Genomic DNA, 50,927 nt, shown 5'->3' with positions numbered 1-50,927 from the left:
GCCCAAAGTCAACAATCCCAGTCAAAAGAGGTGACAGGGATCCAATGCTGCACAGCAAATCAGCACCCCAGGCACACCTTTCCAGGAAGCTGCTTACTAAGAAAGCCACCCATAAAAGTGGTAGAGTTACCTAGTCCACCAGACATGGAAATCTCAACATAGGAGCACAAGAAATACGAAAATCCAAATATGACATCTCCAAAAGACATCATAACTCTTGCAGCAGATTCCAAAGAAATAAAAATGGATGAAATGCCTGATAAAGGATTTAAAGAAGCCGGGTGCTGTGGTGCACGCCTATAATCCCAGCCGCTCAGGAGGCTGAGGCAAGAGGATGGTGAGTTCAAAGCCAGCCTCCAGAACTTAGCGAGGCCCTAAGCAACTTAATAAGACCCTATCTCTAAATAAAATATTTTTGGAAAGGGCTGAGGATGCAGCTCAGTGGTTAAGAGCCCCTAGGTTCAATCCCTGGTACCACAAAAAAAAAAAAAAAAAAATACAGTTGACAGCTTCAACAATAGACTAGATCAAGCAGAAGGTATCTGAACTTGAAAACAGGTACAATTAATATGTGGTAATAAAAATGGGAAAAGTTATGTATACAAATCATTTAACAAAACAGTATGGAAACTTTTGAAATATTTGTCTAATTTTATAAAATCCTTGCAATTCATAAAGACTTGGCATCTTAACAAAATTGTAACATCCAGATTAACTGAAGACTGAGGTGTAAATTGGTGCATGAGTAACTTAAACACTGGTGCAGCTTCTGAAAAGACCAAAAACTAATACAAAAAAAAATTCATTGCAACTTTCTCTGGTTTCTTAAAATGAGTCATTCACAAAATATACAAATACTTTAAAATGATGTGTTTGTTTTGCCATTTCAGAATTTTAAATAGGAAGTAAATGCTCATGAAATGTTAACTTGGCTTTTATATTTCTGTTGTCTGGCAGCTTCAGATCCGGCGAGAAAAACTACAGATTATTTCTATAGGTACAGGTCTGTGTAGAGAATAATCAATGATGTGTTTTCTCTTAAGTTGTTACAGTTAATCCTGATAATCTAACATGACATATAGTTTTCTTTAACACACTGAAAAGTTGATTGTCTTTTAAAGCCATAGCCAAAACTTCAAATCATTACTTCTATGTAACCAAATTTTATACAAATAAAGATCTTAGAGGTCACATTAATAATGTACCAAAAGAATAAACTTAGAATTTGGGTTTTTCACAGAAAATAATTGAGTAAGTTATGCCAAATGAGAAGAAATTTCTTTTTGTCACAAAATTATTAACTCTAAATGTGAAAATTACATACTACTTAGTAATTTTTACTTAGTGATTTGTAGCCCTGACTTTGTTTCCTATTTCAAAATGAAAGAAAGAGGCTTCCAACTTGGACAAAAGCCTAAGAATGCTTTGCTATTATCTAAGAAAAATGCAAAATAAATAAAAGGTCCTTCCAATGCAAAATCATAGATAGTAGTGTTTGGGCTGCCCATCGTGAGGGGAAGCAAGACTGACCGCGAGGAACATTCCACAGTCACACTGGTCATGGGGAAATTGAGAGGACATTGTAACTGTCCAAAGGCCCTGACTTGAAAGGAAAAGAAGGGATGAAAAAAAAATTATGGAAAATTTATGGTGCCCATTACATTTTAGGGTGGCCAACTGATATCACAAAAAAAGAAAGAAAAGAAAACATTTATAGCCAGGCACCGTGGTGCAGGCCTGTAATCTCAGCAGTTCAGGAGGCTGAGACAGGAGGATTCTGAGTTCAAAGCCAGCCTCAGCAAAAGCAAGGTGCTAAATAAAACACAAAATAGGGCTGGGGATGTGGCTCAGTGGTGGTGTGCCCCTGAGTTCAATCCCTGGTACAAAAAAAAAAAAAAAATTACAGTGGAGTGTAGCAAAGAGTCTTCATGATATTTATTTCCTATAATGTCAGAGATAAATCAGCAATAATACTAAACCAAAACTCCCAGGCAGCTGTAGGGATATTACCAAGGATGTTCACAAACTTCGACCTCCCTGTGAGTGAAGCAATCCTGATAACCCACAGCCCCGGTGGCCCCGCCACAGAAGCCTCCGCCACAGGCTGTAACTCCAGCCTGGATATTGCTTATTGGTTTTCCCCATGGACTGACAACTTCCTCACTAGAGAGTGTCCAACAGAAACAAAAAGTGCTTGACTCTGTTTTCCAACCTCAAACCCAGCCCACTTCCTTAATGACAGATGCGTTTCTCCAGCACAATTATTAAGAAACATTAAAGTTTTGCCTTTACTCCAGAACTTTGACCATCTTCTTTTTGATGATCTTCTAGAAAAACAGAATTACTGGAAGTAACATCAGCAAACCTTTCAGGAAACTTGGAAATTCTACATCTTTAAAAGATTACCATGAGCACAAGTGCTCTTCAGATCAGCCAGCCTGGGGTCCAACGTGTCACCTGCTCATGATGGATGGCAGGCCACATGTGCAAGCTGAGATCTCACACCCAAGCTTCGATTCTACATGAACAGTTTTCTTCCAGTTTCATCTCAACCCATACAAATTGCATCCAGGACATCCTCTATACAAAGGGCGCACAAGACCCAATTTACTCATTCCTGTTATAGGAAATAATACTGTATCCCCCAGATCTGCAGAGACAGTGCCCCCTGCTGGTTACCAGGCTTACACGTGTTGACCACACACATCCACCCTGCATGTTCCAAGCCATCAGATATTTCCAGGTATTTACAACTAACACTCGCATCACACGACTAAACCAGTCAGGTCACTCCAGGTAAACTGGGCAGGCACAAAATAGTCACACAGAGTCAGAGAAAGACCTTTTTCTCTGGGCTCTGAGACGACTCCTCTGACCCAGCTCCTACAGGAGGTAAGGCAGGCAAGAAAGAGGAAGAGCAGCCTCGAATCCGGGTTCTACTGGGGAGGCTGTTCCACGGAATATTCTATCCCCAAAAAGGGCAAAGGGGTAGGATTACAAAGGAACAGGTGAGTGTAACTCAGCCCCAGCAGGGGACACCTACTCCTGGAGCCACGCCTTGTTATCTGAGGCGGGGGTAACTCCCAAGCTATTGCCACCTGGCAAGCATTGGTTACAACCCAGTTGCATCAGGACTTAAAGGCATCTGATTCCAGGGTAGCTCCTGACATAGTCCCTCTTTCTTAATTTAAGAAAAAAAAAAGCAACTGGGGAATTATAGTTTTCAGTCACTGGATTCTTGGTCCCAGGTCATCATGACCTACTATTGAGACACAAAAGGAATTAGTAGAAAACATCAGTAACGTACCATATTGAATGGTATGTTAAACATAGCCACAAGGGCTGTAATTGTAGGAACAATAAATAATATTTTAAGTGGTCACTTCAAGGATCAGGAGATCAAGAGCTTGTCTAGGTCTGGTAAATTGGCATGCACCTGTTTCAAGGCCTGAGTAACATACCATATAGAATGTTTCAGCATACTTAGGATTAAGGTGATTTAATTAACTTTGGAAGATCCAGGTTATTATTAATACTTTGCCAAACACTCACTAGAAAATTCTTAATTTTGTCCCAATTTTATTGGGAAGTGGTGTGTTTGGCCATAGTAACAAAGACATTTTTATTTGGCATGGCAATGAAGCCTTTCCACAAACCATAGAGCAGGGGGCTCTTCTGCATTGTTCATTAAAGTGATTTCTAGACCATTTTAACTTAGTTTCAATCCTTCCATCAGCACTTATCTGCCTATGAAGGATTTTGGAAGTAATTTAAGTCAAATTATTAAGAAAATTTACATGTTGTAAATTTAAAAACATAACCACAAGGGCTGTAATTGTAGGAACAATGAATAATATTTTAAGTAGTCACTTCAAGGATCAGGAGATCAAGAGCTTGCCTAGGTCTGGTTAATTGGCATGCACCTGTTTCAAGGCCTGAGCGTTAACTTCAGCATGTCAGCTGGCAATGGGACAGAGGAAGGTTGATGCAGGGTCAGTGTCCTTTTCCTCTACTATAACTAGTGATAAAATTAGGCAAGTTGCATGTTTTACAGATTACAGGATATTTAACATCCTTCCTCTTAATTCTCACATTTAAGGAGTCTCTTAGGTCTGTCAGTAACGCAAAAATTCTGGAGGCAGTAGTTAAACATCAAAACACCCTTTTGGGTGCCATCTTGCTGAGGATGAAGGTTTCCAGAAGCTATGGCATCCTCACGTAATTCTAGGAGACCAGCCTAAAATATATCCACTATTTCTACACACCTGATGTTGTACTGGCAAGATATATGCACAATCCATCCACTTAGAAAAGGTGTCAATTTCTATCTTAGAATAATTAGGGCAGTAATATATTGGTGGATATTTTATGTAAATAACTGGCCTGGATAGGAAAGTTCTATTTCAACAACCTTTCTATTTTGACAATTGTCCAGATATATAGTCTTAATTTTTAAGGACCAGCATAATTGACTGGTTTAGGTTTCCCATATGCTGTATTTTTCTCAACAGATACTCCCAGACAGCCCTTTTACCATAGGATCAACATATAGGTATAACTGACCATTACAGTCAGGATAATTAATCTAGTTACATGGGTGGACTTTCCAGTCCACACTGCAAGACACATTAAAGGTGCACCTGAGGAATGGGTCCATAGAAGTTTGTTCATAATTTTTATTTACCTGACAAGCTTGTGAAGCTGCATGATTATAAACTCTGCAGCTGGGAGATTTACCTTCCTCTGTCAGGTAAATCAGGAAGGATTTACCTTCCTTTCCACGATGACCAGTTTAATTTACTGAATCATGTTCAGCAGCAGTAAGACTCTCAATATTACAATTAAGAAAAATTTTGAAATATTTGTAAGATCTAGTGTGTGCCTATGGGGTCCTGTTTTCCCCCATCCTTAATATATTAACATTGAATGAAAGGCTAGCGTAAGTCATATTATCATTAGTTTTAAGTTATAGACAATAGTACAGGTATATATAAATAATAAAAAAAGGTTTAACATCTGTGTTGAATTTTGTCTTGAAGTTTGATAAAAGTTATTGAAAGGGACTATGAATTTTGATAAAAATCAAAATTTGTCTTGAATTTTGATAAAAGTTATTTAAAGGGACTATGGCAAATAGAAACTTAGCCTTCACTCGATGTATGACTTGATTTTGACTTTAACAGAATTACCAAAAATGAAGAATACAATAAGTTGTATATAAAAATTTGTATTTTTAAATTAGCTCTAGATGATTCTTAAATAATAATCTTAATTTGGAATGAAGCGAGAGACAGAGTTTTTAACTTAAGAATGGTGGCCTTTACTAGAAGCATGAGAAAAATACAGACATCCATCCAAAATAGGAAGTCCATATGCTAAATAACCCTAGAGAAGATATTTTGAATCCATGAAAACCTGTCATTATGTCTTCAAACTTAGTGTTGACCTAAGTAGGGGAGTTAGTATCCCAAATCTTAATGGGTAAAAACAAGCTAACAGTATTGTTTAAGACAGTGATCTGATTTAAAATTTTATATGACATTGAGCTAACAATAACATTTTTAGGGATCTTTTGTCAAAATAATATTTGTGTATAAAAAATCAGTTGTATGGACATACTTAATAATTTAAGTAAAATTAGCTCTAATAATCATGTATAATTTATGGTTTTATCGATTTCAAAAATATCAATGTTTGTAGGGCATTGTCTCATATTAAGGTTGAGAAAAGGTCTATCATGTTAACTTTTTATCGAAATATGTTATTGGCTGTTGAGCTGATTGATTTATGGCTGTCTATCTAATATTTTAGGGATAACTATTTTTGGAGTCATTTTTTCTCAGTGATAAGCTGTTGACAAGGCCTCTAAGTAAGGCCCTGTTTTAATGTTTTGAGGCTTCTAAAATCTGTTTATAACTTGGAAGAGGAGGAAATTTTTAACCAGGAAGCTTATTTTTCTTGGGGTAGGGTTAGCATTTTAATCTCAGTCTGTCTGACTGTGGCCTTTCCTTTCCTTCATTTGGTCTCCAAACTTGGTTAGGATGACGTTAACCTTTGGAAATCCCTTGGAATGTCTAGGGCTAACTGGATGATAAACTCACCTTTAGAAAATGGGTGGCCCCCTATAAATCTAAGGTGTTGTACTGTCTTTTTTAGTCTCTCTATGAAAATAGTAGGATTTTTCTAAAGGCTTACTAAAATTATTTTGTAGGCATTTTGTTTACATGATGGATGTCTGTTTGGGGGAGTTGTCTGTGCTCCAAACTGTCAGGCTTGTCCCTATGTTGTGTTACTGGGACACAGTTAAGATAAATCTCCTTTAAAATTGTTTTTAAGATGGCCCTCTATTTTTAAAGTTTAGCTAAGTATCTCTCTAGATAAGGTGAGATGTTTGGCATAATGTTGAAATAATATGTGAATTTGGAGTTCTCAAAAATCTCCCTGAATTTGTTTTGGTCTATATTAAGTTTGAGAGGTTCCCTTTGATCTTTCTAGTAGGTATTTTTAAGTCTTCTTGCTAGTAGTTGAGACTAGATATGAAAATGAGATACCTTTTATTGATACCTTTCATATCCCAGTATAGAGATTAACTGGTCCATCCTAACAATTTAAAAAGAACTCTCAATCTCTTTCTGAGACAAAGTCTCAAAATATCTTTATATCTCAGAATATTATCCTTTAAATAGGTGTCTTTTAATTGTCTTTTAGAAAATATGCCCAGTGTATGGAGCAATATACAAGTCTTACAATGTTTCATGGATTATAGGTCCATTCAGAGAACTTATGTAATACCAATGAATTTCCAACAAAATTTGTAACTTTCATTGTTCAAAACTAATGTGCTACTTTAATTTGGAGAACATCAATTCCAATAATAATAATAATCCAATCTCCCAAATCCCATAAACATTCAATGATGTCTTGAATCAATCAATTTAGTCTCCAAGGAGAAGAGTGAACATTGGAATTTAAGTGAGCATTTTAAAATATTTATTGTTTAATGAAAGATGTCAATTTATTCACTAAAATTAATCCTTGTCTTAAACATTAAGGATCATTAGGCAAATGAAGACCTTACTTAATGGAAATGAACTTAACAATTTAATAGGTCTTTATCATGTCAAAATATGAACAAAATCTTGGTTCATATTAGTATAATAAAATCAGGGGGAAAATTCTGAAATATCCTAGAATTAATCAGTTCAAATTATTATAGTCAGTCCAGTTATACATAAATCTGTTTTTTAATTGTTTTAACTTTCTATATCATCTATCTAGATAGTGATATAAGATTTCTTTATTTAGGAAAATTATTTTATCATTAAAATCTAGAATATAAAGACCTTATTTTACCCAAAGATGATTATTTTCTTCTTCTTGGGACCTCCAGTGTATGCTTCCTCTCTGTGGAAGTATCTTCTTCTCCTCTTAGGATTGTTTTTTTTATTTTGGTTATACTTTGGAACAATTTCTGTAAACCTTGGAACCTAAACAAATTATTGAACCTTGATAAGAAGAAATACCTCAATAAAAATATAGTTAAAGCCCTTGGACATTTCTATAGACAGAATCATATTTGTTTATCATCTTATAAAAGTTTGTACAATAATTTGAGAATTAGAGTTTACTTGATAGTTGAAAGAAAAAATTTTATAGTAAAATACATTTATCTCAAATATCTGTAACTATAAAAGGCAGAGCATCAGATAAATGCATGCATAAGAAATATAAATTATGTGTTTTCTATTGAAGGAAAATGATTAGAAACAAATAGATACAATTAATTAAACAAATAGACATATAAGTTAATTATTTTATAAATTAAGGGCTATAGGTAATCCAAATAATAGGAAACATATGCATTAAGAATAAATGTGGGGAGGCTGGGGTTGTGGCTCAGAGGTAGAGTGTCCACCTAGCATGCTTGAGGCACTGGGTTTGATCCTCAGAACCATATAAAGTAAAATAAAAACATTGTGTCCACCTATAACTAAAAAATAAATATATTTTTTAAAAAAAGAATAAGGATATAACCTACTATTATACAACCATGGAATTTTTAAATAAGCCCCATTAAAGTATTTAAAGCCATTTATTTTACTTTGGACTAGTAGTGCACTTTTTATATTTGTGACATCACATGATGTGGTTAAAGTAAAATCCTTGTGTAACATTTACTTATTTTTTTATAATTATATAGTCAGGCATGAGAAGAATAAGGATTTCTTGGTCATCACAGGAACATTGTGAGAAAAGGTCTCAGAATGCTGGTTTTTGTTCCTGTGGAGAGAAAATGCATCCTCATAACCTCCAAATATAAAACATAAGCAAGCCTATGTATCTCTTATAATTGTTATATTACTTCTGCAATTTTTCTTAAAAATATAGCTATAAAGAATTTCTAAGGAAACCTTTCGAAGGATAAAAATCATGTTAGGATTAGGGCAGCAACGTAGAAGCCTGTGAAATTAGGTTTTGCCTGAAAAATATATCTTTCCTTGGTATTTATAGGTGGGCATGCTTAGAAATTCAGGCTCTGTGTAGGTTTGGTAGTGGACCTGTGTGAAGTAGGAAATACAGGTTGGGGCTGGACCACAGGACTAGAAGCCTGTCTGACAGTGGAAGGACCAATGGGGAGCCCATGAAAATGCAGGAGGCAGGATCAGGAAGCCATCCAGGCCTGGCCAGGCTGTGCGGTTACCATGGTGATGGAACAGCATGGAGCCGGTGGGCGTGGCTATTGGGACCAGCTGCCTGGTTCACCTTGTGGGCAAGGCTCCTGGAGCTTCCCCCTTATGGCTGAGAGGACCTAGTGACCCCTGGATTCATACATTCTCTTTAATCACCAACACACTGCAGAATTCTCCATGGGACTGCGGTGTTTGCATTGGAACCCACACTCTGACCTCTAAAAGTGTCTAGGCAATTGGGTTGGCTCCCTCCCTCCTGAACCTCTTTGATGCCCTTTGAAGTAAGTTATTCTTTTGGATTTCTTCCACAGTAGGCAAGTCCTTGGATCCCCTGCTAGAAAGTCTTCTGGCCTGAAGGTCAGATGTGTCCGGATGTTGACTTGAAGGATATCAGCTCCTAGAAGCCCTCATCCTGGCTGCGGTGTTTCCTCCCCTCAATGCAAAGCAAGAAAGTGCAGTTGGCCCTGCACCCATTCTTCTGCATCCATGGTCCCCACCAGCTGGAAATCCAAACTATCAGGAAAGGAGTTGTGTCTCTCTGGACAGATACTTGTCTCCTCATTGTTTCCTGGATCTTACAGTTTACAGAGAATGACACTGCCCTTTCATTGTATTAGGTGTCACAAATCATCTGGAGATAATGGAAATGCTACAGGAAGAAGATATGCAGCGTTTAGATGCAAATACTCTGGCATTTTTGTAAGAGACTCAAGCCTGTGTGGATGGTGTTTTTGGAGGACTTCGAACAAATCTCCCTTGGATTTCCTGTGACATTTCTGGTTTTGGGCTTGGGAGTGTTCAGGACTTGAGTGTGAGTCAGCCCCATGGGGATGTGGTAGGAGGGCAGTCGGAGCTGTTGTGCAGAACCTCAGTGATGGCTTGTAAGGCCACCTGCAACACTGCAAGCAGCAGACGAGAAGGGAGCCCTCTCCCCATGTGTTCAGCTTAACTCTTGTCTTATCCAAAATCTACTGTGAAATGTTGCAGAAATGGAGTCATGCCAAGAAGTTGGGATGTTCTGGGGAGCATGGGCTATCATTCTATTCTGTCTCTGCATTATGCTGTGTTAGCGGGTAAGAACTTGAAGATGTGCTTAGGCCATGGATTCTCCTTCCCTGGGAAGGGGGTTCTCAAAGCAGCCCTTGTCCCTGTTTCACCTGCTTCCAGAGGAGAACACAACAAGAACGTTCTTACAAGTTGGCCCCCGGTTTTGGTCTTCCAGCCTCCCAAGTTTGAGAAATAAAATCTATGCTATGAATTACCCAGTGTCTTGTATTCTACCATCACAACGCAAACTATGCTAAGATGAGTCAATCAGTAGTCTCCCAAGTGTTTACATTGTGGTAATCAACACCAAACATCCATTTTGTAATTGAACCATTTTGGAGTGCACAGTTGAGTGGCATTAAGCATGTTCATATTGGTGCATAGGCATCACCACTATGCATCTCTAGAACTCACATGGACATACTCTTGCCATCAGTACTGAATTCTAGTGCCCTCCCAGGCCCAGGCAAAAAACATTGTACTTTATCTTTTTATGAACCTGATAATTGGGAACCTGAGATGAGTGAAATCCTACAAAATTTGTGTTTCTCTGGACATCATCATTTTCAAGGGATTCAGTTCACCCCCACTCGTGGGCATACCGGGTCCACTGCCAAATCTGCGGGTGTCTCAGTTGCATTCTCAGTGACAGTGGTGACTGTGTTCACATGAGCTGTCGTCTGTCCAGCTCAGATCCCAGGATCTAGGGTCTTGGGTTCCACGCAGCCTGTAAGTCCCCTCCTCTTCCAGGTCTCTACAGGCCAGTGTGCACGACAGCCCTGTGCCTGGTGGTTTCTTTAGCAATTGCAGAATGTGTCCATTGTGTCGTGGGTCATGATGGACTATAAATAGAACCAATGCCTGGATACTCCTGGGATGTGAGGGGGCCCAGCCGGTGTGCTGAGAATTGGTGTGACCTCCTAATTAATAGGCCCCCAGGATCCCAGAGGAAAGGGCAAGTCCAGAGCCAGCGGAATCTCAGTGTCTCTGAGAGAACTTTTGGGGTGGGGGGCAGGGAAACATTGATGTGATGACTCTGATGCAGAGTCACGTGCTTCGAATCCAGGTAGAGGTGCTCAGGAGCAGCCTGGGCTGGCACGTGGGTTCCCCACCTCCACACCCGTGGAACATCTCAGGGCTCTGAGAAGCACAGCAGCCTGACCACGTGAGGGCATCTGCTGTCTCTGCATACAGTGAGCTGGGTTTTCTTCACGTCTCTCAACAATTCCACATAACACCAGCTCTGAACCCAGAGTCCTGGGCACTTAGTTGAGGCTCAGTCAGCTCCCACCTCTCTACTTGACAAAGCCCTCCTGGCTCCCTCCGCACTCATTGCGTTGAAGATGAAAACCTGGAGGGTGGGACTTCCCGTCATCCAGAAGTTCCCAGACACATTCCTCTATGTCATTTGTTCCTGGCACCCAGACGGTTGTGGTGGGCCACAAGCACCCTGGCATCCATGTCTGGAACCATAGCAGTACAATCAAGAAACAGGAAGGAGAGGGGTTCGACTGATCAGGTCAGATGACAGGGCATAGTACAGAGTGGAATGGAGAGTTCTCACCCAGGGTGATTGTTGTGATGTGCAGAAATGCTCTGCTGGTGCTGGGTGCCCCCATGGTTCCTGGGGTCTTGAAAGGTTGCAGATGCCCCCAGAGTATTCTCGGATGCACATAGTGGGAGGCCTGTTGCCCACTATTTTCTTGTGGAAGAAGTAGGAGACCCTGTAGTGTTGAGGTGCCATCTAAGAGACAGCCTCACTTCTCTGAAAAATTTGATGGGGAAAAGTAGGGTATGGACCTGTGCCCAAAGGGCCATATATGCTCCTGGAAGTTGGTGGTGGCCGTAGTTCTCCATCCATTAAGCACACCCTCACCCACTAATGTCCTTGAGAAAGGCTCTCCCTTTCCTGGTTTTCCTGAATAGAAATCCTCTTGCATCTTGAGTGAATAGGGGTATGCATTGTGCAGAGGGTGTTGGTCCACTGAGCATCTTAGAGACTGTCCTTTATGGAGCCTTTATGGGGAATGAGGCCAGGGTCCTAACTGTGGTTAGTGTGAGGACACCATGGTTTCAGCAGAGGTAAAGAAGGACAAGGGAAACTCAGAAGTCCCTCATGGCCCCTGGAGTTAGAGGACTTACTCCTTTGCACCTGGGATCAGGAGACCTCATTTCCTTGAGGACACGCACACTCAGGGGTAGGTCTTGAGTGTGGGGTCCTTACTGGGGTCCAGGGCTGTTGTTAGCCACCAGCAATGACAGTGCTCTCCATGCTCAGTGGAGCCATTTTTGCCAGGAAAGAGAGCCCGTGGTCACGCCTTGTCCAAAGCATCCCACGCCAGGGGCTCCCATCCCTAGCACTCCTGTCCTGAAAGGAAGCCCCTCAGAGGCAAGGTGGGTCCAACCACCTCCCATGTGTTCACTCATCACCGTGTTCCAGCAGTCACCCCAGTTAACAGTCCTGATGGGACTGGATGTGGCTCAGAATGTCACCCTCATGAGCTCTACCCTGCTCCAGCTGCAGTTCTGCAGTGGGAGAAACACAAAACCTCAAAATACATGCACATGAATGAAAAGAGCAAGAGCCAGAGCCCAAACAGGCCAGGTGTGGCAAGGACAGCTGGAGTGCCTAGGTTGGGACTCAGAATTATGTCAGTGGGGTGGCATTGCTGCTGGCACCAGCATGATAACAGAGAGCCAGGCCTGCTCATTTTGGGGAGCAGTGTGTTGGGGAAGGCAGCAGAAATTGAGAGGCAGGATTGAGTTTGGCCCTAGGAGGAGGTTGGGTAAAAGGCCAGTGTGGGTTGGAGGGCCTGGGCAGATAGAGAGAGGCCAGGGCACACCCCAAAGCCTGGAGACTGCACTTGATGTCCAGGGTTGTGAGACACCACCTCCCCTCTTACTCACAACTGAGAGCAAGAGGCATTGATCAGTTCAGTTTGTGTGCGGCTGCATCCAAGGTGGCTCGGCTAGGCACCTCTGTTTCCTTGACTCAGGAGGCTGGGAGTCCAGGCTCCACCGAGGCTCGGCTGGGAGGATCAGAGTCTGAGTTCATGCCTGTGTTCCTGGTAGGATCCATGTTGGCTAGCCTCAGTGTTTTTGTAATGAGAGGATGGGTGACTGTCATGTCTTTATCACAGGACACACTTGCTAAATGGATTTGTTTGCTCTGAGGAGGAAAGAGAGAGAGGGAAGTGGTGCTGGAGACAGGGATGCAGACAGGGGTCATGGACTTGGCATAACTCAGTCTTGGAGATGACATCCCATCACCTATACCCACTTCAATTCCCATGAATCCAGAGGCTGAGCCCCTTGAGGTGAGGGGTGAACTGGTTCTGGCAGCAGGATGCTGTGGTACCTCGGAGTCTCTGTGAGACCCCAACACTCGACGCACTTGGGCCCTTTGGAATTCTTAGGAGAAGCCTTGGGAAGTTGTAGGGCAGAGGGGAGCAGCCTCTGCATCTCAGTCGCCTCCAACTTGCCATGGTGCAGAGTGGGAACTGCAGCCAGGATGGGACGGACGTTGGCCACGTCCCTGTGTGGGACACAGGCCTGATTGAGTTGGGGTGCATTCTTTGTCTCTCCGCTTCTTGTGATTGTCCCATCTCTACGTTTGTGCTTTAGCCACCTGTGAGTCCCATCTCTGGTTTCAGAGAGAATAGAGGCTGTTATGGGCCAATAGACACAATAACCCTAGAGATTAGATGCTACCCTGCTTTCCAGAAAAGACTGGGCACGCCATGAGTTGCACAAGGATGAGACCAGGGTCCAAAAGCTGCTGAGAGGGAAGGACTGGTTGTGAATGCATTTTTGAAGGCTCCAAGCTGGAACTCTAGTGGCACCAAGCAGGGCAGATGCTGGTGGGGGTATTTGGGTAGTTGTTGGTGAACACATGCGCACCTTATATGGGTAGGCATGGAGGAGAAATCAGCAGCCCATAGGGCTTTTGAAAGTGGTCTTATGTGAAAAGAGGCTCAGGTATGGGCACAGGAAATGACATCATCGCCTTGACAATGGATCAAACAGAACATGGAACCCTGGTATCCAGGCACCCACTTCACTGACCAAGCCATCCGAGCTCATTTGGTTGGAGACACTGAAGTGAGAAGGATGTTCTCCTGTGGTTGCAAACAATGCCGAACCTCAGGCTCCCAGGAATCTCAGGGGGGCCCACCAGCCCTTTTGTGGATACACTGGGTGAGGCTTCATCTTAGATGCCAGAGCCTCTGGCGATTGTCGCAGAGGAGCTCAAGAGTAACAGTGAGTAGCACAGGGCAGGGGAGCCCAGCAGGCCCTCTATTCTGATCCCTGATGAATGGCCCAGGACTCCTATTCTGACTGCGTGTGTGTGTGTGTGTGTGTGTGTGTGTTTGTACTGATGGGAACTGTCCCATTGTGCTTTGACTCTAGTGTATTGGCACAAGGCATTTTTCTGTTTGTCACCATTTCCATTTTGAACCCACCATTCTTGGTCCCAACCCAGGGTGAAAATGATCAGAACACGGAGGAGCCCTTCAGGGTACAGAGCCTTGAATCTTCCAGGCAGGACCAGCTTAGGAATGAGCTCCTGCCTGACATTTGTGGGAGGAACCTACATTTCCGCAGCAACATGGGGTTAATCTCCTGGGATTTCATCCCCACCCAGCAGGTGCTGGATCTCTTGTTCCCAAGGTAAGCACCAGACCACGAAGCCCAAGTGTGTAGCCCCCTCATGCCTGGGTCTTGGGGCTGCCATGTACCTCTCAGGGACCCAAAGGTTTGTGATACCTAGTGAGATAGAGGACCAGGCTCATAGTGGAATGTCAGCCCCGAGTGGGACGAGTCCTGGAGGTGCCTGCCACAGCCTTGCAAGGGGAGTGAACTCCCCCCTCTCAGGCAGAGAAACCATCCTGACTCCAGCTGATCCACAGAGGTCCGTGGAGCAGTCCCCACACACTGGGCACCACAGCTCAAAGGTATGCGCTGAGCTCATTCCCAGGTGGACTCAGTGAGGCCAGGTGGTCTTTCTGGTGTGATGTTGGCTTCGTGAAGAAAGTAGATCTGTGCCAGAGGCGTCTCAAAACTCGGGCCTTGGGCAAAGCACTTTTGGGTTAATAAAGACATGTTAGTTTCCATAGTGGGCCAGAGCTTCCTAGCTGGGACATAGCTGGACGGGGGCTTTGGAGATGGCAGCTCCCACAACCAGAGAGATATGTGGGAATCAGCAATTTGGGCTCATTCACTGATGAACAAGGAGAAAGCACCCACTGTGTGAAGACACGTTTCCAGTCACGTTTCATAATTCAGTGAAAAATGGGGTGCAAATGACTGCCATTGTGTCCCTTTTCATGGGGGTCAGCCTGAAACCGCAGGTGCCATGAGTACATATCCTACATGTGACAGCATCCCTGACTCCATGAGGCATAACTGCACGTTGTCCTCTTCAGTGAACATGGTGGACCCTGGACCAACTTCAACATGGAATGGGCTTGGGGTCAAGAGGGTGGGCTCCTGTTTCCAGAATAAGGACTTGCAAGGTGATTTGACTTGGGAAGGCTGAGGAAAGACTGTTCTCCCCAATTCTGTTTCCTGCATGCAGTGTAAGGTCCGGGGCTTCAGCAGTAGGAGGGGTAAGGCAGGGAGTTGTAGGTAGTCATGGTCCTCTGGGGAAGGCCCTGGGACGATGGATCCCCCCACACTACACCTCCCAGTCCTCCCCCAGGGCCACAGAGATGTGGTCTGCACTCATGGGAAAAGAGAGGTCCGTTGCTGCTCAGGGGGACTCAGTGAGTGCTCACAGAGAATGAGGTAGCATTGCAGCCCACGCCAGGGGAGGAGGTGTCTCTGGAGCCCTGAGAAGAGTGGGCAGGAGGACAGACACTCCTGGAAGGTGCATTCCAGGTTGGAGAGCACGTAGCCAAGAGGAAGAAGAGTGTCAGGCCTTCCCAGAGGAGGGGAGAGCTGGTCATACCATGGATCTAACGCTCCTTCGTTGAAGGTTGTTTGCCTCGCGACCTGTCCTGTCCCTGCCTGTACAGCCACTGTGACTTGTCTGAGGTTGACTGGTGTGTTCAGAACCAGGGAAGGTTCAGGAGTGTAGCGTCAGAGGTTTGCTCTGGAGGCCGTGGTGAAGGCAAGGCCAGGGTTTTGCTGACTCCCCTCCTGCCTCCCCACAGTGCCTCACCTTCCTTCCCGGGGACCTGGGTGAACTTCTACACCGAGGCTTCCCATCAGCCTCCAGGCTCTCTGAGTCTGCAGCTACTACTGCAATCCATGTGGCTCCTTCTGGGTGGCTTGAACCTGGAGCACGAAGCCCACCACCTGCTGGCCCAGACTGAAGATGGCAAATCAAGCCAGGCAGAGCCTGAGAGCCAGGCGGACTGGGGTGAGTACCCAAGGGTATATGAGGAAAGGTCCGACTGTTGTCCCACTGCGGGGAGTGTGTATGCCTGGTGTTGGGCTGGAAATGAGGATAAGCCTTTGTCCACTCAGGAAGTGACCCCAGTCTGCAAAGAGGTCCTGTGTGGGCTAAGGGCCTGAGTTCTTCCTGGCAGCAGGGGTATTGTCTGTCTGTGCGAAGGTCAGGGCAAGGCAGTCATGTTGGCATCGTTTCTCCTCTAGCTACAAGCTCAGTTCCTGTCACGGCTCCTAAGCCAACCCCAGAGCCAGAGCCTTCTCCCTGGGAAGGGGCAGAGCCGGAGTCCAGGACATCAGGGGTCTCCACTAGGAGCTCCTCACGGCCCCAGTACAACAAGCGGGTGGGAGGCAGCTGCCTCATTCACGTCTACCTGGAAAACGAAAGGACAACAAAGTATAAGAGCATCCTGGTGAGTCTTCGAGCAGGGGAGTCTCCTGGGAGCCCACACTGGGGAAGACCGAGTCCACAGCAAACACCTTGGACTAGGCCTGTCTTCTTGAATTGGAGCTTCTGAAAGGTCAGGAAGGAGAGCAGAAAATGAGGAAGAGAGAGTTCGGTGTTAAGAGCTTGACCTGAGAGGCGGGGAGCAGCAGCATGCCAGGTCTGGGTGGGAGTGGGCCTGCGTGTTTTGGGGTGTGCAGGCCAGAAGTGCAGGAGCGAGTGCTGGGTTCAGAGGAGGTCAGAGAACTATCGAGGGTACAGGCCGTCCTCTACCGACCTTGGTATTGAGGAGGAGTATATTGAACAGTGGAGGTTGAAGCAGAGGAGTTGGCAGTCATCTTCTTGTGTGTGGGAGGGGATACGTTGCTGGTTGAAGGGAAGGGAGCCATTGTGGGATGATTAGGGTGGGTAGGTGTGGGTCACAGACAACTGGGGGCCTTGGAGGGGTCCATTAGTGTCCTAGTTTGCATGTATGTGAATAGAGAGTTAGCGGCTCTCTCTGCAGAATTTTGCTGGGTGTGGAGTATCCATCATGAGACTCTGGTGTCCAGCTGCAGGGGAGTCATGTTGAACCACCTCACCTGCTGGGTCCATACCTCCTGACACCCCAGCAAGCACTGACACTCTTGAGGCCAGCAGCTTCCATGCCTATCATTAAAGAGTCCTGAGTGTGTGTTGTGCCCTGGCTGTCAGGACCAAAGCACCTAGGGATTGTTCCTGATCTGCACACAAATGCTGCTGCATCCCAGACCAGAGCAGGGATATGGAAGCTCACTGGACCCTACCTCCCATCTTGATGGGACTAGAGTGTGTCTGTGCAAAACCTGTTTGGTCCTTGTTCCCTTCTCCCTGTAGGGCATAGCAGGTTCAAGCAAACTCTTGTACCAAGATTGGGCTAGAAGCAGATAGGAAGACCCCACATGATCACATGAAGGCCTCAGGTAGCAGGGTAACAAGATGGTGCCCTTGTGTTGAGAGCTCAGTTGTCTCTGATTGTCCTTGAGCACTGTCCTCTGGGTAGCTACTCCCAAATTCCCTCTCTGATGCGCTTTCTCCAACCCTGCTCAGGTGACCTGCCAGGACAGGGTTCCAGTCATTATCCGCAGGGCCCTAGATGCACACTTGCTCCAGCAGGAGGATCCAGAAAACTTTGAGCTTCTGCAAATTGTCTCGAACCATCAGAGTAAGTGGAACAATCAGAGGGTAGGGAGCAGTGAGTCACAGTGGGCTCAGGATAACTGGGAGCCAAAACACAGTGTGCTTTGGCCCAATGCCCAGGAAGAGTATGGTGGGACTTGTGCGCGAAACAAAGTGTAATGATGGGGCATAAATCTGCAGGTTCTTCATGTTCCCCAGGGGCTGTGGACCTGCCTACCATGTGTTCTTTCCTTGATCTGAGGAGGCATTGCAAAGCTATTATCCATGAGGGGCCAAGAAGAGAGGCTCCTTTGTCTTGTGTCACAGAAGACAGACAACCACAGGGTGCCTACTTTGGCAGCCTTTCCTGACTGAGATGAGTACATGAGAAAAGCAGTTCAATGAAGAATCATTTCTGGCTTCCAATCTTTCTATTCATTGCAAACTGAGTCCACTTAGGACCAGAGGCCATTTCTAGAGAGAAGTGTGTGGTAGAATAGAACCCTTCACAGCTTGTAAACTCTTCTTGGAGAGAGAGAGAGAGAGAGAGAGAGAGAGAGAGAGAGAGAGAGAGAGAGAGAGAGAGAGAGAAGAAGAAGAAGGAGGAGGAGGAGGAGGAGGAGGAGGAGGAAGAGGAAGAAGAGGAGGAGGAGAAGGAGGAATAGAAAAATGAAATGAAAATGAGTTGAAGGAGGAGACAATGAACAAGAAGGTCAAGATGACTATAAGAAGAAGCATGAGGAGAAAATGAAGAAGGACAAGAACAAGAAGGAGAAACACAAGCCAAACAACTAATATAACAATAAATCGATTAAAACTGTGAATGAGAATTATACTGATGAGGAGGAAATGCAGAAGTGGGGAACTCAAGAGAAACATATTTCTCTGTATGGCACAGCCCTGCTGTGGACATCCTCCACCCACGCCCAACACACCTCCAATCCATACCCCTCAAATTAGCATAGCCCTGTATGAGTGGATGAATCCACTGGCAAGGTGGAGGCACCCACCTTCAAGTGCTTTTCCCCAAACCCACCTGTGATCATTGCTGCAGTGGGGAGAAAACCTTCAACACATGAGTCTTTGGGGGCCAATCCAGATGCAAAGTCTAGCTGTTTCTCTTTGGCAGGTTAACGTGAACTGAGAGGTTCTGGGGTGCAAGGGGCTATTTCCTTGAAAGGTGTTCCTGTAGTGGACCTCCTGTGCACAGAGGGTCCTCAGGGAGGAATCAGTGGGGAGTCTTTGGTGGAACAGTAGCTGGATTTGCGGGCTCTCAGGTCTGTGTGTGAGATCTGAGCTGGCAGAGGCTCTCAGTTGTGGGGGATGTTGGGTAGTGTCTTCCTTGAGTGTCACCTACCATGCCTCTGCCCCTGCCTCTCCAGAGCTGAGGATCCCTGCTGATGGGAACGTATATCACGCCCTGGATGGCAGAGTGGATTATAACTTTCTTCTTCGGGAAACAGCTGCCAGCAAGTGGTCCAAGGTCAAGCCAAAGGAGGTAAACAGCCACCTTCTTCAGTCTTTACTCCTGGTGCCAAGGTGACAAGAACCTCAGGTTCTGGATGGATGTTGTAGAACGCCCATAGAGCCAACTGCCAGGCTGGGTGGGGTGCAGGTGCTGGGCTTTGCTGATGTTGTCATCCCCCACAGTTCTTGGAGCCTTCTATGGCAGTGGCATCCAGGATCCCAGCAGCTGTGAGCAGCAGCTCTGCAGTGGCTGCAGGACCATTGCCCCAGGCCACCCAAAGCAATGAGTGCTGCATGAGAAAAGTCACCAGTAGCAGCTCCTCACTGTTTCACTCCAGCGAGCAGGTGGAAGACAGCCGCGTGGTTCACGTCCTCCTAGAGGGACAGAGCCCGAGGGAGACAAAGCGCATCCTGGTAAGCCCGACAGCAGGGCTGCCTCCTGGGTGTCCCCACAGTGGAAGGCAGGAGACACAGCCAACCCCGGGGCAGTCAGGACCAAAATTTTCAGTGTATCTCCCCCTTCCACCCACAAAGGCAGCCTGCATCCCAGAGCACACTTGGCACGCAGGTCCCTGGCCCATTGCTCTCATCTCAGTGAGATGAGAGTGTGTCTGTGCATAGGCAGTTTGGTCCTTTGACCTGAGTGGAATGTGACTCCCCAGGGGGAGGGGAGATGGCAGGTACAGGCGGACATTTGTACCAAGATTGTTCTAGTAGCACGTTGCAAGAACCCAGGGGGTATATGGAGGCCACACTCAGGTAGCAGGATAACAAGATTGTGCCCTTGTATATATAGCTGAGATTTCTCCTGAATGTTTGACCAGAATCTTATGGGTAGCTCCTCCAAAACCCATTCTCTGATGACATTTGTCCCACCCTGATCCAGGTGACCTGTCAGGAGAGGGTGACGAGCCTCATCCGCAGGGCCTAGGACCAAAATTTGTTGCAGCATGAGGATGTGGACAACTTTGAGCTGCTGAGAATGATGTCTCTGCATGAGAGTAATTAGGACAATCAGACAGTGGGGAGAAATGATCCACAGTGGGCTCAGGGTAACTCACAGCCAAGAGAAAGTGGGCGTTGGCCCCAAAATAGCCAGAGTGTGGTGGGCCTGGTGCAGGAAACCAACTGCAATGATGGGCGTGTCCAATGTGGAGGTGCTCAATGAGGCCCCAGGGGGCTGCTGGACCTCCCTACATGTGTTCTCCCCTGGACCTGGTCTGGCAATGCAAAGCTAATATCGATGAGGGGCAAGGAAGAGAGAGGCTCAATTGATCATCAGTTTGGTTTATGGCTCACTGATAAGGATGCCTTCAAATGAAGAGGAGGAGAACATGGGTCCTGATTGGATCAGCATTGCTATGGACGGAAGCAGCACAGGTCCCAATCCATAGCCAGGATATGAGAAGTCCTGCCTACTCACAAGAATGTCAGGATTGCAGCAACTGGGAACAGAACTCAGTGAAGAGGAAGTCAAGGCCAGGGGACACCTGTTTGGGTTCATTTTGGAAGAATTCCAAGTCCTCTGTGCCTGGGTTACCATCTCCTGAAGATATCAGAATGGCCAGGTTATTATTCGTTCCAGCAACTAAGAAGGGCATCTGAAGAACATAGGCCACAATGCTGAGCTGTCCACAATGCAGTGCTCTTTCCTTTCTTGTGAGCCAGACACTCCTAGCCTCCACCATCCCAGCCTGTCCACAATAGAACCCACCATCTGTCGGGCATGTAAGTGAGTTTTCTCATTTTCAAACACCACCTCATTTGGGTTGGCTCTGTCTTACACATGAGGAAGACTGCGGTGCAAGGAGCTAGCAAGGGGGCAGTGTCTGTGAATCTCAGGGACTTGGGAGGCTGCGCAGGAGGATGGGGATTTCCTAACAGCCTCAGAAACTTAGGGAGACCCTGTACCCAAGTCAAAAGGCCTGGGAATGGTCTCAGTGCTTAAGTGCCTCTGGTTTTATCCCTGGTACAAAAATAAGCCAGTCAATAAGGAATTACCCAGCTGAGATTCTACGAAGGTCATTTCAGAAACACACTTTCAACCCAAGCATCAGTTGAGAGCAGCTCCAGACCAGGGGAGGTTTGTGTGTAACAGACATCAAAAGTGAGGACTACCGGGGGCCTGGAACCCACTAGGTGTGATGGCATCTATGCCTTATGGCAAGAGGGTGGCAGTGATGCTGGCCCTCTCCTAGATCTTGAAAACCTTGTTTTCATTGGGGAAGCTTTTTGGAGGGGGAATCTATTTTAGCAATCCTGGTCCAAATGAGGTGTTGACTACCACAGGTAGAAGCCTATCCAGAATGCGGTGTCTGTTATTCAGTCTTTCCTGACTGTGACAATGACAAAGAAAGGAAGTCACTTTTCTTTGGTCTTGGTTTCACTCCCGACCATTGATTGAGAACTGATTTCATCTTGGGGTTCTGAACCGAGGCTGCATCTGGGCAGAAGAGTGTGATAGATTTGAACTCCTCAGAGGACGCCCAACCATTGCCAGAGAAAGAAGGAGGAGGAGGAGGAGGAGGAGAAAGAGGACATTCCTGAATGGGGAGAAGATCACACATTGAAGAGCAGGAGGAAGAAGAAGAAAAGGAAGGAGGTGAAACAGAAGGAAGGGTGGAGGGAGATACACAAGAAGAAGAACAAGAAGGAATCATGTAAGAACAAGAAAAAGACCCAGAAAGAACTACAAGAAGATGCAGGACAGAAAGAAGAGCCAGAAGTAGAACAAGAACCAGAATACAAGCACCAAGCAGACAGCTCATGATGAGAAACAATGGGAAGGAGAGCGAACCTAGAAAACTATAGAGTTCTCCAGGGATCACCCTGCTGAAGTCCTCCCATGTCCATGCCCAACACACCTCTGATGGATACCACCTCCCCTCCGCGTATTCATCCATAAGTGGATTCATCCAAGGATTCCCTGAATGCCCATGTCTGAGCATGGCTGCACTGTGGAGAAAGGCTTAAGCACAGGAGCCTTTGCCAATCCTGATGCAAAGCCTAGCAGTGTCTCTTTGGCAGATCTGACCTGCACTGAAAAGTTCCGGGGCCCAAGGTGCTGTTTCCATTGTCAGGTGCTCTTTTGGTTTAGAATCCTGTACATCATCTTCTCCAGGGAAGAATCATTGAGGGAGTCTTTGGTGGCACTGTAGCTGGATTGGAGGGCTCTCAATTCTGGTGCAGGCCCGCCCTGGTGGAGACTCTCAGGGGTTGGTGGTGTTTTGTGGTATAATCCTTGAGTGCCACCTAGCAATTCTCTCCACTTCTCTCTGCAGAAATCAAGGTCCCTGACCACTCACTCATGTATCTGTCCATGAATCCGCGAATAAAATATCATTTCATAAAAAAAGTGAGGAAACACCCCCAGGTCAAGGGAAAGGAGGTAAACTCCCACCTTATTCAAGCTGTACTTGTGCTGCCATTCCACTTCCACCTGGGGAAATAAGAAGCTTCATCACCTAGACATATGTGCTAGAAGCCCATAGAGCCAACTGACAGGCTGGGTGGCTTTCTGTTTCTGGGCTTAGCTGATGTTCCATCCCCCACAGTTCTCAGAATCAACCTGCAAGTCCTCCAGGCCGCTTTCCCACAAGCTGGTGGGAGACACCTGCTTAATTCGTGTCCACTTAGAAACACAAAGTCCAAAGATGGCCAAGACTGTCCTGGTAAGCCTGGGAGCAGGGGTGTCCCCTGGTGCTTCCACCTGGGTGGGGAACAGACACTGGCCCAAGACCATGGACTACTCATGCCCTCTTGAATTTGGAGCTTCTGGATGATCAGGAGGATAGACGGGAATCAAGAAGGGAGAGGTCAGTGTGAAGGGCCGGAGCTGAGATGAGGGAGAGCAGCAGCTTGTCCACCGCCATGTCTGAGGGAGTCTGTGTGTCGGGTGGAAGCATGCAGTCTGGAAGGGCAGGGGCAGGTATGGGTGACAGATGAGACTAGGACAGGACCTAGGCTGCAGGTTCCCCTGTATGGGATGCTGGCGTCCATGGAGGAGGACAGCAGTATGAGGTTCTGCATGTTCCTTGAACAAGGAGCTGACAGGGTCTGTCTGCAGAGTCGATATGGATGTAGAGCAAGCGCACTAAATGTCCAGGTAACCTGCAGGACAGGAGCCCTCTCCAATGACCACCCTTGCCGGATGAGGTGTCCTCCTACACCCCAGCCAGCACTCAGCCTCTGGAGGCCAGGAGCTCTCGTGGCTATCTTTCAGCACTCCTGTGTGTGGTCATGTTCCTGGGTCTATTTTGGGCCCTGGCAATCCAGACCAAAGCCTCTAGGTTTTGTGCCGGGGCTACCCCAAATGCCGCCTGCATCCTCAGGCAGACCTGGGATCTTGGAGGCCACTGTCCCATTCCTCCCAACTTGTGGGATGAGATTCCATGTGTATACAGGTAGTGGGGTCCTTTCATCTCGAGTGGAGTGCGGCTCCACAAAGAGCAATGGCAGGTCCAGGCAGTCCTATGTACAAGGATTGGCCAGTAGCTTATGGGAAGAGCCCACGCGATGAGCAGGAGGCCAGCCTCAGGTGGTAGGGTCATGGATGTTGCCTTTGTATTTAGAGTTGAGGTGCCTCCATAATGCCTCTGCCCACTGTCCTTGAGTAGTCACTTCAAGGCCCATTTCCTGAAGGCCTGTCTCCCATGCTGCTCCAGGTGACCTGCCATGATAGGGCTCCTGTCGTCATCCGCAGGGCCCTCGAGCTACACTTGCTTACTCAGGAGAAGCCGGAGGAATATGAGCTGGGCCAAATCATCTCTCACCGTCAGAGTAAGTGGGACAATCAGATGGCAGGGAGCAAGGGTCAGGATGTGGACTCAGGTCAACTCTTAGCACCAAAGAGTAGTCTCTGACCCCCAAGAACACTCCAACAGGGTGTGTTGGGGCTCGTGCACAAAGCCAACTGCACTTCTGCAGGTTTAAGGTCTCGAGGTTCTATGGTATACCCCAGTGGCTATTGCGGCCCCCTACCAGGTGCCCTCCTCTGGACATGAACAGGCATCCAAAGCTGACATCATTGAGGAGTGAGGAGGAAAGCCTCTTCCCAGGAGCCGTATGGCTCCGTGGTCTGGGATAGGAGTGGTTTCAGAGGGACATGGGAATGCATGGGCTAAAGATGGAACTGGCACTTTTGTGGACTGAAGCAGTACTATTGAAAGCCTTCTTTGTGACCAGAAAACCACTGCCTGGGCAGAGTAGTGCCAGGATTCTAGCAAGCAGTAACTGGATGAAATTGGAAAGAAAATACAGGCTGGGAGACAGCCTGAATCATCTGTTTTTGGATAAATTCCATGGTCTTCCTCACCTGAGTCCACTTGCCAAGGAGTGATCACCATAGCCAGGTTAAGAACCCTAACTAAAGTCACATGAGGGCTTCCTGAGCACGTCGGCCACAAAGCTCATCTGATAATAATGCCAGAGCTTTTTGGTTGGTTGGTTGGTTGGTTTTTGTGAGCCAAACACCACAGCAGCCATGATCCCAGCCTATGTACGCTGAAGACCACCATCCCTATGAGTTCTAGGATCAATTTTCTCCTATCTTAACGTACTGTTAGGTCAGTAGAGCCTTTGGAAGAGGAAGTCTGTCTGAGGCCTTGGTAGCCTAAGAAATTCATAGCAGAGATCCCCGCATCCAACCCAGAAGGGATGGAGAACAGGCTGTAGGTTAGAGGAGGGTGGCAGGAAACAGGTGTCAGAGGAAGGAGAAGCTGGCTGTTGTATTCCCCCACTCGGGGTCATGGCACCACTGGACCATACACCATGTTGGAGGGAAGCATTCCCTTTGCTGGTCTTTGGAACCATTGTTCTTAGTAGGGCAGCATTTGGGATGTGGCCTCCATTCTCAGAGGCTGGTCCACATGGAGGCGGGCTCCACCAACACAGAAGCATGGCTCTAATGTGGTATCTGTGCTGGTCAGCCTGTCCTCACTGTGGCCATACTTGAGGAAAATAACTCAGAAGAGGAAGCCTAGGCCTTTTCTCCGGGTTTCATAGCTTTCTCTTCGGTTGTGCCCTGAGGGTCTCCATAACGCTCTAGTGTGTGGCAGTGGAGAGCTCCTCAGCCCTTGCCAAACAGGCATAGAATGGGAGAGAGAATGAGGCTGGGAGAGAGGAAGAAGAGGGAAAGACAGAGAGGAGAAGGAGGACCTCTACTTGGAGGTTGAGGATTCAGTGGAGCCAACAGGGCCAAGGTACTATTGCCCAGGGCGCAACCCTGTTTAGGTCTTCCTCCAACCTTACCCAACCTTTCTTCCAGTCCCTCCTACCTCCCAGTAGTATGTTCATCTTGAATGAGAATTTCATGATGACATCAGAGCACTCACCATCGAATGCTTCCCTCCAAAGCCACCTATGAAGATGGCCCATGTGGGGTCTGAATCTTTGGCACAGGAGCCTTTTGTGGGAGATTTCAGATGCAAACCCTAGTGGTGTGCTTTGGCAGATGCAAGAGGACCTGGGATGTTCTGGAGTCCAAAGCCTTTGGTAGGAACAGACATTAGGTCTGTTGAAGTGCTCTGCCTAGTTTTTCCTCAGGGAGGACTGTGGAGGCTGTCTTTGTTGGTATTGGTGCTGAATTGGAGAGCTCTCAAGGGTGTGGCTCAGGTCATTTCTGGCACAGGCTCTCAGATGTTGGGGTGTCCTAGGGAGCACCTCCTGAGTGCCACCTTCTTTTTGTACACCCCTCTCTCCCCAGAGCTGAGGATTCCAGCGCAGGCCAATGTATTTTATGCAAAGAACCCTCACACAGAACCCAACTTTGTGCTGAGGAAAAGGAGCCTCTCCCAAAAGAATGATGAATGGATCCAGCCTCAACCTCCCTCTCGTCCTGCAAAGAAGGCTCCAGCCCTCCTGAGGATGCTTGCAAAACCATTCTACTGCTGTGTGCCTGGGCGGGGCTGAGGCAGCCCAGGAATATTTACATTGATTACTATTTGCTTCAAAGTTTGAACCTATAGTTTGCCATTGTCCTTGACCTTGTTTAGTAAGACAGTTGTTACTCTATCCTGTATTTGCTGTTTCCATTAATATATTATTATTTTAAAATATGTATATTTTTTGTTACCTGATCTACTCTGATGATTTGAGTATATTAATGTAGCCGTGATTCCTAAAGGACACATCCAAACCAACAGGAAGGAATGTTTCATTCTATCAGCAAGAACTTTAGTTTTTAGGAGTATGGCAGATGGCATTATCTGAGTCAGTTTTCCAATGGGGGCAATGAAGTATTGGCTATCATGATACAAAAACAAAGACACACAAACACACACTAGAGCACACACACACACACACACTAGAACACACACACTAGAGCACACACACACACACTAGAGCACACACACTCACTGAGAGATAGATAGACAGATGGAGTTGTTCTCTCCTGAAATACTTTGGAGACGTGGTTCTGATTTCTCCCATTTTAGAGTATTTTCAATTGCATAAGGTGTCCTGCAAATGAATCCCATGTCTGAAGAAGACATGCATGTGTACTTCACATGCCACTTTTCACATAACCAGAAGGTCATGTCATGTAATATTTTTCTTGCAGCTGTGTTTTGACTGTGAACCATCCCATGAGGTCAGCTGTAGAATTTTCCACTGGTAGCATCACAATGGGGATCCACTCTTTGGATTTGGGGATATTTCTGATTTTCTTGATTCAGTTTGCAATGATATATATATATATATATATATATATGTTTTTGATCAAAATTGTGCATTTGATGATAATGAATGCCATGCATCTAGGAATCTGTAGACTCTAGACAATGAATGAATGTCTACTGTTGCATGGACTGGTCTGCAAAGTCCTGTAGCATTTGAGCATGTGTGAGGGCTTTATAGGGCTTGCACAATGCCAAGACTAGTTACACATTTTCATAGCAGCTTTGTTTATAGACAAGAACTGGAAACAGTGCAGATGTCTATCAGCAGGTGAGTGGATGCAGACTCCCCAGGCCCACCTTAGGAGACAGAGTGGGGGAAGGGCCATACAGTTGATCTCTCAAAAATAGGAAAGGCTGAGCTATTGGCACTTAACATCGATGATGCTCAAAATAATTATTCTGAAAGAAGCCAGATTAAAAAAAAATACAACATGCTGTATGATTCCATTTATTGAAACTTCTAGAAAGTATATAGTAACAAAAAGCAGATCAGGGGTCACCTGGAGATGTGAGGGGGGATGGTGGAGGTGTGAAGGGATTGCAGAGAGGCAGGAGGAAACTTTTGGGGAGATAGACACATTGTTTATATTGACTGTGGTGTCCTCACAGCTGATGCATAGTATTGGAACTCAGCAGAGTGTGCTTGAAATGTGCAGGTTGCTGCCCTTCATTGAAACTGTTTTTTGAAATTAGCTACAACCAACAGGGGACAGAGAAACCCCCAAGTGGTCTCTTCCTTTACTGAAGACTATGATGTAGAAATTGATTGCAGAAGAAATCTCTTTCCTGACCATGAAATGTTTTGAGCTTAGCAGTGCTTACCTGCTGCGTGGCTAAATTGATCCTGCTTCAAATGCTGGGCGGGATCTTTAGGGGTGTAAGTAGCACGTAGGCAACATGATGCCAAAGCGAGGTCTCTCTGCCCCCAGATGCAGGTCCCTTCCCTCATGCATCAATCCTTTGGGGATAAATGGGAGAAGCCCCGCCTGTGGTTCCAAAGCCTTTGGAAAGAAAGTTGAGGGATCCCGGGAGCAAAGAGGGTTGGGGATGTGCCAAGGAATGAGTAGGAGGTGCGCACTGGAAGGAGGGTGCTCCACACAGGCCTCCACTGTGCACCCAGTGTCCCACAAGGCTGGTTCAGAGCCAGGGCTGCAGGCCAGGGACATCCAGGGCACATTGCAGGTGCAGGGGACTCTGCTGAGCCCAGGGAAGGGGATACTGGGGCTGAGCAGAATGCTCAGTGGTAAGGCACCCGGGTTCAATACCTAGTCCTTTACCTGGAGCTGAAGCTCCCTGCCTCCTTTTCTTTTCCGGGTTAAAGCTTCCCCTGTGCATTCAGTCTCATTGGACTTGGAGTTACCTTTGACTCAACTCAGAAGTTCCCATCTCTGGTATCTCCACCTCCTCTTGGTACTGGGGATTGGACCAGGGGCTCTGCCACTAAGCTACATCCTCAGCCTTTTAATTCTTTATCTTGAGACAGTGCCTCACTAAGTTGCTGAGCCTGGCCTCAAACCCACAATCCTCCTGCCTCAGCCTCCCAAGTCACTGGATCATAGGTGGGTGCCACTGTGCTCAGCCTGTGGTTGCATTTGGATGCAGTCCAAGCTGCTGCAGGTTTGGGGAATGTTCTGTGGGCATCTATATAACAGTACCTGGACGGGGGTGCTTTCTGAAGGGTGCACCAGACCCTCTCGCTGTTTGCTCTGTGGATGTGCTGCCTGGCCTGCAGTGGGTTAGTCACGGAACATTCAGGAGAGATCTAGGGCACTGGGCAGTGCCCTCCATCCAGCAGGTGACCTGGCAGGAAGAGCCCTTGCAGCAAGGAAGGGGGTGGCACTCTGTAGGTGAAGGCACAGAGCTCTCTGATGACTAGTGACCAACTGAATGTGAAGCAGAAAAATCCCATGAACTTCATGTTCAAGTACAAAGTTGGCTAGGATGACTGGGTGGCATTGCAATCTCCTGAAGGTCCTTCTTGGATTCATACACAAAGAGAGAGCGAGGGATTAAGGGGCAGGAAGGAAACACAACTTTTTCAAACACTGAGATCTGGAGTCCAGCTCCTGCCATGTAGTCAGTGAATGAATGGATAATAGTTGTTTTTACAGGACCATGTGACCTGGGGCTGCTCGGCTTCCTGTGGGCCCTCAGCATCCCCATCTATAAAGCAAGGGCACAGTCCAAGGGTGCTGTCCGCTTTCTGTTGCTGTGACAAAGCATCTGAAGGAATCCCCTTTAAAGGAAACAGGGTTTCTTTTGGCTCATGGCTGCATAGGTCTCAGTCCATGGGACCTTAGCCCTGTTGCTTTGGGCCTGTGGCAGCACAGAAGGACATCCTGGCAGCTGGAGCATGTGACAGAGGAGGCTGCTCACCTCTGGGAAGTGGGGTGGGGGTGGGAGTAGGACTGGGCTGGGTCCCAATATCCCCTTAAGGTCACATCCCTAATGACCTCATTCCCTCCACTAGGCCCTACCTCCTAAAGGTTCCATTATGTCCCAAGGGCCACAAGCTAGTGACCAAGCCCTTAGTACATGGGCAATGGGGCATTTAACATCCAAACCACAATGCCAAGTGATCATTAACTGGGGGCTAACCCCTGGTCACCAGGCCAACCCCTCACCACAGTCCAGGCCTGGGGAGATTGACGGTCACCTGCAGGCCACCCCTGCAGGCAGATGCCCCAACCAACATGGAAGTCCTTAGCAGAGGCTCGTTCTTGACAGTGGGGTTTCCTTGGAGAGAAAGCTGTCCCCTGCCCTGGGGAACATCCCTGGTTTGCCCGCAGAGCAGGGCTGTGTTACTTTTTCTTATCTCTGAGAGCAACTCAATTCATACCTAGTAAACCTAGCCCAGAAGGTTGTGTGATTAAGAACAGTGCAGAGCTGGGGTCAGTGGTGCACGCCTGTAATCGCAGCAACTCTGGAGGCTGAGGCAGAAGGATTGAAAGTTCAAAGCCAACTTTAGCAGCTTAGGGAGGCCCTAAGAAACTCAGCGAGACCCTGTCTCTAAATAAAATACACAAAATGGCTGGGGATGTAGCTCAGTGGTAGGTGCCCCTGGGTTCCATCCCCGCCTCCAAAAAAAAAAGAAAAAAAGAAAAAGAATAGTGCAGAAATAAAGGAAAACTCAGCTAAGACCTTAACCCTACAAACGCAGCTGCTTGAGAAGGGTGCTGTCTCCAGGGCTAAGGGGATTCACCTCACCAAGACTCAGTTAGCAAATGCTGCCAAAACACGTCACCCTAAGGGCTGGGTGAGCTCAGTGGTAGGGCACTTGCCTAGCACGTGCGAGGCCCTGCGTTCAGTGCCCAGCACTGAAAAAAAAAATTAGAAAAAAACATGTCATCCTCAGGTCCAGGGAGAGCAGTCAGAGCAGCTGTCTGTCCCCTGAGACTGGGCCTGGGAGGACTCACTGGGAAGATGCCTGGGGGCTCATCAAGGGTCGGGGAATTGCCACCAGTGCAGTCAAGGTCACTCCTTGATGGCAAACTGAAACCTGTGAGCCATGTTTTCTGTGACTCTCAGGAATCCCTTCCACACCTCTGTCCTTAAAACAGGGAAGAGTAATAATGTCACTCAGTCCCTTTGTAATGCTGGGACCACAGTGGTCTTTAGAGGAGATCTCATGGCTGCCCTGGGTCACCCCTGCTTCACATCCCCTTGGTGACCAGTGGTCTCTTCCCACCTGAATGCTGTCCAGACCCGACTCCTGGGGGCCAAGCCTTCCCCTCCACCCTCCACCAGTGCTCACCAGCTGCCCTGGGGCGCGGGAGGCTGTGACCCAGGCTTGGGTAGGGCTTCCCCCCTAGCCAGAGCCGTCCTGACAGCCCCAGGCTGCAGCCCCAGCCTGGAAGTGGCTGCCTGGAACAGAGCAGGAGGTTGCTCCCCGTGGCCCCTCTGGTCCCTCCCTTCCTCCTGTTGAAGGAGCATGTGAGGAATGGCTTGTCCTTAGCCCTGTGCAGAAGCTTCCAAAGAAACCGCTTCAAAGCCCTGGAGCAGGGGAGGGAGTTGAAAGGTTTGGAGATGGAGCCATCTGAGAAGAAATGGCAGAACTTCAGAGCAGGAACAAGAGAGCAGGAGTTCCAAGCCTCTGTCGATGGAGTTTCTAGCAAAACAGGATGTTGGCTGCAGGAGCTGGAACAAATGGCCCTGGAGTGTGCCTGAGACGCAGCGTCCTTTCTCAGGCCCTGCGTTTACTCAGGACCAAACAGAGTCACCCCCACCCCTCCCTGGAGAATGGGGCAGAGCAGGGGATTCGAGATGGTTCCAGAAAGTGCAGGGCTTTGCCCACACTCATCTCAGGGCCTACGTGTTCCCAAGATGGTACACGGCCAGGGCTTCCTGTGGGAACGAAGCTTGCTGTCCTCTCAGCAGAAAGCCCTGTGGGGCTGCAACAGTCATTTTAGTTTGAGCCTCTGAATTAGCTTCTCACCAGATAAGCCATGTCCATGGTTCTACTCACCTAGGATGGCCGCAACCTGGGTTGGCTAAGGGCGTGTTCATGGTGTCTTTGTGGACATTACCGAAGCTCGGAGGTCATTGCACCTAGGCCTTTCTGCCCAATGACAGCAGGTGGGGAAATCCCTTAGAATCTGAGTCAGCTAGAGTCAGTTGGTGGTAGGGACTCAGTAAGCTGAGGGCCACCTGCCCTCTCCCACCCCAGGCTGTGCCCTGGCCAAAAGGCTCACTCCATGCCCTCCCCTTTAATGGAGCTCTCATTGTCACAGACTAGGATGACACAAGCCCTGGAGAGGGCCCGGGCCAGCTGGTCACCCAAGTGGGGTGGGGGTGAGGTGGCTGCCTGCTTAGTGGCCAGGGCAATAGCCACCTAGCTACTCCTTAACTCAGAGGTCACTGCTGGGCCCAGAGAGGCCCTCGCCCTAGGACTTCTCCATGTCTGAAGAGCCCTTGTTAATTATTTTAAATTAATTCACAGATGGGCTCCTACCCACGACACGTATTAATGGCCAGTACACTTCTAGTAACTTTTGATGGAGAATAGCAAAACCTGTGCTCTGTACTCAGCAGTGTTTTAATGTGGGCATCACAAGCACATCTAGACATACTTTAAAAATAGCAATAAAAAGGATACAGCTCCAGGTGTGGGAGCGCACGCCTCTAATCCCAGGGACTTGGGAGGTGACACAGGAGGACTACAAGTTTGAGACCAGTCTCGGCAACTTAGCAAGGCCCTAAGCAAACTTAGTGAGATCCTGTCTCAGAATAAAAATAAAAAAGGGGTTTACTGGGGATGTGGCTCAGTAGTAAAGAATGGAATGCCCTGATTCCATCCCCAGAATGAATGAATGAATAAACAACAAACAAACGTATGCAGACAATAAGGCCCCAGAATAGGACAAAAATATACATATATATTGGCACTTGAACTGCAGATGGATCCTCAGATCGGGTCCCAGGGGCCCTTAGCATGGAAGCTACAGGTATAAAAGTCATAGAGCACCCCTGCTCTGGCTCCCCAGGGAGAGCAGCAGCTGAACATGGCAGTGTGCACAGAGGCACGCACACCCCACCCCACTAAGGCAGAGCTGGCACTAGAGGGACCACATGTGTCCATGTCATCCTCAAGACCTTCCAGAAGCCCTCCATCACATAACAGCACAACGAGGCTGAGGCCAGAACCTTCCAGCACCTTCTGAATCACTGAGTCCCTGAACTGGCTGCCTGTAAGGGTCTCTAGAAGCTTCTTAGAAATGCAGAGTGCTGTGTCCATCTCTGGGCAATGGGATGAGACTCTCTGGGGCTTGTATTATTTTGCCCAGGCATCACACAAAAGAAATCTGCATGTCGATCTCACATATGCACCCAAAGCCAAACCCCAAACACATTTGTCAATTTAAAGCACGTTGCAGCATTTCTTCTTGGAACCTGCTACAGTTGGACATTGTTTCTTTTCTGGGGGAAGCCTCACTCTAATTTCTTTGGTGTGGAAGATAAGTGTCAAGACACCAAGACATGGAGACCCGTTAAAGGGCTGCTCATCACTGGTCATCTCTCGGCCAGTGTGCGGTTTCTCCCTAGCCAGAATGTCCCTGACTCTAAACTGGTGGCTCATTGGTCCCTGAGCAGGCTGCAGAGGGCTTTGGCTGGAATGCACAGCAGACTCTGAGGGCCTGACAGGTGAGTGTAGGGCATTTGGGGGGCTTGGTTTTATCCGTTAAGCAGAACCCACAGGTCTGCCATGTCTGTCAGGACCTGAAGCTGTATCTTCCCACTAAGCAATAAGCAGGCACAGTCCCCAAGCTGAGCAGACAGGGAAATGGCAGCCCCACCCTATATAAAATGTGTGAATTTTATTATAGTCAAATTATCCCTCAACAAAGTTGATCATAAGTTATTATCCTAAAACTTCCAGACGTTTTATGAAAGCCTTTAGTGTGAAATAAAGAGATTAAGAAAGAAGTGAGCCCAAGGAAGAAGCAAGTGTTCATAAAATTAACACATTAAAAGAAAAGGGGGGGGGGGAGAAAAGATACATGAAGCAAAGAGAAATGTCTTCAAAAGCGAAAATCGGCATAGAAAAGAGCTCTTGAGAACAAACTTTTAAGAAAACAACAGTAAAGTGAAAAATTCAGTAGAAGGTTTGGAAGATAAATTTGAGGAACTTTCCAGAAAGTAGAGCAAAATGACAAAGAGGAAAATGGGAATGTCAAAAAGCAGCTCAGAAAACTGCACTCAGCCCACAGGTGGAGCGTGCCACCCTGTGGTGGAGCACTGGCCCAGCATCTGTGTGTCCTGGGCTCAATCCCCAGCACTGGACGGGTGGGGATGAAGACCAGAGGAGAACGCTCAAGTAACACAAGTCCCAAAACAGAGCAGAAAAAGCAGGAGGCGACGCCTTCACTGGATGACACAGCACCTCCGCAAGCCTAAGTGCAGGGGCGCAGCGCCTCCCACATTCTGAAAGAAAATCACTCTTAGCCCAGATTCTATCCCCAGCCAAACTGTCAACCAAACATGAAGGTAGAACAAGCCATTTTCAAAAAGAAACAGAGTAATCAACAATCAGCTGGACTCCCATTAAATTGTATCCTAGGAAACTACGGGAGCACATGTTCCCCCAAAAGAGAAGGCAGTCCAAACAAGAGGCAGGGATGGTAGGGGCGACAGGAAGCAGAAGAGCAACCTGGGAGAGAGAGGATGGGGACACCCAGGGCCACGATGCAGGGACAGTTGGGCACAGGTGTTGGGGGGAAGCAATGCAGTGCAGGTGGGTATGGCCAGGAGAGGCCTCCTCAGCATTGGAAGGCTGATGGAATACCTGCTGTGTCGGGGGATCTTGGGACTGATTTAGAAGACAGTCACAGTATTGAGGGTGAATAAATATAAGTAAATAGAAGAAAATAAACCCAGTGACTCGGAAAAAATAAGCACACGTGCGTGCGCGTGCACACACACAACACACTCAAAAAAGCCCATAGGAAATTATTAGCTCCATATGAAACGAATAAAAAGAAAGAAAAAGTAACTATAGTTCACTAAATGGCTTATTTCTGAATGCATAGTTCAATATGTAACATGGTTTCCTACCATAAAGAATAAACTCTGATCTGAGCAAGATTACCATGTGTGTTAGCCTGTTTTCTGTTGCTATAGCAAAGTACCTGAGGCTGGGTGATTGTTTGAGTCAGTTTTTTTTTTTTTTTTTTTGCTGCTGTGACTAAACGATCTGACCAAAACAATTATAGAGGAGAAAAAGCTTATATGGGGGTTCACAGTTTCAGAGGTCTCCATCCATGGACAGCCAGCTCCATTCTTTGGGGCTGAAGGTGAGGCTAACATCAAGGCAGAAGAGTGTGGCAGAGGGAAGCAGCTCACATGATGATCAGGAAGCAGGGAGAGAGGTCACTCGCCAGATGCAAATTACCCCCCCAGGGACCCACCTCCTCCAGCCACACACTATCCGTCTTCAAGTGCCACTCAGTTAATCCCATTGGGATTAACCCACCGATTGGGTTAAGGATCTCAGAACCCAATAATTTCTCCTCTGAACCTTCTAGGATTGTCTGACCCGTGAGCTTTTGGGGGACACCTCACATCCAAACCACAATGGTTATGTGTAAGGAAGGAGTTGACTCTTGGTTCTGAAAGCTGGGAGCCCAAGGGCCTGGTGCTGGCAGGGGCCTGGTGCTGGGTGAAGTCCTGGTGGAGTGGAAGGGCCAGTGGGTATCTATCTGCTGGGGAGGAAAGCACGAGGGCAGCTGGGCTTTATAGCAACTGTTCTTGCAGTAGTTAATCTAGTGGGTTTTTTTAAAATATTTTTTTTAGTTGTTGATAGACCTTTATTTATTATTTATTTATATGTGATGCTGAGAATCAAACCCAGTGCCTCACACATACCAGGGGAGTGTGAGCCCAGCCCCAATCCCCATTAATCCAGTTTTGAGAGAGCAAGAACTCTCTCCCTCCAGAAAGGCACGAACCCCTCTTAGTGACCTAATCACCCTCTTAAGTTCCTGCCACCTTTCAGCACCAGAATCAACCACAGGACATGTAACCTAACGGGAGAGTGGAGGGAGGGGAGTGAAAGCAGAGGGGCAGAGATGTAAGAGAACTACCTTATTAAAAAATGCAAGAAGCAGCTGGGTGTGGTGGTGCACGCTGCAAACCCAGGGACTCTGGGGGCTGAGGTAGGAGATCACAGTTTGCGGTCAACCTGGGCAAATTAGCAAGACCCTGTGTCCAAAAAAGGGGATGAAAGTGCTGGGGATGTTTCCCAGTGGTAAAGAACCTCTGAGTTCAAACCAAAAACAACCAAACAAGCTAAACTAAAAAAATTGAAGCTCCTACACTTGTTTATGTCTACAGGCAAACACCAAAATGATCAGCCCCAAAAGATGAAAGAGGATGTGGTTTTGTATTAAATATTTGAACTCTTTAAGCCATGATCCAACCGTATCTAAGCTTGATAAAAGTAAAAATTTTTTAATTGCTAACAAAGATGAAAAGAGTACACTGGATGTAAAGGAGTGGACGGCTGTTAGATGACGAGCGGTTGGGTAGCATATACAGCATGGATACACTGGACGAAGGCAAGATGGAGGATAGCTCAAGTTTCCATCATGCTGTGCAGAACAGCACATGCTTTAACACTTATGAATCATGGAGTTTTCTATGGCAAGTGAAATCATGGGAAGTCAAACTATTGAAAAGGGAAGACAGCTGTATACACTGTGGAAGACACAGCAGGAGCAGAGTCGGCCCTGGAGATGGGGGGTGGGAAGTGTGTTGGGAGGAAGCCTGAAGTCCCCAAGTGGAGAGCAGTGGCCTCAGGTGGGTGAAGGGACATGAGGTGACCCGGGGGGTGGAAGTAGGTTTGTAGAGGGGAGGGAGGGGGAAGAAGAAGGGAACCAGGAAAGGCCAAGGCAATGGGGAAATTTCTCTGATGGAAAACTGCTTTAATTTCTCTCTCTCTCTCTCTCTCTCTCTCTCTCTCTCTCTCTCTCTCTCTCTCTCTCTCTCTCTTTTTTAGTTTTTATTTTTTTGGAGTAGAAGGCAAATTACTCCCTGTTCCAGAGGGAGTGACAGCAGGTTCTGGGGAGGAGGTTTCACTTGTCAGTTAGCGGCCATGTGCCCCAGGCCCCAGAGTGCTCTTTACACCCCTGGTGGAAGGACAGAGCTGGCCCTCCTTGATGGGGGGAAGCAAGGGTCTGTACCTTGGGCAGGTGCAGGAGAGCCACCTCTCCTGGACCTTGTGCTGGCCCGAGGGCTGAGGTGGAGCCCCATGAGGACCAAGGCCACACAGAAACCAGGACCCTGAGACCGCGGTTGCCTGTGGTGCAGGACAGCCCAAGGAAGGACCAGGTTCTTCTACCCCTGCTTGTCCCTTGCCCCTCTCGCTGCTGCTGGACACCTTGCCACAGACTTCCGGTGGCTTCCGCAGCCACATGTGCTCTTCCCACAGCTCTCTGGAAACACCTCACGTGGAGCTGGCCTAAGCCAGCCAGAGCTCCTGACTGCTGCTCAGAGGCCATCGGAGAGATACGGACTCCTCCTCCCGTCCTGGCAAGAGGAATGTTCACACAGAGATGGAAGATGCTGGGCAGGAAAGGGGGAGCCCGGAGCTGACGGGCCTCTGCCGAAACCTGGTATCCTGGGCCCAGACCTGGCCACTGTCAGGCTTGCAAGCCCAGAAGGTCAAAGGCTGGAATTCCATCCAAACCAAAGGGCACCCAGAACAGTCCAGGTGATTGTCTTCTGCCCAGGTCACACTCGGGTCCTCGCAGGTGGTGATCACTGGCCCTGTTTGGGGTGGTTGGAACTCAGCACTTGGTGAAGGTGGTTTTCTGTCTTCTAGATCTCCAAGTTCCTGTTCTGGTGGCCGCACGTCACCACGAGATTCTGCCTCCCCGATTTTCAAGGGTCTCTGGCTAAAATGTCAGTGTCTTTGGGAACAGTCACCCTTTCGAGTCTCCAGGGGAATCTGGAGCAGCTGAGGGTCTGAATCCAGCCTGAGCTAGGGACCAGGGTGCAGATGGGGCACTGTGGGAACTCTGGTGCCTAAGTCTGCGTGACACCTGAGCCTGGCCGCCTGGCCTGGGTGAGGCCTGGCGTCGGCCTTGGCGGTGGCCCTGGCTAGCTGTGATTCAGCTCCAAGGAACCTGCTTCCTCGTCTGCAGCGTGGAAAGATAGCAGCGTCCACACAGTAGAATACCTTTGAGAGGTCACAGAGAATTCGGGCAGCATTCCTGGTGCCCGTCCTGCTGAGAACGCCCGTCAGTCATCTAGAGCTCAAGTTTAACACAGAAGGCAGCGGCCAGCGGATGGAGGGGGCAGGAGGGGCCCCACAAGGAGAGCTTGGCAGTGACCTCTGTCCCTCCAGAGCCCCTCTCCTGCCGCCTTCCTACAGAGGCCAGAAACCTCTATCCCATCTGCAGGGCCTGGGCATGGGGGAGAGTATCGTGGGAGACCCACATGCCTCTGTGGGCACCAGGACAGAACGTGGCCCGCTCCACTGACTGGGCGAAAGGTAGGCCAGGTGCCATGGGGCACTGTGCTGAGGCTGGCGGGCATTCCTGTCACTGTTTGCCTGAGGTGGGGGCCCAGGCAGAGGCTGGAGGCCCCAACCCCAACTGCAGATGGGGAGAAGTCAGAGAAAATATGCTACCTGTCCACCTGCACCTCCCCCGCGGGTCATCCCTCCCTGGCTGTGGGGACAGGAATGAGTCACAGGATGGGCCCTTGGGCCAACTCACTTCCTGTCCCCCGGCCACAGCCCGTCTGGGGGCTGCAGAGCTCCCGAGTCCTTCCAGACTCGCTCTGTCCTGTGGGGGTGGGTGGGAGAAGAACTGGAGAATGGCAGGGACCCTGGGGGGTGGGGCTTGCAAGATAGGGAAAGAGCATGAGGGACCCAGAGCCCCAGGAGGAGGACAGGTGTGAGTCAGCTCCTGGAGGAGGGGGCACGTAGGCGGGGCCGGGTATAAGCTGGGCAGCCCTTTGTCACCGTCATCATCATCAAGACACACACGACGAGGTACCAAGCGGGGTGACTTGTGCTTTCTGCTTGGGAACAGCCATGGCCCTCACTGCAGCCACTGCTATCACCAGCGCTCACCCCGGAAATTGGAGGCCATGAGGGCCAGACTGCCACAAGCCACAGACTCCAAAGTCACAGCCAGCGAGCCCCCAGGGGCTCTTCCCGCGCCCTGGCCTGTCCTTGGTGTGGCCGCTAGCTGGTCCAGCTCAGCCCCTGGCCTCTCTTCCACCTTGGTGCACAAAGCCCTGGGGTGGTAAAGCAGGAGGCCAGCAGGGGCCAGAGGAAGAGGGGTGTGGCTGGCAGAGGAGGGAGCCTGGCCCGTCCGGGGCTGAGTGCCCGCTGGAGCTGTCCGGCTGGTGTTCCGGGTGACTCTGTTGTCCTCTGGGGGCCTGGGCTCCCTCATCTGTAGCCCCCCCACCCTCCCTGCGCTACCCCCCCCCCACCGTGAGTGATGCTACTCAGGCTGAGGAGACCCCAGGTCTGGCCCACTGTCCTTGATGCACTCAGGCCTTCACCTGCACCCCCCCTTGGTGGCCAGCGGGCTTTGCAGGAATGGCCTCCTTCCCGAGGGAGGGACGAGAGCCTGGCTAACCAGGCAGGGCTATTTTAAAGGAAGTCACGGCCAACCGGAGAGCAAAGTCTCCATCTGAGTTTATGACAGGATGACAGGAGGGCGGTCAGCCATCGTCTGCTGGGCTAGAAACTTCAGGACCCTTCCAGATCTTTCCATAACCGCAGCTGGGGCTTCCTGAGCCTCCCTTGGTCTCGGGGTCCTACCTCAACCAAGTTCTCCAGCCGTCCAACAGCCTGGGGGCAGGGTGGGTGTTCTGCAGTGGAGGGGACAGAGGCCACTCGCCTGGGCCAGCTGGGGGGTGGGCTGTGCCTCGGCCACTCAGTTTACAAAACCTGGTGGAGTTTAGCCCACCTTTGGGTCCAGCCTGCTGGCCATCCCTGCCACTGCCCAGGCCCATGGCCACACCAGGGAGACCCTGCCACTGCCAGCACGCAGCCCCACGGGTTTGCTCCCGGGTGAGAGCCAAGCACAGCGCTGCTTTCAGGGTCAGCGCAGGCTTCATAAGCTCCTGAGGCAACTCTCAGTACTGGTGAAGTCAGGGTTGTGCATGTGACATGTCTGGGCACAGGGACCCTACTGAGATCTTAGGCATGGCAGGCCATTGGAACTGGAATCCATACCTTTCTTCTATGTGACTTTGGGCAAGTCTCTCAACCTCTCTGTGCCTTAGAATCTTTGTGTAAATGGTATAGACCTGCACGGGACCCTGCGATAGTTTGGATCTTGAATGTCCCCCACAGGCCATGAGTTGAAAGCTTACTCTCCAGTCCATAGTGCTTTTGGGAGGTGGCAGAACCTTTAGAAGGTAGGCCTCGTGGAAGGAGTTAGATCACTGGAGTGTGCCCTTGGAGTGGGTATTGGAATGCTTATCCCTTTCTTTCTCTTTTGGCTTTCCAGTTGCCAAAGGGCCTCCTCTGCCAAGCCCTCCCACCATGATGCACTGGGCTCCCACAGGCCCAGAGCAACAGGGCCAAGCGACCGTGGACTGAAACCTCCGCAACCACGAACCAAGATAAACCTTTTCTCTGATTGAGTTGATTATCTCAGGTATTTTGTGATATGACGGAAAGCTGACTCATGGGACCCATGATGTTGTCTTGGGGATTAAACGAAGAAGTGCTGAGAGCAGCAGGGGGACCCAGTGGCACTGCCTATGTCCTAGCAGGTGCCTGTTGAACGTGTGCTGCTCAAGGAAGCCCAGCACTCCCCAGGTGTCACCCAGGGAGCCGGGCACCTATGAAAGAGGGTCCTAGCTCAGAGCCAGTGTCTGCCTGAGGCGTGCCAGCTCCTTCAGGCTGTGAAGCTGGACACTGTGGGGACAGAACGAAGGCCTTGAACCAGGCAGAGAGTGGGGAGAATCACTGTCAATCTGTTTTTCCAAATTGCGCTATTTCAAATGCCCTGGGCAGATGCCCACGTGTGCGGGGTCACTCAGCTGGGCCAGAGGCCCTTTGTCTCCTTGAAAGGCCCCATTGTGACCCCACACCATCCCCAACTGCTTCTTGGAACAAGAGGCCCTTGTGTGGGCCCTGCAGGCCAGCTCCTCTGGCCCTCGGCTGGCAGCGGGGATTCTGTCCCTGTGGGGTTGTTGCAGGGCGCCGTCCACCTCCACCTCCAATAAGAGCCAGTGTTTCGTCAGGTTCTAGAACGTGGAGGAAGCCCTACTTCCCCAGAAGTGGGTCTTCTACAGAGGGGCAGATGCCCTGGGGACGAACTAGGAGAGGACAGGTGGGGAGGTTGGCTTCCAGAGAAGGTGGGCAGCATGGGACCCTCTGGGCCACCCTGCCCTGAGGGGAAGGTCACCAGGAGGATGCCCCCAGGAGGTGCCCCTGAGCCTCCAGGAGCAAGGTGAACATTCAGTGCCCTGTTGGAGTTGACCCACAGCGGCCTACCCGGGGGCCTCCTGGGCTGCACTCTCCCCGTGGGAGCCCCAGGGAGTGGCGTGAGGGCCCCAGAAGGCAGCAGGGACGGCCTGGGTGGCTCTCTGGGCTGAGTCCAGCCAGAGCACTGTCCACGGGATCCAGAGGCCCAGCTCCACCCCTGAGGTCCCTGCCAGCTGGCCACTCCACTGGGCATCTGCTATCCCGTCCCTTCCCACTGAGCCCCGGCTCCATCTGGTCCGCAAGCTTCGGCTCTTGGTCACATCAGGGACAAGAGTCCCTCCATCCTTTCTCAGGCCCGGGGAAAGGTGAGCTCTGCTCTGGGGGCCTAGGAAGCCTCAGGTCCCTCCCCTTGGCAAGGTACGTGCTGGGCCGGGCAGGCCTCTGGCTCTCCGAGGAGAGCCCAGGGGCTGCCTGACGGGGCACTGTCATGGCCCCGCTCTCGAAAAGAAGACGGAGTCCAAGGCCCACGCACCCCCGCCTGTGAGGCCCTGGTCGAGGTCGGGGCTGTCCCTCTGCCCACACAGGCAGGTGCCCGTGCCACGTGCATGTCCACCAGAGGTGCTCACGGTGGCTTCTCCCTTTTTCTCTCCCCTTCAGCCCTGGGGATTGAACCCAGGGCTCTCCCTGAACTCCATCGCCAGCCCTTTTTATTCTTCAAGTTGAGACAGGCTCTCACTAAGTGGCAGCGGCTTCCAACATGTGATCCTCTGTCTCTGTGTCCCAAGTCCCTGGTGTGTGCCACCGCACTGACTTCATTGTCGTCACTTCTTGAGAGGCCAGTAGGTCAGATCTGCATAAGGACAGATCTGGGAGTAATCAGGGCCCCAAGGCCAGAAGGGGCTGCCCAAGGCCCCCATGCAAAGAGGCCTGGGCACCAGATCCACCCCTTCCTGGAGGGGCCAAGGGAGCCAGCGTCAGGGGCTCAGCCATAGCTCAGTCTCTGGGGTCTGGGTGCCTTTGCTCTTGCCCAGTGGGTTCCTTGAATGTCCTCCCTCGTCACCCCTGGCTCCCCAGGCATCATGGGTTCTCAGAGGAGTGGTGCCCTGAGCAGGCAGGACTGCCACTCAGCGGACACTTGCACCTGCAGACACCAAACAGCTGGGTACAGACAGCTGCGAGCTGGTGCAGGAGCTGAGGGGCACCGGGTGGGTTGGTTAGAGGGGCAGGAGAAGGGCAGCAAGACCTGGGGAGGGCATTCGGGGGCCTGAGGAAACCACACCTGCCCCATTCACACCCAATTCCAGTAGGATGCAATTCAGGGGCTGAGGTCACGGCTCAGTGGTGGAGCACTTGCCTGGCCCGTGTGAGGCACTGGCTTTGATCCTCAGCACCACAGTAAGATAACACACAAAAAGAAAGATCCATCTATACTGAAAAGTATTTAAAAAAAAAATCGGATGCAACTCAAATGGGAAATGAGTTGCAGATTTCTAAATGGTCTCGGGACAGAAGGGACAGGAAGCTGTATCAGACTCGTCAGCAAAGCCGTGGACTAGTAAGGGCTTTATCATTAGCAAAAATGAGAAAGGTCCTATGAAAGTTTATTTAAATGATTAAAAAAATTTAACTTTGGGAAATTCAATTCAACCTTCTTGCCTCCCTCCCTTCCATAATGCAAAGGAGCCTCGCTTGCACCAAGTTCTGGGGTAAGCGCCCTGCAGAGGGCAGTTTTGAGACTTCCCTCCATCGACACTGAATGACAAATTTTGTAAACACATGACAAACCCCTATTATTTCGTAATTTGTAGTTTAGTTTTGCTTTTTAGCTACAGCCCCTGCCAAGCCTGTTGCTCATGGTTTACTATGAAATTTCGGTTATGTTCAGTGGACTTGTCGCAAGTGGCTAGATTTTGATACCAGTGACCCAGATTTTTGATACCAGTGACCCTGGAATGTCACTCATTCTTGAGCCACGGGATCAAGGGGACTCAGAACAGGGGCTGGGCTTCCAGATTCCCAACTTAGGGACCTTTGTCTACTTACAGCCTGGACAGCTAACACCAGAAACCCAGTGTCCACCGGTTGTCTCTGCTTCCTTCCACTCTGCAGCCGGGTCCCCTTTCTCCCCAGCGACATTCTAAAACCAGTTGATTATCCATGTCACCAGGGAACACAGAACAGACCACACAGCTCAAAACAGTTCGGATCAGCTTTACAAAAAGTGAGAGGAAACATCTGTACCTAGTTTTCTTTGGGTTTAAGGAATTTTTTTCTTTCTTTCTGTTTTTTTTTTTTTTTTGTACCAGGGATTGAACCCTGGGGCACTAACCCACTGGGCCACACCCCAGCCCTTTCTTGTATTTCATTTAGAGCCAGGGTCTCACTGAGTTGCTTAGCGCCTCACTGAGCTGCTGAAGCTGTATTTGCGATCCTCCTGCCTCAGCCTCTGAAGCCACTGGGACTACCAGTGGGTGCCACCACGCTGGGCGGTTTAAGGGAATTCTAACTGAGCACAGACTAGACTACTGGGGGGAATGGCTGGGGCCCAGGCTGGCACTTGGCGAGTTTCCCGGGAGGGGATGCCATCCGGGCAGTAGATTCTGGGAGGGTGAGGGCAGTGGCTGAGCGTGCATGATGTCATCTGACTGTCACTGAGGCTGCCTCCTAATTAAGTCAAAGGTCCTCAGAAGGCTGCCAGGAGCGGGCTCCCAGCACGGGGCAATTCAAAACCAAACCCCCAGCACAGCCACAGAGGGACTATACACATGGGCACTTTATAAAGTCTTTCAGAGGGTTCTCATCTTCTGCTGTGGCATTTGGAAATGTCTTTCAGGTGAGTTTCAGTTCCTACGACGCTTAGAAGCACCCCATGAAATGGGTCTCCACGGAGCCCGTGGGAGCTCCCATCTGCTGTTCTCAAGACCCAGCCCAGGGGCCAGCAAGGGATGCTGTGGTCTTCTGAGGTCACGCTCCCCGTGTCCCACCCCACAGGCCCCCCCAAGACAGGAAGAGGCCCTGGACAGCTCAGCACTGCAGGTTAGCAGCCAGTCCCTGCCCTGGTGGAAAGGTCAATGGGAAGGTCAACATGATACCCGTGGGAAAGTGTTGCTTTTTTTTTTTCTCTTCTTTTTGCCCCGTTGAGAGCATCTCTGCCTTCTAGAAAGTTACGCTGAAGGATGGGCTGATCCGCCAACACCTCTGGGTTTTCAGCTCAAGTCTGGCTGCTTTATGACGACTTCCACCTAATTAAAGAGAACACGGCGTGGACCACGTAGAGCAGCGTGGCGACATAGGAGAACACCTGGAACCCAGAGAGAGCCCCATTAGTGTTGGGGGTGGGGGGCAGGCAGGGAGGCCCACGGGTCCACGCTGCCTGGAGCACCACATGGCCCTTGGGCTGCCACTGCCCGTCACTCATGCACACACCCTTTCCTGGGTAGCCCAGGTGCATCCCTAATCCTCTCCCCACACAGCCCCAGGGGACCTGACTCAAGATCCCTGGGTCCTAGAATGCAAGATGAAACCACCAACTTCACCCAACGTCCAGGTGTGGTCAGCTGACTTGAAATGGGAACACTGAGGGCCCCTGCAAGGAAAGCATCCAGGCAGGTGTCAATGACTCAGTGGAAACTGCCCCCCTCCCCCTCACAGGCACCCAAGATAGCGGCCACCAGCGATGGTGGTGGCTGAGCTATGAGATCTGAGACATGGGCCTGCTGGCCCTCGCTGGGGTCTCCAAGCTCCTGGACATCCTGACCCCTGTTGGACTCTTATCCTGGGATCCATCATTGCCCAGGCAAGGGTGAAGGTCAGGGTCCATGGGAAGTACGGGTCAGGGAAGGTAAGGAGGATGTCTAGCTTTTGTCAAAAAGAAGGGGCTCCCTAAGAAAGCTGTGGCAATTGCTTACAGTGAATCAAAATGCATTCTGCTGCCATATATAACTGATTAAAATGACTTAATTAATCAATTAAAAATAATAAAGCTGTGAGAGGATGCAGAATGGACCTGGTGTAACCCTACTCGAGTGAAGTTTAAAGGCAGTTTGTCACTGGGAACAACGGCCCTGGGGTGGTGGCAATGGTCACTGGTGACTTGCATGTCACTTGGGCACTGCCTGCTCCTGTCGCCCTCCTTCCTAAGGCTCACCTGCCCCCAAATTCAATCTCTGCACCTGTTTTTTTGACCTTGGGCAGGGGCCAAGGGTTTCCAGCCCAAGCACAACACTTAGGGTGGCCACGCTTCTGTGACTCTTGAAAAATGCCATAAACAGCAGCCATCAGGGTGCCCGCTCTCACCCTGCCCCCACGCTTGGGCAAGCTCTCCCCCCGCTGGCCAGAGGCGATGAGTAAGCCAAGTTACTTAATAACAAGCCTAAGAGAATTCATCTCGGCACTCCTGGGTCTGAAGGGCGCGGTCACACCCGAGTGAGCAGCCCCGAAACCCCCCTGTGCCCATCGGGTGACACTCCCAGGCCATAGAGGCCCTTGGGCACAAGCCCAGCAGAAGTCCCCACTGTAACAGGAAATAGAAACTGTTTTGCAAATGGGGTGAAGAATGGCACGCTGAGGGCAGTTAGAGCCGGGACATGCAGGGATGGGTTCTGGCTTCAGATACCCTGCCATTATAAGAAACCTCCAGATTTCTCTAGAAATCTCCGGGTCTCTGCAGGCAGCTTCCTCCAATCCTGTTGGGCAAGGAGGTTCTGCCACCACCAAACAAGATGGGAAAGAGGCTCAGGTTCTGAGACACATCCCAACCAGGAACCACACAGAAGCCTCAAGACAGGCCAGAAGCCTTCAAAGTGAGAAAGGCTTGGAGACCCCTCCCCTGGCCCCCACATGCCCTGCAATGGCCACCCCAAGACCACCTGAGGGGCATGCTATGGCTGAGAGGAGTCTGGGGTTAAATCCTGAGGAATGATGACTCCCTCTGCCCCATGTCCTGATCCAGTGGATGTTTTTAGTGGATCTCATGACTGCGTGGAACCTGGTTTGCATTTACCTTAATGATTTTGGTTCAGTGCATCTGCCTGCTGAGAACATTTGGATCTTGATTCTAGCACTCTTGACTTTACCTGGGCATGCTCATGACTATCCCACTCCACTAACAAAATGTGGGACATAAGCAAACATGGAATGGAGAAATGTCACTAAATACTAAATATTTATACTAAATACTAAACTGCAGTGAAAATAAACAATACACATCTATACTTGACCACAAGATGAATCTCACAAGTACCAGGTTGAGAGAAAGAAGCCAGTCATAAAAGAATGGACCTGGTGTAACCCTACTCGAGTGAAGTTTAAAGGCAGGCAAAACTGAATTGGGTGCTAGAAATCAGAAGCTGACAGGTGGCGGAGTTGCACAGTGGTAGTGGTAGGACAAGAGAGGTATTTCTGGAAGCTCTTTATTTACTGAGTCCTATTTCTCCATCTGGACGCTAGCTGCACAGGGAATCTCACTTTCTGAAAATTCAGGCTGTACACTTGTGGCCTGTGCACTTCTCTGAGTGTACACTGCCTTTCGATGAAAAGGAAAAGTCACAATACAGCACAATCCACTAGAGCCCAGTGGTTCTCAACTAGAGACCTGCCCGGGCACTTATCCGCCCCACCTGGACTTTTCCATCAAGCACAGACCCACCAACCATAATCCATCTATGTTTTGCTACCACAGTCTGCAACAATTTTATGGGAACTGCCAAATGCTTTGCTGATGTCTGTTGAGAGAGCGGCTTCTGGGATTGGATAGGGAGAGGTAGAGGTGCCCCCGAGACAGAGAGAAGAATCAGAGTGGTCTGAGGGATGACGGTGGAGATGGTGGACCACCGTTTCAGGGAGGGAAGAGCAACCAGGCTTCTGGCTGGCTGTGCTACTGCTCAGAAACTGGCCATGTGGGGAGACGTCCCCACACTGAGGGACACTTCAGGGGGTGTCAGGGACCCCGAGGTGGCCATGATTAGAGAAGTGGCTGTAAGCTGGCAGTTTATCGGGAGAAAGGGTCTGGCCCACAGGGATGAGGCTATGAGGGACTTTTTCACCAGACCCCATCCCAAAGCTGGCCACTGCCCATCCCCATGGGCTGCTCTCTGCCTCTGCCCTGCCCCTTCCTAAAGGAGGAAGAGCCTGTCTGGCCACCAGAGCAGCTATCTGTGGGCTACTACCATATTTCGCACCAGGATCTGCATGACATGGGTTGACTTCTTAGAAATCTGAGGAGCTCTTTCTCTGGAACCCGTTCTGGTTTTGCACTGTACCCATGGAGCACACATGCTGGGTGGCTGCCTGCTGGGTCAGGGTGGCCAGGCCTGGGGAGTCCGAGCTCCTGAGGTTCTGTGTGCACCATCTGTGCCTGCACCAGCACCCCATCTTTGGGAACACAGTCAGAAGCACTGGGCTTTCTGTGGACAGTGCAAGTTGTTACACAGCAGCTGAACCCGGCCTAACACTTCCCACGCAGCCTGATGTGCTGGACATGCCGATTCAAACCCATCCTGATCCTCCACTCCAGTACGAAGCCAGCGTAGGCGTGAGAGCACCGAGCTATGGTGCTGATCCCAGAGAGCCAGGCATTCCCTCTCCCACACCACCAGTGGCTTCCGCCCAGGTCTCCCATAGCAGCCAAGAATTCAGTTTGTTATATGGAGCCTGATCTGAGAGAGCAGCCCGCCCCCCAGGAGGCAGGGAGCAGCTGCTCTTCACATCAACCCAGTCGTAGGCCGGGGAAGTGGAAGAGGAGGGCTGGCCAGGCGCTGAACAGATGAGGTACAAATGCACTCGCTCTCAGGATATGCACAAACAGGTGGATGCCATCGGCTGAGGACGCTGCCGTCCTGTCTGGCAGCCGACCCACCCAGCACCTCCCGCGGTGGGTCAGCTGCCTCTCATGGCCCACAGAGTTCCGAGGGTGAGGAAGTGCACCGTGTTCATTGGTAAGCGCAGCAGTCACTCACCGAAACCTGACTGACAGGTGGCCAGGACTGGTCCACTCCTCCCATGCCCTCTGCCGCTGTGGACGAGAGTCCCCTCCCTAGAGAAAGTGCCGTGTGCTGGTCCGACCAGTGAGAATGGCAGTAGTTTAGGAAGAAATAGCAAGGACTGGCACACTTGTAATCCGACATGTCAGGATGGAACCAGTGGCACTGAAGCCATTCTAAAAGCCGATCACTGAAAACAGACTCCAAAGTCGAGGAGCAAAGGTGTCTGCTCTCAAGAGAGGATCTGGGGACAGAGGTGGACTGATCTCGTCCAGAGAATCGCATGTCTTTCCTCTGCATCTCGTAGGTACAGAATTTCAGTCTAAGATCAGACTCTCATTTTGAATCTCTCAAAAGTGCACGATTCACAATTCACAGTCACATGGAGGAGCCCTCCTCCCAGATGTGCAGGGAAAAGTCCAATTTAAGTGTCATGCCAGGGACAAAGAAAAGGCCTACCAGACCGGCAATTTCCATCGTTTACTAAGAGCCATTGGTGCAAATGTGCAGTCTGCAGCACTCGGTGGCATGCCCGGCGTGAGTTAGGCGGACTTCAAGACCAGCCACTACGGAGCGAGCAACTTTGTACACAGCTCTTCCCAACAAAAAGGAGGGTTTGCAAGACGGGCTTGCAGAAGCCTCCCGCCTCTGAGGATTCTAAATGCAGAAGGAGGCTCCTGTGGAGGAGGAGGCCCTCCCACACTTCCTCCTGGGCTTTTGTGCATGGCCGTCAGTCACGTCTCGCAGCCACCAGCATTCTTGCCTTCTGTCCTCCTTCCTCGTGCAGGTGTCCCCCCTGGACTTCACATAGGGTGGCTCAAGTCCCTCTAGGAGAGAGCCCATCCCTACCAGAATCTGGTGCGGAAGACGCTATGTGACCCTGTTAATGTGAGGAGGTCTCCTGTGATGGCATAGGTGTCCCTGAAGAGCTCCTGTGTGAGACAGGGCAAGAACTCTCAGAGGTGGAATGATCAGTGGTTGGTCCCCTGACCCCACAGCTGTGGGCAGGAAGGCTGTGGCTGGAGGAGGGGTCCCTGGAAAGGCGCCTTTGGGGTCTCTATCTAGTGCCTGGTGAGCACACTGCCTCTGCTTCCTGGGGCCCTGTCCTGAGCTGCCGTCCTCCTCCACACCGTGGTGCCTGCCTCACCTGGGCCTGACCACGGACTGAAGCTCAGAACCAGGAGCCAAAGCGGATTCCCTCCTCTGACGGCTCGGTCAGGACTTCCGGTCACAGAGGTGCGAAGTTGACTCTAACCGCCCTCAAGAGCTCTAGGGAAGGACAGGTCACGCCATCCTGGAGAACTCTTCCTCAGATGTTGCTGGGGTCTCCTGCAGCCGTGACAGTGCCCTGCAGAGGACGCCTCTGTTAAGGGCGGAGAGGGGCGGCTCCTCAGGAGGAGCCACCAGGACCTGCCCTTCTCTCTGCCCATCAGCCAGTACATATCTGGCTCTTACGCGGGTTCAGCTGGTGTTTTAGAAGAGGAAAAGTGTATTTAGAGGCTCTCATCCATAGACAGCCGACTCATCCTCAGGGCTTGAGTGAGGCAGAATATCACGGCAGAAGCGTGTGGCAGAGGGAAGCGGCTCACAGGGTGATCGGGAAGCAGAGAGACAGTCCACTCACCAGATACAAATGTATCCCAACGCCACGTCCCCAATGCCCACTCCTCCAGCCACACCCCACTGCCCTCAGTCACCACTCAATCCCATCAGGTGACTAATTCACTGATTCATCCACCGACAAAATTCAATCGTTTTTTCTCTGAACCCTCTTGCACAGTCTCGCATGTGTGTTTTGGGGGGACACCTCTCATCCACACCATAACGTTGGGTCTGTCCACATTTTGTGAGACTCAGAGGCTCTGCCTCAAATGCAGCTCTGTGTCAAGTCAGCAGACCAAGTGGGAAAGGCGGTCACACGGTGGAATCCAGGGATGGGAGGCCACACGTGGGCTGCCAAACCAACACACAGGCTCTGAAGACCACGCTGGTCCACACGTTGCCAATCCGCACCTGCCTGTCCACCCATGGCCGTCAAGGTCCACGTCCCCACTGTCACACACGTGCGCGCGCACGTACACACACACACACACACACACACACGTGTTCTGTGGAATCTGCTTTCTGCACAACAAGAAGCCCTCACCATGATTCACCTGGTGAAGGAGAGGGAAGTGTGTACGTGGGTGAGGGTTCCTGCTCAGCCTTTGCGTATTCGGACACCACTGAAATGAGTCAATGTAAACAAAAGGGCTTAATAGACTTTAAGACCCGACCAATCAAGTCAAGCCCATGAATTGCGTTGAAGCACATTTGAAGAGGATCGCTGGATCATCCCTCCAATCTTCTCCAAGTTGCAGTGGTACCTTCTGCCTCGAGAACCTGGCCCTGGAGTGGACAGCGGCAGTGTGGGGAATGTGGGGGGAGCACTCAGGACCTAAGTGAGCTTCCACGGCAGGCTCTGACGGCGGCACAACTAGCCATGTGTGTTTCAAATGGACGCTGTCCTGAGCTGTCCACTTAAAACAATGTCTCCGTGTCATTTAAAGACCTGGCATGGAAGACCATTAAGAGGTTAAGAATCACCATTTCACTTACACTAAACATGCTCTGGAATATAAAGATAGGATCTGGATTCGTTTTAAAAGTTTAAAAAGTTCTCTTTGTTAACTAATTAGGTATGGCCTATAATCAAGTTAGTATTTGTTTAAAGAAAAAAGCAATACTTTTTGCCTGAGGGCAAATAAAGGCCATTTCTTAAGTATGCTGTTTTCCATCCAAACCAGCATTCACTATATATTATTTGCAGCAAAGTGGTAAAAATAGATCTAAGTTCTTGTGTAAGTTAGAAGGTTGGCTTTTGAAGTCTCAGAGAGATTTGCTCTTAATATTTTTGCACATACTCAAATAAACCTGTTTAATAAAAAACTGAAGTAAGTTGTAGGCTCTGACCTGTTGGTCAGTGTCTGCGGGTGCAGAGTCACGGTATTGTCCCCCAAGGATCCTTCCAACCCATTCTTAAACCTCATGATAGTGAAATGCCTCTAATATTGAAGCCAAATTAGCAGACACTTCATGACAGCAAGTGCAACTGCTGTGTTCAAATACTATTACTTTCCCTGTGGGACACGGAAATCCAGGCTCTTCAAGCCTCATCGTCCCCTCTTAAGGTAGAAGCAGGATCCTGGATTTCTATTT

General features: G+C 49.4%; 1 protein-coding gene across 14 annotated transcripts; it reads left to right on the top strand.

The window, feature by feature from the left end:
• Nucleotides 1-11,526: 11,526 nt before the first annotated feature.
• On the top strand, nucleotides 11,527-44,750 carry LOC124089992 (ral guanine nucleotide dissociation stimulator). 14 transcript variants are annotated; one of them, XR_006850904.2, is made up of 10 exons: nucleotides 11,527-13,997; nucleotides 14,221-14,408; nucleotides 15,893-16,101; nucleotides 16,338-16,543; nucleotides 17,644-17,758; nucleotides 19,095-19,210; nucleotides 19,363-19,593; nucleotides 36,781-37,062; nucleotides 37,174-37,845; nucleotides 39,824-44,750. XR_006850904.2 is itself a non-coding variant. In XM_046440287.2 (10 exons), the coding sequence occupies exons 1-10, from the start codon at nucleotides 13,767-13,769 to the stop codon at nucleotides 26,086-26,088; spliced, it is 1,671 nt and encodes a 556-aa protein (XP_046296243.1). In that variant the 5' UTR covers nucleotides 11,537-13,766; the 3' UTR covers nucleotides 26,089-26,238. The 14 variants fall into 14 exon arrangements, 10 of the variants coding, with proteins under 10 accessions (XP_046296244.1, XP_046296243.1, XP_046296245.1 ...); XM_046440287.2 differs by lacking the exons at nucleotides 36,781-37,062; nucleotides 37,174-37,845; nucleotides 39,824-44,750 and adding exons at nucleotides 22,734-22,850; nucleotides 23,844-23,958; nucleotides 25,883-26,238 and having other exon boundaries at nucleotides 11,537-13,934; XM_046440289.2 differs by lacking the exons at nucleotides 36,781-37,062; nucleotides 37,174-37,845; nucleotides 39,824-44,750 and adding exons at nucleotides 22,734-22,850; nucleotides 23,844-23,958; nucleotides 25,883-26,238 and having other exon boundaries at nucleotides 11,539-13,054.
• Nucleotides 44,751-50,927: the final 6,177 nt, after the last annotated feature.

This window comes from Marmota monax, unplaced genomic scaffold, assembly GCF_021218885.2.
Source record: "Marmota monax isolate L192 unplaced genomic scaffold, Marmota_monax_Labrador192_F-V1.1 WCK01_AAM20220418_F8-fsc00210, whole genome shotgun sequence".
Taxonomy (NCBI): Eukaryota; Metazoa; Chordata; class Mammalia; order Rodentia; family Sciuridae; genus Marmota; species Marmota monax.
This window is presented reverse-complemented; position numbering and strand designations above follow the sequence as displayed.

What these genes read in the sequence shown, in the direction of transcription:
- LOC124089992 (XM_046440285.2), top strand. Translation starts at nt 13,767, where the DNA reads ATGGAACCCTGGTATCCAGGCACCCACTTCACTGACCAAGCCATCCGA. An exon ending in TGAGAGCCAGGCGGACTGGG is followed by an intron (nt 16,102 to 16,337) that starts GTGAGTACCCAA and finishes TTTCTCCTCTAG; the next exon opens with CTACAAGCTCAGTTCCTGTC. An exon ending in AGATGGCCAAGACTGTCCTG is followed by an intron (nt 22,851 to 23,843) that starts GTAAGCCTGGGA and finishes ATGCTGCTCCAG; the next exon opens with GTGACCTGCCATGATAGGGC.